Source organism: Physella acuta, unplaced genomic scaffold (assembly GCF_028476545.2).
Source record: "Physella acuta isolate Inbredline_101_S28 unplaced genomic scaffold, ASM2847654v3 ptg000374l, whole genome shotgun sequence".
Lineage (NCBI taxonomy): Eukaryota > Metazoa > Mollusca > Gastropoda > Physidae > Physella > Physella acuta.
In genome coordinates, this window is record NW_026731893.1 from 687009 (window position 1) to 759097 (window position 72089).

General features: G+C 33.9%; 3 protein-coding genes across 4 annotated transcripts; 2 read left to right on the forward strand and 1 right to left on the reverse strand.

Annotated features, from left to right (window-relative positions):
• Positions 1-5614: 5614 nt before the first annotated feature.
• LOC131941850 (uncharacterized) lies at positions 5615-6766 on the reverse strand. Its single transcript, XM_059301413.1, has one exon. The coding sequence runs from the start codon at positions 6764-6766 to the stop codon at positions 5615-5617; it is 1152 nt and encodes a 383-aa protein (XP_059157396.1).
• A 7397-nt stretch (positions 6767-14163) lies between these two features.
• LOC131941838 (uncharacterized) lies at positions 14164-19660 on the forward strand. Of its 2 annotated transcripts, none has more exons than XM_059301400.1 (5): positions 14164-14213; positions 16147-16282; positions 16782-17738; positions 18072-18767; positions 19216-19660. In XM_059301400.1, the coding sequence occupies exons 3-4, from the start codon at positions 16797-16799 to the stop codon at positions 18417-18419; spliced, it is 1290 nt and encodes a 429-aa protein (XP_059157383.1). In that variant the 5' UTR covers positions 14164-14213; positions 16147-16282; positions 16782-16796; the 3' UTR covers positions 18420-18767; positions 19216-19660. The 2 variants fall into 2 exon arrangements, with proteins under 2 accessions (XP_059157383.1, XP_059157384.1); XM_059301401.1 differs by having other exon boundaries at positions 18075-18767.
• A 10439-nt stretch (positions 19661-30099) lies between these two features.
• On the forward strand, positions 30100-33783 carry LOC131941837 (uncharacterized). Its single transcript, XM_059301399.1, has 3 exons — positions 30100-31036; positions 31556-32254; positions 33319-33783. The coding sequence occupies exons 1-3, from the start codon at positions 30155-30157 to the stop codon at positions 33646-33648; spliced, it is 1911 nt and encodes a 636-aa protein (XP_059157382.1). The 5' UTR covers positions 30100-30154; the 3' UTR covers positions 33649-33783.
• Positions 33784-72089: the final 38306 nt, after the last annotated feature.

Sequence of the window (72089 nt, forward strand, 5' to 3'; positions counted from 1 at the left end):
AACCATGTTACAATTAGATATTTAAATATCAGCGTGTGTATAATGTGCTCGCTTGGTCAGGCGTGTAGGGCTTACGGTCAGCGCGACCACAAAATGGGGTAAAGGCGGTTTGTTATGGAAACACGTGCAACGTAAAGTTGAGTAAAAGTAATATAATGATGTCACGTTGATTAGCCGAATTTACCCGAACCCATATAGTGGTTAATAGCTAGACAGCCACAAATGACAGTAAAAGTTCGAACTACAGAATCGTGAATTTAAAAAAAAAAATTATAACTGCCTGCAATCTCTGACTCTATATGAAAAATAGTGGGTAAAATAGCCTTTAAAATCGAGGGGCAATGTACACGGCGTCCCAGCGCGATAACTCTTTCAATGAAAAACTATTTTAGATAGTCCTAGTGTAAGCCTTGCTAGGGGGGATGCCTACACTATCTACCCTTCCCTAGGCTTAACTAATATCTGTCTGATCAGTGCAACCGTAGTAGAACCCACGGTGGTTAAACCCTAACCTTAATCTTAAGCTAAAAATAAAACAATAAACGCTTAACAATTTACAGAATTTATTGCATGAAATAAAATGGAAGAAAAAAAAAGTAAACATTAAGTCATATTCAAAACATCCTAATTCAACACTAAACCACCACTGAACAAACACAACTCTACGCTCGATGAGATATTGTGTACCTTTGGTGCCTCGGTTAGTCTAGGCTCTGAACACACAGACAACCTTCAAATACCTTCACGCATGAGGCGCGCCAAGCGCCCACACAGAAACTGACCCGATCTACATTCTCGACTCGGGTCAATAGAAAGAAAACTCCGAGCGGTCAGTTTATATACCCGCCTCGGGCGGAATGGGAAACCCCGTAGCCGCTGACCATTTGACTATTCACGCACAGATTCGCACACAATAAAATAATACAAAAATAAATCATCCATTCACCCACTCACATTAGCACATTAACACGTAGACTTACCGACATATTGGGAAAATTTAACTCCCAATTATTACTTAGGCCTAGTGAAGGATGTTACCGAAAATATCAAATCCCTATATTACATTATCCGTTAACGTATACATTGCATGTAAATGAATTAGTAATTTTGCAGCATGTGTTGAGAGGTCTTCTAAATTTTTGTGGACGTCCACAATAAGCACAATAAGGGAGGGGGGGGGGTGTGGGTCAAATGTTTTAAGACGTTTTATTTTCGAAAAACATCCAGATGATGTTATGACATTAAACTGAATTAGATCTTAAGTCGGCATTCAATATGGTATTTTCCTCAGCCATTGATATAAAATTAAGTTTTTCTGATTTTAATGTCAGAGAATCACAAATTTAATTGTGTCAATTTTGAATTACTAAAAAATCGTCATTTGGAAGGAGGGGGGGGGGGGGGGACTTGGGGTTGGGGGAGGGGGGGGGTGTTGGGGGGTGGAGGAGTGCGGGTCGATGTGGATGCCCACATGCGGAACTAAAACACAAAGCACTTACTTTAAAAATTAAATTTAAAAAGTGCATATAAAATGTAGATTATACATTAAATCGGCAGTTCTTGTGGCAAATGTATCAGAAATGTTTTCAGTCTTTTCATTTTCCACAAGAGGTTATAGCTTTAAACGATTTAGATCTAAAGTCGGCATGCTTGATATTATTTTCCTCAGCCTTTGTCAAGAAACTAAGTTTTTTTCTGATTTTAATTTTATAGAATCACAAATTAAATGTATCAATTTTGAATTACAAAAAAAAAAAAAAAAAAACACGTCTTTTTGGATGCGTGTTGGGGGGGGGGGGGGGGGAGGTGTGGTCTAAAAATTACAAATATTTTTGGACATCATAAATGGATGACTCCTAACTTAAGAATTTTTCTTAAGAAGTTTTCTCGATAACTGTTACTTTTACTTTACAAAACGTATTGTTAAATGTTGCACATATAAAAGTAATATACTTTTTTTTGCCTTAAAGCTAAGATTTCAAATGTGTATTTTTTATGCAGCACAACATATTTTTTTTTCGAAAACAGTCATTTATACTTTACAAAAGGTATTGTTTTATTTGAATATAAAGTAGTAGTAATATATACATTGTTATGTCTTAATGCAAATCTATTAATTTGTATGTAGCATAACTTGCATATTTTTTCTCGAAAACCATTACTTGTAATTTTCACTAGTGTTTGATATTTTAATGTAATACAAATTACAATGTTTTGCCTTAATGCATAGCTTTTGATCTTTCATGTAGCACAGCTGCTATTTTTCTTCTCAATAACTTTTATTGGTACTTTGCAATACGATTTGTTTAAAGTTAGATATAAAAAAGTCATATTATAAACATCAAAAGTTGTAGTCGTTAAGGAAAAATGCGCAAGAAATAAATCACCGAAATTCTGATTTTTCATCATAATGTGTTTCTTGCACTTTTGGATTCTTTGTCCATTTCTGAACTGAGAAAGTAATAACTTAAATGAGGGAAAAAAAAAGAAAGTTTAATATATTTTTAATGAACCTTCATATGAAAAAAAATGATCGCATTTTTCTAATATTACACGTTCACTAAGAAATGTTTGACATCAACCATCACGTTGTATTTGGCGTTATTGGAAAGATAGATCTCTCAAGTAATCGTTAATTATAATATCCGACCAAATCGAACACACAAAGCATTCAACTTGCTTTATAATCCACACAGGAATGGTATTCTCCTGGCCTAGATTTTGCTAGTTTTCCGGTTTTTCTCAGTTTTTTACAATAAAAAGGGTACTGCTTTTTAAAAATCTGTGATACTATTCCCACCATACTGTCAGTACTTCTTCTAAAGGTAATCATACAACTTTGGTCACGAGGGAATTGAGTTGGCTTTGATAGAAACAAATTTTATGATAAAAAATATGCAACTTTTTCAAATTTTTGAATACTAAGAATTGTGAAATTTTTCGGACCTTGTTGAATTCAGACCAGTAGCTCTTTCAAAATGATGTCGAGACATAAGTTTTAATATGTACTGAAATATAAGCAGTGTAAATTTGATTGTTTACAATTAAAAAGAATAAAAAACCGTAGCGTTTTTAAAAGTGCCGAAACATTCAAAATGGTTGATATTTTTTTTTCTGGTTTCCATGACAACCTACATTGTTTTAAACTTTGTTTTGCTGTTTAGTACTTTTTTATGTTCAGAACATGACAGAAGTATTTAAAATTCTTCAGATGTTAAATTGTAAAAAATAGGAAAAAAAAACTAAGCCTGTCCCTCTAAATCTATAAACGTTACTTAACTACATGTGTTTCTATGTTTTATTACAGATAATTTTTTATGTTTAAATACACATGAATATAATTATGAAATGTAAAATTCATTAGGTATTACCTTTTTACTTGAGTATATGTCGTTCGTGTTCTATTTACGCTAACACAGATTTATATCCGGCATATTTATTTGACATAATAATTTCTCTTGGACACCTTGTCATCGGTTAAAAAAAAATTTGGTGTGAAACACAAACTATTTTTTAAAGGTTTTCTTTCTATATATATGAAAATGTGATCAATATTTTTACAAAAAGAATGTATGTTTGTCAATGTCCATTTATAGTTATTAAATCTATTTGAACACCGGAAAAAATACTATACCTAATCAATTTCATAGAACGAGCCGGCCCGCGGCATAACATACGTCGCTATTTAGTTGTTTTTTCTACTTTTCAGTAATTCATAATTTGTGAATTCAACAGTACCAACGCTGCCACTGAAAATATTTCTTTAAAACACTATAAGTAGCTCGTTAAGGACCATAACCCCCCTTCCTCTTCACCCCCCACGTTTAAAATCGTTGGCTCTGCTTGTAAACATTTAGAGTGAACACAGCTCACTAAAACCATGTAGGGGTGGGGAGGTAGGGAGCGCGTTTACAGCTTGTTTTCTAGGCGCGTTTGCAGCTTGCTTTCTAGCGGCTCCCAGAAGAGAATTATATATATAGATGTTAAATTGGTGTTTAATTCAATCCTGTGGTCAATGTGATTTTATCAATAAGTGTATGTAATAAAATGGCTCTATTTATCTCTACATTTTCACGAGTTTTATTTATGTAGAATGATTTTAAAAACTTCTATCTTCTTCTTCTTCTTCGTTCTTAATTTTTAGTGTTGGAAGGAATCGAGCCCAATCTGCCAGAGGGTTTGAACTCGAGACTTTTTTCAAATTTATCAACCATGAACTTTGCCGACTCGACCATGCTTCCATCACAATTAAGGATTACGTGTCAACTGGTTATGCGCCATTGAGGCCATTGACTCCGATTTCAGCCTGCTTTTCTTTTTGGATTTGCTTCCATAGCCTTTGTACAACCAAGAACAAACTACAAGGCAGCAGTTGTTTAGTTTTGGAGTTGTCTCTCCTAGAAGAGTGGCTGTCCCCAGCTAACGAGCCTCATCTGCCCGAGGGTTCGAACTCGAGACTTTTCGGTTTAGCAACCATGAGCTTTACCGACTCGACCACGCCGACCCCCCCCCCCCCCCCCCCCGAGGGTTCGAACTCGAGACTTTTCGGTTTCTATTTATCTTCATATTTTTACGAGTTTTATTTACGTAGAATGATTTTAAAAAACTTTATTTATTGCCGTCTTTGGTGTGAGTTCGCTGATGTAGAACATTGAGTAGTTTATGTACACACCATCAGAGGCGTAGCGAACGGGGGCATGGGGTGACACCACAAATTGCGCACAAATTGACACCATAAAGCGGAACGGTAAGGGAGGGTAAGATTACGTAGTTAGTCAAATTTGAACGAAAACAGACTGACAGCTCGTTAGCTGGGAAGATCAAACCACCAAGGGGAGAAAACTCGGAAATCAAACTTGATTGGACCCCGTTAAGCTATACGATTACAAACATTGAATTCCTTCTTTCTTCTTCTTCTTTGTTTTTAATTTGTAGTGTTAGGCGGTATTTTCCTTTAACACAATTCGAACAGATATGCGACGTATTGACTCCGATTTCAGCCTGCTTTTTACAAGCTTTTATTTAGTTCGCAATTTTAGTGACAAAAGCTTTTATGAAAGAAATCAGATTCATTCTATTTTTCCATTGCATTAAAAAAACTTTTCGCAATAAAGATTTTGTATGTTTGTTTTATATAAAATAGTAGAAATGAAGCGAAAATGATAGGAGAATTGTTCCTGTGGGCGGTGTGAGACGTTAATGGAGCAAAACAGAAACAGACAGATGTTTTTAAAAAAATGTTTATAATTTACATTAATAAATGTAATGCAAAGTATTACAAAAAATTCATCATTGGCTGCTATGTAAATCAACCACAAACTATTCAAATGGCCTCAGGATCAAAAACTAAACTGCTGATTGTAAAAGTGTTCGACCTGTTTCTTTAATTTCTAATCAAAAACTAAACTGCTGATTGTAAAAGTGTTCGACCTGTTTCTTTAAACTCTAATCAAAAACTCAACTGCTGATTGTAAAAGTTTTCAACCTGTTTCTTTAATCTCTAATCAAAAACTAAACTGCTGATTGTAAAAGTTTTCAACCTGTTTCTTTAATCTCTAATCAAAAACTAAACTGCTGATTGTAAAATGTTTCGACCTGTTTCTTTAATCTCTAATCAAAACCTAAACTGCTGATTGTAAAATGTTTCGACCTGTTTCTTTAGATCACGTGTCTGATCTTCTAGAAACTTCAGCTTGTCCGTACCCCTGGCCTCATCAACGATCGCGGTCAACAGACATTCGGCCTTGACCTTCAGCTCCAACAGGGACTCCTCGCGTGACCGCAGCTTCATGACGTCATTGCCCAACCGCCGGATCTGTTCGATAACTGGATTCTCCAGTGTTTCTTTCAAGTGCTGGAATGTCTGGCTGTCTATGGTGACATTGGTCGTTGTATACCGGAATCCTTGTGCTGCATCTCGCACGATGTCAAGCATATTTGAACTACACGTCACATTTTGTAATGCATTCATTAAAACGTCAATGGTCGTGTTAAGTTCCACAACTGGGGACTGCAGCAGATTCAAACCTCGTTTCAAATCATCCAGACGGTGTTTTAGTTTTGTATTCAACTCAGTAAAACAATGGTTTAGTAGCAACAGCTTCCTTTTTGGTTCGCTATTCGCAAAATCTCTGCGAGTGTAAGATAATGTAATCCTTGCTTGAATTTGTATTAGTGTTTTCACCATTCTGTTTTTATCGGCTAAGGTGCCTTTATTGTTGAATAGCACTGCTCGATGCTGACATTCATTAAACAAGTCTCCTAAAGGCCCTTCTTGATTTACACACCAAGAATCAAAACTCACATCACCATTACGAGATTGGAACTCATCCCCGTGCGTCATAATAACGATACAGAAGTCTTTAATGATATTCTCTCCAAAAATATCTTTAAGAATGCTAACAATTTTCGCGTCTTCACTCGTGAAGATTTCCCCATACTTCACAACAAGCAGCAAAGCATGGAACTCAGAACAGAAGCTATTTATAGCTTCCGTCATGTTCTTGCACGTGCATCTCACGCTGTCAATCAAATCTAGATCGGTATCCATCAACCCCGGCGTGTCGACGATGTTAAGGAGAATGTTGTCGATTCTTTTGGCGTGCAGCTCCACGTGTTTAGTGCAAGCCGTGGTGTTGTTGGTGTGTTTAAACACATTCGAGCCCACGATTGTGTTACCCGATGAGCTTTTGCCGACTCCGGTTTTTCCGATTAAAAGACAGTTGAGCGTGTCCCGGTTAGTGGGAGTTGATGTAGATGCTCCCATGGCTACCTGCAACGGTATAGAACAATTAATCTACATGTAGCTACCTGCAACATTAGAGAACAATTAATATACGAATGGCTACCTGCAAGATTAAATTAATTGATATACATATGGCTACCTAAAAGAGTGGAGAATAATTGATATACGTATGCCTTCCTGAATCGTTAGATTAATTGATATTCAAATGGCCACAAGCAACATTAGAGAACAATTATTATACGAATGGCTACCTGCAAGATTAAATTAATTGATATACATATGGCTACCTAAAAGAGTGGAGAATAATTGATATACGTATGCCTTCCTGAATCTTTAGATTAATTGATATTCAAATGGCCACAAGCAACATTAGAGAACAATTAATATACGAATGGCTACCTGCAAGATTAAATTAATTGATATACATATGGCTACCTAAAAGAGTGGAGAATAATTGATATACGTATGCCTTCCTGAATCGTTAGATTAATTGATATTCAAATGGCCACAAGCAACATGAGAGAACAATTAATATGCGTATGGCTATCTGCAAGATTAGATTCACTGATATACTTATGGCAACCTGCAGCTTTAAAATAATTGATATACGTGTGGCTATCTTAAAAAAGGGAAAATTAATGGATATACGTATGAGTACTTGCAATATTAGATTAATTGATATACGTATGGCTATCTTAAAAAAGGGAAAATTAATGGATATACGTATGAGTACTTGAAATATTAGATTAATTGATATACGTATGGCTATATTAAAAAAGGGAAAATTAATGGATATACGTATGAGTACTTGAAATATTAGATTAATTGATATACGTATGGCTATCTTAAAAAAGGGAAGAATAATGGATATACGTATGAGTACTTGCAATATTAGATTAATTGATATACGTATGGCTATCTTAAAAAAGGGAAGAATAATGGATATACGTATGAGTACTTGAAATATTAGATTAATTGATATACGTATGGCTATCTTAAAAAAAGGGAAGAATAATGGATATACGTATGAGTACTTGAAATATTAGATTAATTGATATACGTATGGCTATCTTAAAAAAGGGAAGAATAATGGATATACGTATGAGTACTTGAAATATTAGATTAATTGATATACGTATGGCTATCTTAAAAAAGGGAAGAATAATGGATATACGTATGAGTACTTGAAATATTAGATTAATTGATATACTTATGGCTATAAATAGACACATTTCTTTGAGTTAACTCTAGTACTTTATTCTTATTTACACTTCTTATCTATGACTCTACCTTTCGTTAACTGCTTAACATGTACACATCAGCTACACATCATGACACAGTGAAAACTGAAGGGACGTCACCATGAGATGCCTAGAAGAAACTCTGCTTTCGTAGAAATGACCACACTATCAATTTATAAACCTAGGTCCCGAAAGCAGCTAAACTCTACTTCATAGGCAGTAATGAAAGCCATGTTGTAATAGTTGAAGTTCACTATAATTTGTTTACACTGTCTAATAGATCAATAATTAAAGCTATGTACTAATAGAAATTTACTATACTTTGTATACAGATAAGTAATGAAAGCTATGTCCTAATATAAGTTCATTATACTCTGTATACGGTGATAAGTATTGAAAGCAATGTCCTAATAGAAATTAACTATACTTTGTATACTGTGATAAGTAATGAAACGTATGTCCTAATGAAATTCACTACACTTTGTGTACAGACAAGCAATGAAAGCTATGTCCTAATAGAAGTTCACTATACTTTGTAGCCTATCCACTATCTAATAGATAACTATTAAAAGCTATTTCGTATTAGCGGAAGTTTACTAAACTTCACTATATTTAGCATACATTATCTAACAGATATAAACTCCAGCTAATATCTACTTACTAGACGTTGAAACAAAACTAACCAACCAACACACGAAGGTCCGTTTAGATATCTTTCAGTTTCATGTTCGACGTATATTTCCAACTAAAACAAATCGGACAAAGTACTGTTATCAGAAGTGTGCTGTGTCGAATTCAATTCTCAGGTGTTTGGATCGATGTGGTAATAAAAGCAATCGATTTCATGGTTTACGTGGTCAAACCTTCGAATAAAAAAAACACACATTAGTATTGCAAATTGGAAATCTATGAGTTAAGGAAAGTTCTTGTATTTCGTACAAATTACACGTGTAAGCTTGGTAAGAAGATATCTAACAGTTAGGGAAAGTTCTTGTATTTCGTACAAATTACACGTATAAGCATGGTAAGAAGATATCTAACAGTTAGGGAAAGTTCTTGTATTTCGTACACATTACATGTGTAAACATATGTAAGAAGATATGTATTTGTGATAAAATAAACATGCCTTGGTGCAATGCTTGACCGGGGTTCATTTCAGACAGTTTCCTCCACGAGGAAATGTGGGTACTTAAAACTTGAGGGGAGAGGGGGAGGGGATAGTTGAGACAAAAATGTCTTTTAAATAACATTAAGGTTTAATTTGAGACTAATACACAGTGAGGCGATTATAAAACTCACTTTAATTAGTTCAACTACCTGCGGTTGTGACAAGGAATTAAGATCCAAAATAACAAAACAATGACAAGTTTAGCTTAGCTTCGTCAAACAATACTACGTTTACAATAGCTTCAAAAAGAAATGACAAGTTTAGCTTTACTTAACCAGAAATAACAAGTATAGCACGTCCAAAATTTGGCAAGATTTAACTAAGCTACTCGGGTAACCATGAAATAACAAAAGCACTGTTGACAAAAAATTAAAAAATTACCTCAAGCCCAGCAACCCTTTCTAGTACTAAAACTGCACGAAGTTACTCTGAGATAACACAAGTGTCGCAACACACACGTTGTCAACACAGCCTATTTTTAACCCAACTGATAAGCTGGGAAACGTCTTGGCGATGACTTGCTTAAATACCATGGGTTACAATTTCAACACACATTGCACGGCGTGGCCAAAGCGGTAGAACGCTAACCTGCTATCCCGAAAGTCCAGATTTCGAATCCGGGTTCACGTCAGTAGAGCGTCCCTGAGTCCACTCGGCTCTATTGGGAACCGAACTCATATTAAGAGAAAGTAAAGGCGGCTTGGCAAAGTGATAACCACACCTTTACTTAAAATGCCGAAACATATGAACTCTACTTCATCTGCCCAATGTACCAAGAGGATTCTTTACTTTTACTTTACATTGCAACCAACGTGGGACGATGTGTTTGAGTGGTAGAGTGTTTGAATGCTAACCCGAAAGTCTCGAGCTCGGGTCCAGAGTCGTAGCACATCTCTGAGTCGACCCAGCTCTAATGGGTACCTGACGTACTTTAGAGAAAGTAAAGGCGGCTGGGCATAGTGCTGACCACACTATCTCTTCATATGCGAGGTCACAGAAAACAAGTGAATTTAAGATAATTAGCTGTTAAATGCACTGAAAATAAGAAAATAGAATAAACCTGCTTTCTTTAATAAAAGCTTTGGTCGTTAATACATGTAAGAGATCTCATGAGTGACCAATTATTAATTTTTTTTTTGCCGTTAAACGACAGAAAGTTACTTAAATTTGAGTAAAAGTTTGTGGGGTTTGAATGTCCCACCCTACCCTGAAATTCCATATCACCCCATGGACCAACAGCTTGCAAAGGAAATTTAACTTACATTGTGCCACGCGTTTTTAAATCTTAAAACTAATCAAAGAATGAGAATATAATATTTGTACTTTAAAATGGTAGTACTGAAAATGTTTTAATAATCATTGAATATGCCATTGTAGATCTTAAATATGAACATGTCTTAAAAATCACGTCACTCAAAATTTTCTATGTATATATCAAGTTCGTACATGACAAGCTAGATGGTGAAAGTGACCTTATGTCAGGTGATTATATATCTGGGACATTATTTACGGGTAACGGGAGCTAGGCGTGGTCAGGTTGGTTAAGTTCATAGTTTCTGAACCGATTCGTCGGGAGTTCGTACCCTCGGGCAGATGAGGCTTAATAGCTGGGGACAGCAACTCTTCTAGGAGAGACAACTCCAAAATCAAACAACTGCTGCCTTGTAGTTTGTTTTTGGTTGGACAAAGGCTATGGAAGCAAATCCAACAAGAAAAACAGGCTGTGATCGGAGTCAACGGCCTAAATTTCGCATAACCTTTGACACGTATACTTAATTGTGCTGGAGGGAATTAATTTTAAGCACTAAATTTAAGATCGAAGAAGAAGAATACCAGGTAATTATTTAAAGAGACATCATATAGGATAAACATTTAATGGATCTTTACGTAAGGTAAACTATTTCTGGGATCTTATGCGAGGTAAACAATCAATTATACTTCGTGTAAATTAAACAGTTAATAATAGTTTTGTAAGGTGAACATTCATTTTGATCTTATTTAAGATAATCATATAATGATAAATTATATAAGGCAAACTTTTTAATGTGATATTATGTATGGATACCTTATGTAGTATAATATTTAGTAAATTGACATTTTGTATAGTAAAAAAGTTATTTACATAAAATTGTCACTATTAGAAACTTAAGAAACGTGTATATTTATATAACACACTCTTTGAAATGTAGAAAAGGTAGGGAAGCTGTTGATATTATCGCGCGACATTATACGGCCTAGTTATCTACCTTATGTTCGATTGTGCATTTATTTTTATAAGCATTTATATAGTTCACAAAGTCTGTGATTTATGGAAAATTTGAGGCTCAAGTTTTAACCTATCTCAAATGCCGCGATTTCATTTAAATCTTCCAGATACTTTTTTTATTCAATGACAAAGCAACGACATCCATTTTAATCTAATTAGATTTAAATATTTAAAATTAATTTTAAAATTTCTAAATTTAGTAGCAAAAGGGGAGATAAATACAGGGTTATCGTCCTTTTCAGTGACAGCAGTGGTACTGTCGAATTCACAAATTATGAATTACTGAAAAGTAGAAAATAAAACAACTAAATAGCGGCGTATGATACGCCGCGGGTCGGCTCGTTTAAGATAATAAGCTGTTAAATGCACTGAAAATAATAAATTAGAATAAACTTGCTTTCTTTAATAAAAGCTTTGGTCGGTAATACATGTAAGAGATCTCATGAGCGACCAATTATTATTTTTTTTGGTGTTAAACGACAGAAGGTTAATTAATTTTGAGTAAAAGTTTGTGGGGTTTGAATGCCCCACCCTACCCTGAAAGTTGTGTGTTATAATTACATGAAATACTGTTAAAATATGATCAATATTCTATAGACGAAAAACTATAATAATATGCTCAATATTCTATACATGAAAAACTGTAAAAAATATGCTTAATATTCTATACATGGACAACTGTAAAAATATGCTCAATATTCTATACAAGAAATACTGTTAAAAGTATGCTTAATACACAGTTTTAATATGCATTAAGATCGTGCCATACACTTTTAATTAAGCTTATGAAACAATTGACATACAACCAGGAATTAAATCCACTCGTCAAAATGTATCCATTACTTCAATGATCATGCTCAAAACGCCATCAGTTAAAATCACATATAACAAACAAACAAGAAAAACAAAGAATGAGATAAATAACTACTTTATTAAATTTATCTTGAAGGGAAATTGTAGTTCCCAAAGAATGGAATGTTTCTGTTAACAAAATCTCGAAAGGGATTTTAAAAACATAAATGTTTTCTCCATTTCCCTACCCGCACCATAATTCCACCATAATCCATCGTCAGTTAAAGCCTATAAATGTATTATTCTTGTAAGCGCAAATTATCAGTTTCAGTTTTGAAATTGAAAGAGTGTGTCCTTAAACCGTGTCATAATGTATACTTACAATAAACACAAATATTCAGTTTCAGTATTAATACAAGTTTTTACCTTATTCTTAGAATTCTCCCAAAACAAAATGTATTATTGTTGTAAACACAAATATTCAGTTTCAGTTTGAAATTGAAAGAGTGAGTCCTTAAACCTTGTCATAATTTATACTTCCAATAAACACAACTATTCAGTTTCAGTTTTGAAATTGAAGATTCGTCCTTAAACCGTGTCATAATATATACTTCCAATACACACAAATATTCAGTTTCAGTTTTGAAATTGAAAGAGTTCGTCCTTAAACCGTGTCATAATTTATACTTCCAATACACACAAATATTCAGTTTCAGTTTGAAATTGAAAGAGTTCGTCCTTAAACCGTGTCATAATTTATACTTCCAATAAACACAAGTATTCAGTTTCAGTTTTGAAATTAAAGATTCCGTCCTTAAACCGTGTCATAATTTATACTTCCAATACACACAAATATTCAGTTTCAGTTTGAAATTGAAAGAGTGAGTCCTTAAACCTTGTCATAATTTATACTTCCAATACACACAAATATTCAGTTTCAGTTTGAAATTGAAAGAGTGAGTCCTTAAACCTTGTCATAATTTATACTTCCAATAAACACAAGTATTCAGTTTCAGTTTTGAAGTTGAAGATTCCGTCCTTAAACCGTGTCATAATTTATACTTCCAATACACACAAATATTCAGTTTCAGTTTGAAATTGAAAGGGTGCGTCCTTAAACCGTGTCATAATTTATACTTCCAATACACACAAATATTCAGTTTCAGTTTTGAAATTGAAAGAGTTCGTCCTTAAACCGTGTCATAATTTATACTTCCAATACACACAAATATTCAGTTTCAGTTTGAAATTGAAAGAGTTCGTCCTTAAACCGTGTCATAATTTATACTTCCAATAAACACAAATATTCAGTTTCAGTTTGAAATTGAAAGGGTGCGTCCTTAAACCGTGTCACAATTTATACTTCCAATAAACACAAATATTCTGTTTCAGTTTTGAAATTGAAAGAGTGCGTCATTAAACCGTGTCATAATTTATACTTCCAATAAACACAAATATTCAGTTTCAGTATTAATACAAGTTTGTACCTTATTCTTAGCATTCTTCCAAAACAAAACAGTATTTATTTCAGACTTTTTTCTCCGGGGGGGGGGGGGGAACTTGAAATTTTCCCTGGGGCGATTACTGTTAAAAGTATATATTTTCTATATAAATTCTATTTTATTCTGGGGGCGGTAGATTTTTTTTCGAGGGGGGGGGGGGCGAGCCCTTCCGAATTCCGAAGAGATGCCTGGAATAAACTCTGTCCATCAGCAGTGTCATAACTTACACTTAGAAAAAAAAATTGTTTCAGTTTTAAAATTGAATCGATGCGATTATATAAAAAAATCGTTATAAATGCTTTCCAAGAACGCCAACTTTCAGTTTCAGTTTGATACCAGCCATATTCGATCATCACAGGACAGATATCGTTTGTTATCTGAGCGTGTAGTGGGCTGTGTTTGTGCTCTCTTTCCTCTAATCAATTTTGATTAAAGTAATTTTGATAGACATTGCTAGTGTAGAGTGGTACAGAGATAATATTTGATCACGTAAACGTCTGTAAGTTTTGACCGTTTTTGAGATTTAATTTTGTTGAGTTCATTTTTATATTACTGTGTATTAGATAGCAAAACAAATAACATTTATAGAGCAAGAGAAAAAAATACCTTTATAGAGCACTTTGGTGACAGAGTATGTTTTTTTTCGTATTCATTTTTTAAAAAAACACAAAGCATTTTGAAATAAAATATAAGGTGCGTAGGGGAATAGACTTGAAAAGTTGGTTCCAAATGTTTCCACATTTTCGTTGCCAGAAAGCATATTATTAAACCAAAATTGAACATTTTATAACATTTGTGTAATAAATAGAAAATAGCTTCCTGTTTTATCAAGGCCATAAATAGTCAAACAAATAATTACTAGTAGTATAATCGAAATGTAGCAAACACTTTTATTTTTAATTTGGATTTGTAGAGTCAGGGTGTTGTGGTGATAAAGGATGTTATATTATTTAATATAAATACAATACTACGCTGCACACCATAGTATTTTTACCATGGAAAACAATGGTTGTGACTTTTATTGTTTTACTCTCTCCGGCCATTCCGGTTGACTTCAAGGAGAGGTTAATTAAGGGCAGTTTTTTAATATATTCGAATTGATAAAATAATTGTAAATGACTTTTCAACGGCTTATATTTGATACAAAAATATAAAAATGAGTGCAATTGATATTTCCGATAAGGCTTTCAATTGTACAAATATAACTATAATTTTATCGCTTTGCCATATTTTTAAAAAGTTTAAAAAAAAAGTATAATGATTACATAGACTTTTGATGCTTATTAGTGGTGGGGGATGTAGGAAGCCAAGGGTGTAGCTGAGGCTCGGGACAGTGTTTGGTTATTTATGGAGCATGATGGTACCGGGAGTGCTTGTGTATTTTTGTGTTTGCTCGTCTATGAACAGTGCCCACACAGAGGCGTAGCAAGGGGGGAGCAGGTGGTGCGGACACCCCCGTATGGCGTACAATGGGTTGCCAAACAGGCTCGAATTAAAATATAAAAAAATCAATATGAGTTGCATTACTGAATTATATACATTTCAAATAGACGCCAGAACAAGACCTGGTTTTTATTTTAAACTGATTATCGCATCAAACTATCTTTGACAATTGTGTGACACCAAGAGACGTTACCCGGAAATCGACGCCAAGAAGATTGGATACACCTGGGGACAGTTGTAGAGGGTTGCCCAGGACAGAGAAGCCTGGAAAGCTCTTGTCAGCGGCCTATGTCCCAGGAGGGACGACAGGCAAACCTAACCTAAGATTTACAAAAAAAAACCCCAAAACAAACCCTGACTGGAATAAATCAAAATTACAAAATGGAGGTACGCTTTTCCGCCCAAGTGAATAACTAACTAAAGTAGGGCTGGGGGTGGCTGCTGAAAATTGATTTGTCGTCCCGAGAACGGAACAGCTTGGCAAGCTTCTAACGAAAAGCGAATCGCCGGTTGTTTTGTTTACTCAACCATCTGTCACCACGTCGTGTATTTTAGTTTTAATGCAAATCCGAATGGATTAACTGAGATTAGCCCAACACGACGCAACACTATTGATTATTATTGAACTATTTTCATTGTATGGGATTATCGTTCAATAAGGGTAGAAAACAAATCCTCTACACATAAATAAATATTTTATCCTTAGAATACGTGGAAAGATATTGACGTATGCTTAAACTAAAAAAATAAATATTAAAATACCCAGAACGTACAACGTGGATGGCCAGAGAAACATTTTTCTTCTTCTTAATTCTATTGTTGGTGTGGAAGGTATTCCATCCAACACAATAAGGTATACGTATCAAATGTTAACTTCCACTTCAGCCTGCTTTTCTTTTTGGATTTGCATCCATAACCTTTGTCCAACCATGAACATACTACAAGGCTGCAGTTGTTTGATTTAGTCATTGAAGATTTACTGTCCCCAGCTATCAACCTCATCAGCCAGAGGGTTTGAACTCGAGACTCATCGGCTTGGCAATCATTAGCTTGTAACGACTCGACCACGCCGACCCTGAAAAACCGTTGATGATTTAATAGCTCGGGAGCTACGACCTAACGTTTGTAAGTGTTTACAGGTACATGTGTCAAACTTAACAAATGCTAGCTAAAAAAAAACAACTTGTGCTAGGTATATATATATATATATATATATATATATATATATATATATATATATATATATATATATATATATATATATATATATATAAACCTCTACATAAGCATATATATGGCGAAAAGTTATGTGCAAAAAGCATCGTTTTCAACGTAAATTAATAAATGTTGGTATCAACCCTCTCCGGTCGTTGATTCAAAATACTCAAAAAAGCTGTATTTTCTGTGTAATTTTGCATTTGGTGCATCCCCCCCCCCCCCCCCCGTATTGGTGATAGTTTTAAAATGTGCACAGATGATTATATGTAGTCATTTTTTATAGTGGATTAACTGTAATTAATCAATTGAACTGCCAATAAGCAACTATTGAAAGTTTTTAAATACCTAGCGCAGCTATCTTTTAAATTATAATAAAATAGTTTTTTAAAATTTATATTCAATGCAGTAAACTTCCAGAAAAATGTCGGCGTCACAAGGCCAATCAGATATTGACCCACTTAACATTGTACTCATTGGAATGACCGGAGAAGGGAAAAGTTCAACGGGCGACACCATTCTGGGGTATCGAAAGTTGAGGCCAGTTTCTGCCGAGAAGTCTGGCTCTAAAGAGATACATGTTGAGAGTAAACAGTGGGACCATGGGTCAATAAATATCGTGGACACGCCAGGTATTAAAGACACGGATGCTGAAAACGTTACAATGTCTAATTTGTATGGAGCCATGGAAATTTGTAAAGAGGGGATCAATGCGGTTGTCATTGTTCTCAAATTCAAAGAAAAATGGACAGCTAAAAAACTGAAAACGATTTCCATTATCAGAGAATGTTTTGGAAAACATCTGATCCAGAATTGTGTCATTGTTATGACACACGGGGTCCATTTTGAGTTGAATGAAGAAAGTTTATCTTTTGATGAGTGGTGTCGCGTTCAAACTGAGCCGGAAGAATTAGTTCAGTTATTCCAGGCTTGTCATTATAGGACGGTTCTGTTCTATAATAAAATTCTTAAAACAGATGAGAACATTAGGAAACAGAAAGAAAGTATCCATCAGCTTTTACAAATGGTTTTACACCTCCCAGGGAGATATGTTAAGAGAAGTAACGCCAAAGCTATTACAGAACAAAGAAGATATCAACAGGTAGAAAGATCAACTGACCGAGATGGCGAAAGAAAAAAATCTGGCAACAACTTCGAGGGAAACTCGACAGACAGAAGAGGTTCTAGCCAAAACGTTCTTAGAAAGCAGGACAACAAGTATCAAACTGCTTACAGTTTCAGCACACACGGTCGGCAATCATTACATCAGACGGCAAGAAACATGTACACACATCAAACTTCACCTGGGAAAGAGGCTACGGAAAATTTTGTCAAAGAGAAAGTACTAAGAAGGAATTCTGTAATGGTTGGTACATATAGTTGAAATTAATATATTATATAGGCCTATATAATAATTATATATATATATATATATATATATATATATATATATACACATTTATATATATTTATATGGATATTATTGTGTGCTTTCATGTTTTTTTTCTGTCTAGTTCAATTTATTAAAAAAATAATCTAATTTTTTCAGCTATTAGTTTTGTGTTGTGTGTTGTTCTGTTCTTACACTTAAGAACTGTAAAATACCGATTGCTATCGCAGCATTATATACTTCTAGTATTTTTTTGATGTATTAATATATAAATATATGTATATTAATATATTTCTATTTTGCCTTTAGCAGGTACAATCTGGAAGCCCTCCAAGTGAGAAAAAATTGAACTTCCTTTTAGTTGGTAAAAAAGCGGTGGGAAAAAGTAGCTCAGGGAATTCTATTTTGGGACGTAAAATTTTTACCCCGTTAGATACATCTATGACATCAAACTGCCAACGCGATGACGTCAGAATAAACGTTGTCGACACCCCTGGGCTTATGGACGATGATGAGTCACAGAATGTAAAAACCATAACCCAAGTCTTGCCGAACATTATGTCTGACTGCCCCGAAGGGTTCGATGCTCTGCTTCTTGTATTCAAATACGGCGAAAGTTTTACTGAAGACGATGCAAAAACGTTGTATATTTTGTGATGCATCTTTGGTGATAATGTCGTGAAGGATCACTGCATCATTATTTTGACACACGGGGAACGTTTTGACTTAGACCAAGATGAAGCGGATCAGCCGCAAGCATTCCGAGACTGGCGCAGACTACAAAAAGGTGCTTTCGGGAGGCTGTTCAAGGAATGTCAAGAACGCGTGGTGCTGTTTTACAACCTGGGAAGAAATGAGGAGATGGTGAAGAAAAGAGACGCCTCTGTCGGGACACTGATGCACAAGGCGTTTGAGTTGGTGAAAAACGGACGATACACTAACGAGCAATTTAAACGATGTGTGGAGGAGAGAGGTCAACTGATAGAGGAGTATAGAGAACAACAGGTAATTATTGGACATTATAGGCACTTGCATTAAAGGTGCCGTTCAGTATGTATATTATGTATGTATATGTATGTATATATATATATATATATATATATATATATATATATATATATATATATATATATATATATATATATATAGATTATATGTATACATATATATACATATATATATACACATATATATACATATTTTATATATATATATATATATATATATTGATTATATATATACATATATATCGATTATATACATATTTTGTATATATATATATATATATATATATATATATATATATATATATATATATATATATATATATATATATATATATATATATATATATGGTGACAGGACTAATGATCTCAGGACAAAAGATACCAGGACAAAATATATCAGGACAAATGATGCCATGCGATTTAATAATTATAAAATTAACTTTCAGCGCAATCCTGATCAGACTCCGATGTCTATAAACAGAACAGTTAGTACTGAAGATACAAATACACAACCACAAGCGAGAAAAAGGCAGTCTACGACATTCTCAGGACGAATGACAAAAGCAGTGAGGTATGGTAACAACAGCAACACATGGCAAGTAACCACCACTACATTACCAGAAACACAGTTGAAATGTAGACAGTGCAGCAGGACGTTTCACGATCGTCGAACCCTGGATTTCCACATCAGAAACATCCACAAGAGGAAGTCAGTGTGTGGATTTTGTAAAACGTTTTTTGAAAACAGGGTGGATTACTCTAACCATATGAAGTCGTATCATCCACTGTAATTTACTTGTTTCAATTTTTATATTACTTTAAAGTAGAAATAAGTAGTGCAGAATATTATTCCCATTTTAAATCATTCCACTATCTCTTGTGATTTTTTTCAAACATAATATCATATTTATCAGAGGTGGGGGGGGGGGGGGGCAGGGGGGACGACATATGTTTATGTCAAGATAAATCCTCATCCAAATAAAATTTCAGCACTTTTCAAACTTTTCAGCGGTTTGGAAGCATTTAATATTTGTCTTCTATAAAAATGTAATGGGTACTAAGACCATTAGGGATTTGCAATAAAACTTTATTCAAAACCTTTTCGGTTACACCAGCAATTCTTTCATATTTTTTCTTTATACATAAAACATAAAAGCCTCATACATGACAAATGCATTGGAAATTTAAAAAAAAAAGGAAAAATAAACACTGCCATTTTTACCTTGCTGGAGTCCGTAAGGCGTCATCGAGTCGACTTAGCTGTATAGGGTACCTGACTCACGTTTAGGAAAATAAAGAACGCTAGGCATATAACTGACCACATGTGCCCTTGAGTATATTTAAAACTGATCTTTACTTCATCTGCCCCATGGCCCATCAGATTAAAAATGATAACTTAATATTTTTTTTAATGAATGTAATATAATACATCATACGCAATATTTAAGTCTAAAACTTTCGTATAGATTTAGCATTTTACCTTAATGTTTTTTTTCTTTTATGAATTTTTCTAGATGAGTTCTGTGTGTTTCACAGAACTTTCTTAAGCTTTGTATATTGCTTTCTTAATTGTACACTAATCATTGACTAATGTACACAATGAATTTAAATATTTGCTATATTTTATGTTGTATGTAAGTTTTTTGCGCACAGTTTTTTTTTCAATTTTATTGTATTAAACTCACTATCACAAAAATACATTTTTTTTCAGAATAATAAATGTATAGTCAAGTTTTGTTAGATTCAATAAATAAACAAATTAATAAGTAAAATTTACTGTAAAATGGAAATAAAAGATTAATTTGAAAGACGATTTATTTGCACCTTATATGACATCTAACAATAAGTATTTAAATAAAAGTTTCACATCTACACGAAATGCAGGCTAAATGTTTACTTACCATATATATATATATATATATATATATATATATATATATATATATATATATATATATATATATATTTCACATTGCTCAAATGACTTGGGATATATGTTAAGTTGAGAATCATAACCAATGGAATAAAAAAAATATTACATCATGACTTTTGGCGTCAAAAATGATTTGATCTGAATTAGTTTGAAACAAACTTGATTATATAGCAAGCACCGACAAAACGGTACCTAAACTAAGATAGACGCTACGACACGTGTTAGGTTATAATAGGGAAAATCGGGACGGGCTTTACACTTTAAATTTGATAGGAAAAGGGACCCCACAATTAGCCCATGTTATATTTATATTACTAATGTTGTTCAGCAGCCTACATAATTTTCATTGAGATAAATAATGGTGCAGTATGTTTTAGTATACATGACTTCTGCTAATTTAGCAAAATAAAAAATGGGCAGCCCCAATAAAGTAAGAGTCCTACAACTTGTTTAGCTTATAAGTAAATAATCCGTCTGTGGGTTACAGTCTACAGTTAAATTTATAAAAAAACAACACCAGAAATGACAAGTTTAGCTTTACTTCACTAGGAATGACAAGTGTAGCACTTCCAAAATTTGGCAAGATTTAACTAAGCTACTCGGGTAACCAAGAAATAACAAAAGCACTGTTGACAAAAAATTACCTCAAGCACAGCAAACCTTTCTAGTACTAAAACTGCACGAAGTTACTCTGAGATAACACATGTGTCGCAACACACACGTTGTTAACACAGCCTATTTTTAACCCAACTGAAACGTCTTACATTACCACACCCAATTGCATGGCGTTGTCTAAGCGGTAGAGCGCTGACCTGCTATCCTAAAGTACCGGGTTCGAATCCGGGTTGAAGTCAGTAGAGCGTCCCTGAGTAAAGGCCGAGGTCAAGAAACATACGAACTCTACTTCATCTATCAAATGGACCGCTAGGTCTAAAGAGGATTCTTTAATTTTACTTTACATGGCAACAAACGTGGCACGGTATGGTTGAGTGGCAATGTTCCCTCTAAGGACCAAGAGTGTGTGTGCAAAAAATATGTTTTGTGCGCGGTGCTAAAAATGGCTTGGGCAAGTTAATATGTATTTTAGTCTTGCAATTAAGCATAATAATGAAGGCATGCATTTTGATAAATTAATACTATAATGTGTGTGACTTATGAAACGTATGCAATTAAATGGAGATACGAATACCATCAAAATAAATAAAAAACTAATAAAAACTTTCAGTTATACTTAGACAACAAGTTATATGGTCGACTTACTATGTTAAAGTAAGACAGTCATATGGTAATAATGCTAATACCATAACGATAATACAAACGCAATAGTTTAACATATGCAACATTTAATAAAGCTGACTTAAAAACAAATATTAGCTAACCTTTCAGGGGCATTTATTGCAATTTCTCGCGTCTAGCCTTGCATTGCTTCCACACCTTATACGCTTTGTTTAAATCCACATCCTCTCCAGCATTTAGATATAATTTAGTTTGCATCAGATTCTCCAAATGTGTGGCTTCAAGTCTATTTCGTGCTTGCACTTTTATTATGTTAATAAGACTAAAACCTTGTTCGTAATCAGCACTGCATGCTTGGAAGGTACAATAATGTCACTTAACTTTGCCAGTGAGCTAAATTTTGTTCTTTGTTTTGACAAATCTTGCATATTCAGACATATAATTTACAGAAACAGATTTGAGTTTTTCACTTTATCGAAATTTGAAGTCATTGTATTGGATGGTAATTAACTGATCATTTGTTGTACGTAACCCGTCTTTGTACTTTACGCACAGTTCTTTGATATCTTTGACGCCGAACTCAAATGCACATTTTTTTTAAACCTGTAGCATAAAAAAAGATGACAAAAACTGCAGTTCATCTCCTGGAAACCTAACATTTAAATGTTCGCAGACTGATTGTATGTACTGTGTGGTTTGCCTTGTGTCGATTCTTTCGTTTAACTCACACTTTTCTTTGCTTTAATGTTCAGTGTAGTGCTGTTACGCCTGTCTCCAGAGCTAAGGCATCACTCAGTAAGCTGAGTTATTCCACTAAAAACGGTTTTGTAGAATACAGAATTGACTGGACGAAATTTAAAATAAAGGATTAGCATTTTATGTACTGTTATGCCATCAACTATAAGCGTGTGGAATTATGCTGCTCGAAGTTCTGTCAGTATGTTCTTTACAACAACTTCGTTGATTACTTGAACAAACTCAAAGGCGTATTTCTTACTTCGCCAACTGTCTGGTATTGAAACATACTTCCCCATGTGGTTATGAATCAGTTGTACCGACAGCATCGAGGCGTTCATCTTAATGATAAGAAGAACATTATCCGTTAGGATTCGAACTTTATCATCGTTTGATCGCTGGCGCTCGTTTTGCTCAATTAGTTTTCCTCGCTCATTGTAAGTTTCAACCAGCAGACGTTTAAGGTCAGTTCCATGTGAGCTGTTGTACGAAATCGCAACATTTCCTACGTAAACAAGAGACAATAGTTGACGTTTACAGTAGTCAAGCGCCCATGATTCCCAGAGCTTTCCTGTGACCAATTCGTTGTTTATGTTGGTTTTATTACAAGTAGTAGCAGCACAGAACTTACACTTCAGTCCAACCTCATCTGAATATTCGTAGATGCTTTCTAATTCAACCGAAACATTATTTGATATGGCGTATCGGTTGTTACTATAACTTTGAGCCATTCCAGTTTAAACGAATCTATCGCTTTTTTTGTGCCACATTGTTGTACTGCTTGTTACACACATTTTTCTTTTCAACATTTTCAAATAGCACACGGTAGTGGACATTTATTCCTGATTTACCTAACCAGTCTGTGAATACTGAAACAGTTCGATCCAGGTGCACGTAATAATCCCAAGAATTGGATATATATTATATAAATCCTTAAACCAAACAGAAAAAAGACATCCACCTTTAGTAAAGTAGATTTTACATCTGACTTGGGTAAACCGTCTTAGTATCAGGAGGTGGGTGGGGGTTGGGAGATGGGGGAGGGCAGTGACAATAGAAAATAAAACCTTGCATGGTCAGCTAGTAGCCACAATCCCTTTCCGGTATTAGGTGTCAGTAAACCATTAAATCAAGCAGAGGGAGGGTCACCCAGACATCACATCGGTACCCGCCCCGCTCAGTTTAGAGTGAAGTCATTAACTGGACCTGTGGTATGACAACCAAGGTCACCCCCCCCCCCCTAAGTCAATGATACCCCTTGGTTTATGTTTATGCATCAAAACACAAAGACTGTTCGTTTAACAAAACAGGCAATAAAAATGTCGCTTAATTCAAACCACTGGCCACATTTTTTCTTGTGAATCAGGCTAGCCCGACGTTCTGATAATCTGTGCGCGGGGTCAGAAAATGTCTGCGCGGCACATTTGAAAGTACTGCGCGGCCGCGCAGCCGCGCAGCTTAGAGGGAACACTGTTGAGTGGTAGAGCGTTTGAATGCTAACCCGAAAGTGTCGAGTTCGGGTCCAGAGTCACACATCTCGGAGCCCAACCAGCTCTGATGGGTACCTGACGTACGTTGGAGAAAGTAAAGACGGCTGACCCCCCTATCCCTTCATATACCAAGGTCACAGAAAACAGGTGAATTCCATATCACCTGCCCTATGGACCGCCAGTTTCCAAAGGTAACTTAACTTACAATGTAGCACAAGTTCTTAAATCTTATAACTAATCAAAGAATAACTATGTAATATTTGTACCTTGAAATGGTAAAATACAGAAAATGTAAAAAAATCATTGAATATGTCATTGTAGAACTTAGATCTGAAGATGTCTTACGCATTACTGCACTCCAAAGTTTCCTTGTATACATTACGCTTGTACATGACAAGCTAGATTGTGAAAGTGTACTTTTGTAAAGTGATATTTCTGTGATATTCTACCAGGTAAAGGAAGCTAGGTGTGGTCAGGTCTGTTAAGCTCATGGTTTCTGAAACGATAAGTCGCGAGTTCAAACCCCTAGAAAACTTGTGTTATTGAATTGATAAACATACATGCTTTAAGGAGGTATTTTTAGCATATTTACTTTGTACTTCCTCCGCAGTAAAGGTTAAGTTTAGGATAAGAGATTCGATCGCCATGAAGTTAAACGCAAGTTTTGGCTAGTCAAAGCCTGATGCCCTTGGTATGCTTGCTGCTCTTGCTACCCAATCTTGTCCCTATTGCCACGTGAACGAATGTGTGGCATGTGGAGGAGGGTAAATGTACTTCTGGCTAGAAGTCTCACACTTTGCCGCCTCTCCAAGCAGGAGATCTTCCTGACGCTTTAATGTTGAATAACACAATAACCTAAACCAAACTTTTCTTATATTTTTGATATTTTTAGTGTTAAGAATCAACTATATTTCTGGTAAATATGTTACTATATTATGATAATTATCAACAATTCATTTATTATATTATAGTGTCTTCAGCGGGGGAAAAAGTTCGTGAAAATAAAATTGTCACCATTAGAAAATTAAGAAACATATATTTATATAACATTCTATTTGAAAAGGAGAAAAAGTAGAGAAGACTTTGATAGTCTTGAATGACATTTAAGGACTACTTATATACCTTTATGTTTCAGTGTATCGTACATTTATTTTAATGAGCATTTATATCATTCGCAAAATCCATTTGTTTTTGGTTTTTCGCAAATCTTATTGCTCAATTTTTAAACCCACCTCAAATGTTTATTCAAACATTCCATATTTGTTCTAATTCATTGATATTGCAATGATATCTTAATTTAATCTAATTAGATTTAAATTGAATTTTAAAATTTCTAAATTTAGTAACAAAAGGGAGACAAAGACATAAATAATCTCAACAGAATACTCGACTTCACTGTTTACAAATAAGAACAGTTTACAACTGATAATTACTTGCCACCAGTGTTTCTTTCAGACTATTTTTTGGTGGGTGGGGTGGTCTTAATTTTCCAGGGGAACACTGGTAAAAGTATATATTTTTCTGTATAAATTCTATTTTCTTCGGGGGAGGGGAGACTTTCTTCGGGGGAGCATGACCCCATCCCCATTTGACAAGATGCATGGAAGAAACTCTGGTTGCCACTGAAGGTTACAAAGTGGCAGATGACTAATTTTTAGAGATTGCATGAAGCTGATCTGGTGTTAAAGAAAACATGCATTAGTCGTAGCCTAAGTGATGTCAGCCTGTTTCGAAACAAATTACTTTAAAGAAAAAAAAAGTAAAACGTTTCTTTTAAAAATTAGGCTTTTAAATGCACTGAAAATAAGAAAACAGAATAAACTTGCTTTCTGTATTAAAAACTTTGGTTCCTATAAATATACGAGTTCTCATGAGCTTACGAAGCTTTCATTGTAGAACGCAAGTATGTTTTATTTTCTTATTTTCAGGGCATTAAATAGCTTATTATAATGGATTTTTATATGCTTTATTACTCACAGTAGTTGACTGGGGATTAATTCATTTGGGAAAGGGGGGGGGGGGGGGGTAAAGTTTGTGGGTGAAGAATGTTCTGAGGAAGGAGCAAGGCATTACCCCCTTCCCTTGGACATCCCACACCCCTTCTGAGGTTTTTTAGGCGGGGGGTGGGGGGGGGGGGTGGGTGGTAATGTCCCGAGGGTGGGGGAGTAATTGACAGGAGGTGAATGCTCCTTGGGTTTAACTGACGGCAAGTATGACTGTTCAATACATTAAATACCCGATACGCTGCAAAATAAAGACTGTTTAAGATTCTTTAACATCATGCCATGCACTTTTAATTCATCGCATAAAACCATTGAGTTTAAACTTGGAAGTAAAACTATGCATCAAAAGCTATTCACATATTTAGTATCATGCACAAAACGCCATCGGTTAAAAAAGATGCGCCTTAAAATAAAATTAAACAAACATGAAAAAACTATTCACGTAAAGCTTGGATTAAGGAACTGTTGGTATATAATTTTGTTTACAGGAAAATTGTCGTTCTCGAATTTTAATTTTTTTTCCTCGCGAAGCCTCGCAAGGTATTTTTTTATTACTGTTCCCCCCCCCCCCATTCCATTTCCACCTTTAATACCCATCGTCCTTGAAAGCCTACACGCCTCGCTATTCATTAAACGCTTGACGTATGACGTAAATGGCCCAGATTTTGCCGGGTATTCATGGCCTCGATGAATAGTCAACGGATGTGGTGTACAACACCTGGTCACGCAAGACTGATTACAGATCATGTACCGAGCACACCAAATCTAGCACACACACACACGTTTATTCATACATAGTGTTTTAGTGAACGGGTCTATTCTACCCAAGTTTTTGGATCGACATCCTGCCCTCGGTCAAGAAGCCGTTTTACGCCCAATTTAAAATTCATCATAACCAGTTTTAGCTATTCGCTAAATTTTATCACCAACTAAAGGGTCTAAGTGCTGTAAAATGAACAATCTATTTTCCATACTTTTGCAAAAAGCTTAAACGAAATTGAATTTTAATTGAAAAAGGTGTTTAGTGTGTATTGACCAATGATATCTAATCTAAGTATCAGAAGCATCCAATCATTAATTTCCAGATAGCACGACCGTGATACTAAATCTACACGTTTTTTAAAAACACAAATACACACCCGGAATGATACGTTTAAAGAAATAGGAATTTGAGCCAAAATGCCCCACTGTTAAGAAAACTAAAGAAAAAAAAATAAACGAAGCAGTTACAATTTAGTAATGATAAAATAACATTTTCATTAAACGAAATCTTCCAGATCTAAAAATGAATGTTAAAAAAAAGTTTATATTTTATTGATTTAAAATATCCTTGGTCAAAGGTGGTTAAATGCATATCCCACTTTTAAACGTATTTAATTGCGAGTGATAATTATTAATAATAATTAGTAAATTTAAAACAAACATGAATTTAAAAACAATATTACACAGTGAAGAAGTTTTTTTTGTAACGTTTGGGAAATACATTTTTAATATCAGTACATGCACATTTGTATTTGAATTAAATTGTGCTTTTTAGAAAACGATCTAGAATGTGTTTAAGTCATTTTGCCATTGGGCTCTTCATATGTCGAGGTAAAATAATCATTTTACCAGCATCTTGATCACTACCAAGCTAAATTATAATAAGTTTAAAATTTAGTAATAATTGCAATCAGCTGTATGATTGGAACATGCCAATTGACAAAGCTGAATTGACATTATGATATTTACAAAATAAACCATGCGCAGTGTTTATCTTAATAATGAAAGTTTTAATTTCTAATGTATCAAATTAAACGTTTTCTAATAAAACTGTGTTTACTTAATAACTTAATAAATATTCTTATAAAAACAAATTATCAGTTTCAGTGTTGGCAATATGGCATTGAAACTGTGAGTCTTTAAAACTTCATAAATTACTCTTATAAACACAAATTATCAGTTTCAGTGTTGGCGTTTAAACAGTGCGTCTTTAAAACTTTATAAATTATTCTTATAAACACAAATTATCAGTTTCAGTGTTGGCGTTTAAACTGCGAGTCTTTAAAACTTTTCATAAATTATTCTTATAAACACAAATTATCAGTTTCAGTGTTGGCATTTAAACTATGCGTCTTTAAAATGTGCCGAGAAGCGTTCAAGGAAAAAAAGCCTTTCAGTTTCATTTTTGATACCAGCCATACAAGGTCATCACGGGACAGACGGCGTTGGTTATTTCTAGGATCGGGTTGGTCGGCGTTGTTGCTGTATTTCCTCTATTATTATTTTGAATTGAAAAGACATTGGTGGCGTAACGTGGTACAAAGAGAGGATTTGATAAACAGAAACATCTTTGTAAGTGTTGTCAAATTTTAAATTATTCTTTTAGTTAGTTTTATATGACTGTGTACGAAAAAATAAAACGTGTTATCTCAATAGAGCAGCATTAAAAATTCACTACTATAAAGCTGTAAAGAACATCAAGCGGTATGGAGAATTAAAAAAAAACATGAACCTTTATAATGGTTTCTATAAAAATAAAGTAGTTGTATACATTTTTTAATGATGTTCTGCGAAAGGTTTTGAATTGCCCGGGCTAGACAGACTTAGTCTATACTTTCCTTCTAACATTATACAACGAGAAAGTAGAAAGTCAATTCCCCCCCCCCCCTCCACTACCACCCCACCCCAGAGCACGTCTACCGTCCCGCCGAAATGAATGGAATTTTAAAGAAAATAAACTTTTACATTTGCCACGCGTGAAAATTTCGACCCCTCCAAAGTTTCAAATGCCCCGCCCCCCTCCCGGAGAAAAATGTGTGTAAGAAACACTGGTAACAAGGAATGTGTTTGTGCTTTAAGACGTGCCGGGTGTTGGTTGTGTATCTGGGACAGGAAATGGGGCTTCGGGCGAAGGCCCAGTTTCGGGAAAGTGTGAAGAAATTTTAAATAGCGTGTGGAGGCACTTGGGGTGTAGGTGTATTTGTATTTTGCTTGTCTATCGACAGTGCGCTAATAAACACTAAGCCCTAGTCGTATGTTTACAATATATTTGTAGCAAGTTCGCTAATTTAAATCTAAACCCAAATAAGTATGGTATAATTGAGTTTAACCAAAACTCGTTTACTATTTATATTTTATATATGTATATATATATATATATATATATATATATATATATATATATATATATATATATATATATATATATATATATTACAACATTTAGTTTATGGGATGATTTCAATAAAATACCAGACATTTTTGCAATACGTATAAAATGTCTATGTAATCAAACTTAATTGAAAACAAATCTTTTTAAAATTATGGCAAGTGTTAACATTGTTGTTACATTTGTAATTAAAGCTGATAGCGAACTATATATTTTAACTCATTTTCATATTTTTGTATTAAATATAAGCCGTCAAAAATCCACTTTGAATAATTGTATCAATTAAAATATAATCTACTAATAAAAATTAAAATACAAATGTTAGATAAATTACTATTACATTACTTGTCATTATTTGTTTGAATATTACTAGCCTTAGTAAAACCGGAAGTCATTTTGTGTTTATTTCACAAATGTTATAAACAATTTTGGTTGGAAAATATGCTTTAAGGCAACAAACGTTTGGAACCATTTGGAACAAGCTTTTCAATCCTTTTCTTTAAATATTTGCATTGTAAACTAAACGTTTAGCACAATTTGATTGTTGGAGCCAGCGTTTGTGCACTCCTCAAAAAGGGCATAGTAAAAATCGCAGTTGCCAATCTTTTTGAAATATCAAAAGTATGAAATGATAATAAATTGCTTTGAACAATGTGTTTTTGTTGAACTATTTGTTTTTCATATACGCTGTCAATTTTATTATTACAATATTCACATTTATTGATTTTTACTATTTTCATTATTTTTACATTATGTTCAATCCAATCCATCTTTAGGAAAATGACCACATCACAAGGCCAGTCAGATATTGACCCACTTAACATTGTACTCATTGGAATGACCGGAGAAGGGAAGAGCTCAACGGGCGATACTATTCTGGGATATCAAAAGTTGAGGCCTGTTTCTGCCGAGAAGTCTGGCACTAAAGAGATACACGTTGAGAGTAAACAGTGGGACCATGGGTCAATAAATATCGTGGACACGCCCGGTATTAAAGACACTGATGCTCAAAGCATCACAATGTCTAATTTAAACGGAGCTATGAGAATTTGTAAAGAGGGTGTTAATGCATTTGTCATTGTCATCAAATTTAAAGAAAAATGGACAGCTAAGAAACGAAAGACGATTTCAACTATTAGAGAATGTTTTGGGAAACATCTGATTCAAAACTGTATCATCGTAATGACACATGGGGTCCATTTTGAGTTGCAGGAAGAAAGTTTATCTTTTGATAAGTGGTGCAAACAGCAAACGGACCCGGTAGAATTAGTTCAGTTGTTCAAAGCTTGCCATTATAGAACGGTTCTGTTTTATAATAAAATTCTTAGAGCAGATGAGTACATTAGAAAACAGAAAGAAAGTATCCATCAGCTTTTACAAATGGTTTTACATCTCCCGGGGAGATATATACAAAGAAGTCTCGGCATATCTGTTAACGATCTACGTGTAGAAAGAACACCAGAACGAGATGGCGAAAGAAAATTGCCCGCTAGTAAAATCATGGCCAGTTCGTTCCACAGAAGAGATTCTCAAAATAGTCAAAAACTGTTTCAAAAGCAAGATAACAATTTTGAGGTTTCCAATAGTTTCGACGCTCTACGTCGTCGATCACTGCACAGTCCGCCGGTAGAAAATAAGAATGCTCATCTTACGTCACCTGGTAAAGAACCAACGGAAAATCTTGCCAAAGAGAAATTACAGAGAAGGACTTCTGTAACGGTTGGTCTTTATTGTGTTTAAATTGACCCACATACGTATGCACGTTGGTACACACGCACATTTACAAAAACACGCACACACGCATACACACACTATTACAATCGTTCACTAAATCAAATCAGGGACACCCCGGTGGTCGATTGACCCGGTTAAACCTGGTCTCCTCTTTCAACACCATGACGCCTACATTCCTTTTAATAAGTACCATACAATTGGGACACGGTGGTACTCGTCATTACATGAAGCACCCGGCGCCCTTACGTGTTCTTCATTTCTGATCAAATCGTTTTTTTCCTGTTCTGCTGTTTACTCTTTGTTTTTTCCTATTTAAGTCATGACAGTTTTAATTTTTCTGTCAATTTTTCTGTTAGTTGGGTTTTTCCTGTTCTTTTGGTTATGTTTCGATTTGCCTTTTGTTCTGTTTTTCTCTGAAGCTAAAGTACTATTACATTAAAAAAATCTAAGTATAGATATTCTAGTATTTGTACATATGTATATAAATTTTTTTTCTCTTCACAGCAGGTACAATGTAGAAGGCCGTCTTTCGATAAAAAGTTAAACTTCCTTTTAGTTGGCAAAAAAGCTGTTGGAAAAAGCAGCACGGGAAACTCAATCCTGGCTCGGAAAGTTTTTACCCCTTCGAATACATTCACTGTATCAAACGGGCAACAATGTGACGTCAGCATACAAATTATAGACACGCCTGGACTAATGGATACGGACGAGTCACAAAATGTGAAAACTATAACCCAAGTCTTACCTAATGTAATGGGAGAATGTCCTGAAGGGTTTCATGCCTTTATTTTAGTACTGAAATACGGCGAAGGTTTTACTGAAGATCAAGCAAAAACATTGAATATTTTGAGATGTATCTTTGGGAAAAATATCATAAAAGATCATTGCATCGTTATCCTGACGAACGGAGAAAGTTTTGACTTGGAACAAACTGAAGCGGATCAGCCGCACTCGTTTCGATCTTGGCGCAGTCAACAGAAAGATGATTTAGGGAGGCTTTTTAAGGAATGTCAAGATCGTGCTGTGCTGTTTCACAACTTGGGAAAATCTCCAGAAATGGAGAAGAAAAGAGATGAATCCGTTAGAAAACTGATGCACATTGCCTTTGAATTGGAAAAAAGCAACGGACGCTACACTAACGAACAATTTAAACTATCAGCGGAGGAGAGGGACAAGCTAACTAAAACCTATAGAGAGATTCAGGTAAGTAAGGGACAATATAAATAAATACATTATCTGTGGTGATTATAGGAAAGAGAGATACAGGTAATTAAAGGACATTATAAACAAATACCTTATCTGTGGTAATTAATGGAAATAAAATGGCTTTAAAAATAGATTAAATTATCTGAAATATTATTTGGTATTTGTAGAGTGATGATATCTAAGGGATATTATAATTAAATACATTATCTGTGGTAATTATATTTAATAAAATGGCAGTAAAGATAGATTAAATTAAATCATCTGATAAGTAGTTTAAAATTTAGAGCAGACTAAACAGTTTTCGCAAAGAAGTTAAAACTTCTCTGAGCTGAGGTCTTTATATCTTTTGTCCGTGAGATCAATTTGAGATAATTTCTTCTGAGATATTTGGTCTTGAGGTAATTTCTTCTTGAGTAATTCGTCTGAGATCGTTTTCATCTATAATTTTTTTCCTACCACTCTTAAAGTTATTTAATAACATGTCTTTAATTTATTTGACACTGTCAATCCACCATAGACATTCTACAGAATGCCGTGAATCTCATCTTGAGCTCCAGGTAAAATATTATGGGGTGGACGTAATGGCGATGAGATTAATGAACAATGAGATAATTGACCTGGGCTAATGCCATAGACCCACGATAAATACAGTTTGACTTGAAATAATAGGTATCTTTAATCTAAAGCTATTTCGAATGTAAGTAAGTTTTGTTGTTAAAAAAAGTTTTAAAAGTTTGCGGTTGTCACTGAAATTGGTCTAGATCTGTGGTTCGTGTTCTTTTAGGATGTACCGTGCGCCATTAGTTTCATAGGCGCATTTTCCGAATGTTCCTCAAAAGTTCTATCGTCTGCACTGACAATATACGATTGTGAATCATATGAGTCGGGTGTTTGTCTTGATCTAAACCGAACACCGGAGACTGACTCACCGAATCCTTGGGATCCAACCGCGGTTTAAACCACTGGTCCAGAATATATAGACATACAAAGTTTATTCATTTTTAAAGACAATATCCCAATGATGTTATTTAATTTTTAATAACGATACAATTTCCTTCCAGAGAAAACCGGTTCAGACTCCGAACAGAATAGTTAGAGTACAAGATAATAGACCGTCTCCAGTGATGAAAAGGCAGGCTACGACATACCCTGATCGAATGACAAAAGAAACGAGATACAGTGGCGCAACCAACGTAACAACAGATACAAATCCAGGAACTGGAACACAGTTGAAATGTAGACAGTGCAGCAGGCAGTTCCATGATCGTCGTACATTGGATTTACACCTTAGGACGATTCACAAGAGGAAGTCATTGTGCACATTTTGTAAAACGTTTTTTGAAAACAGGGTGGATTACTTCAACCATATGAAGTCGTATCATCCACTGTAATTTCTATATTTCGGTTTTTGTATTATGTAAAAGTAGAGAAATGTAGTGTAGACTGCCATACGAATTTACAATCATACCTGTTACGTTCTGGTTATTTTCAGATAAACAACAACGCTTCGTGACTACGTTCACTACTTTTATTCCGTCTCAAATATATACATTCAAAAATAGCCCTCGTCCTAATCGCTAGCAACTAACCCCTGGCAATCATTCACTCCAGCTTTTATACCTTGGGACAACAATACACAAACACACCGGGGTTAACAATATTCTATGGTAAACTCAACTCACACACGCACTCTCCCCTAATTCTAGATTATTCTAACCTATTTTTATCTAACCTACAAGTGACCCGTAACATTACCATTATTTCATGTTGTGAGATTTTTCAAACAATTTATTATGTTTATGTTAAGATACATCCTCATCTATAGAAAGTTTCAGCACTTTTCAAACTTATTGTCAGAGGTTTAAAAGCATTGTATCTCTGTGTCTACAAAAAATTTAAAGGGTACCTACGACTGTTGGGGCTCTGCAATAAATCTTTATCCAAAGCCTTTTCGGTAAAACCAGCCATTCTATCATATTTTGTTTTCTTTATAAATAAAAAATAAAAACCTTTATCATGACAAATGCATTGAAAATAAGAACTATACAAACTTTGCCGTCTTTACCTTGCTGGAGTCCGTAAGACGTCAACGAGTTGACCTTGCTGTATATGGTACCTGACTCACGTTTAGGAAAATATAAAAAATCTGGGCGTTTAACTGACCAGGTGGGCCCTTGAGTATTCTTACAGGTAATCTTTACTTCATCTGCCCCATAGACCGTCAGGTTCAAATTGGTAAGTTTATATTTTCTTAATTAAATGTAATACAATGTACAATTCATTACTGTTTACGCCTAACCCTTTAGTACAGATTTATAATTTTACCTTAATGTTTTTTTTTTCTTTTATGAATTTTTATAGATGAAGTCTGTGTGTTTCACACAACTCTCTTTCGTTTTGTACATTGCTTTCTTAATTACACACTAATCATTGACTAATGCACAAAATAAATTTTATATTTGCTATATTTTATGTGTATCTATGTTTGCTTGTGCACAGTTTTTTTTTCAATTTTATTGTATTAAACTATGACAAAATATATTTCTTCAGAATAATAAATATGTAGTCAAGTTTTGTTAGATTCAATATATAACAAATATACTGTAAATTTACTGTAGAATTTAAATAAAAGATTCATTTGAAAGACGATTATTTGCATCTTAAATGCACAATTAATAATAAGTATTTTAATAAAGTATCACATCTACATGGAAATGCAGCCTAAATGTTTACTTACCATATATATATATATATAAATATATATATATATATATATATATATATATATATATATATATATATATATATATATATATATATATATATATATATACTACATTTCTCACATGACTTGGGGTATATGTTAAGTTGAGAATCATAACCAATGGAATAAAAAAAAATATTACATCATGACTTTTGGCGTCAAAAACGATTTGATCTGAATTAGTTTGAAACAAACTTGATTATATAGCAAGCACCGACAAAACGGTACCTAAACTAAGAAAGACGCTACAACACGTGTTAGGTTATAATAGGGAAAACCAGGACGGGCTTTACACTTTAAATTTGAAAGGAAAAGGGACCCCACAATTAGCCCATATGTTATATTTATATTACTAACGCTGTTCAGTGTCCTACATATTTTCATTCAGATAAATAATGGTGCATTATATTTTAGTATACATGACTATTGCTAATTTAGCAAAATAAAAAAAATGGGTAGCCCCCATTAAAGTAAGAGTCCTACGCTACAACTTATTTAGCTTATAAGTTAATAATCCGTCTTTGGATTACAGTCTACAGTTAAATTAATGAAAAACAACGCTCGACTTAACCGCAAACCTGCTTATGTGAAAAGTAGGCATATCTGGAGATTTCGAAATTGATAAAACCAGGTCATTGTAAATTAAAAAAAAAACAACTCACACATACACAGTCAGAAACACACACATACATAATCACACTACAATGTTGACAGCAGAGTTAGAATTTTTGTTTTCTAAATTTTAATGAGCTGATCGTTAATTTAATTTCAGTATGTGTGCCGCCGCATTGTAATTATTTTTGTTTTTAAAGGGCAATGACTGAGATGAAAGCGCAATAGGTAAGTAAATTCATACACCAATTACTCGAAATTCGTAAAGTAATACGTCGCTTTGTCTAAACCTAAATTACTACATTGATTTACTTGTAATGTGTCGTTGGATCTAATTAAAATATGTATGGCGTTTTAATTAAAGGTGTGCCTCTTTGAACAAAATAATATAGTTTAATTTATAGTTAAACATGACAGAAGTTTTGGATTAATTTGATAATAATTTGCTATGCTGTTTGAACATACCAATAAATATCTTATTTCTGTCTATAAGTTTAGAATAAAAGTATTTTTATTTAGTTTTTTTTTGTCATTGAAACGTCAACAGAAGTACATCACCTTACCAGGGGCGGAACTACAGTGCCGCCAGACCCTGCAATGCGGGGGGGGGGGGGCCCACGCCGTTTAGGGGGCCCACAGCCCCCCATAATAATTTTTTTATAGTTAAAATTAATTTTCTTGCATTTTTGACCGGATGGTTGTTTTGAAAAAAAGAATACTGTAGCTGCGGTTGGAGTATCTTTATTCTATAGACATCATCCCACGCTCATGTATATTCTTTTTCCTACAATCAAACACACGCTGTTGTCGGCAAAATTCTTTTGAAAAACGTCAATTGCGCGAGAGGCCGCTAGACATTAAGACGGTTTTTGAGACCATCCCAAATTTGGTACTGATGGATAAAAAAGCACATCGGTGCTTTGTTGTCGCTTTTAAGTTCCTTTCTCAGACCTCCCCTCCTGCTCTTAGCCTTACAAGAAGCGAATAGATAGCGCCTCTACAACTAAGCTGGCTCGTATCGGTGGTAGTGTAGACAAAGTAGCGCTCCAACAACTAATATCCAAAAAAAAAAATAAAGTGCCGACATTGTTTACGTTTAATAACCACTGATCTAGAAAACAAGGCAAACGTCTCAAATAAATACACGAATGAGAGCGTGTTATATATATATATATATATATATATATATATATATATATATATATATATATATATATATATATATATATATATATATATATATATATATATATATATATATATATATATATATATATATATATATATATATATATATATATATATATATATATATATATATATATATATATATTAGTTTCGTCACTGGCACCTTGATAGTGGTTTTGTAAATAACAAACAGATAACAGCTCTAATACTGTAGTGATGTTATATAGTAGCTGAGACATGCTGTTGCATAAAAATTTAAAAAAAAAAAATACACATGAGCTGTAGTGTGAAAGATAGGCAAACGTTCAAACCACTTCCATAAATTATTTCCCTTTTTCAAATAGTCAAATAGGGGTGCTCATAAGCTCCTTTTAATAGATTTGTAATAATCAAATTAAACAGCAATTACTTATCTTTATTATTATTTAAAAAAAAAAGTACTAAAGAATGATATAGTATAAAAATGAAATGTAGTTAAAATTAATAAAATAAATACAAAAAAAAACATAAAAATAAACATAACACGAGACACCATTACTTATACGAAGCTTCATGATTTATATACTTTTGACCAACTTAATGATTAGAAGTATTAAGGCAAACATAAATGAAAACAGAGATTTTCAAAACAGACCAATGCACTCACACACATGACATGTTGTTGTGATTGGGTTTAATTGAATTTTTTTTTTCAAAACCCGATCAGGCCAGAAATGAGTATCCTATGTTCGTATTGTGTGTTTGTATATATATATATATATATATATATATATATATATATATATATATATATATATATATATATATATATATATATATATATATATATATATATATATATATATATGGGGGGCCCAAAATGTTTTTTTGCGGGGTTGCCCATTTTTTCTAGTTCCGCAACTGCACCTTACATCATTGTAACTGAATTTAAAAATAGAGTTTAAATTGAATTAGCACTGAAACATTATTACTTTGGTTAACTTTCTAGATTATTTTTTTTGTTTATTATTTTGTAAAATTCGTTTATATTTTTGAAAAACGAACGATTTGTTTTAAGAAAGCTCGTTTTTAATACACTTTTTAAAAATATTTCAACAATTTTGTGTTAAATAGTAAAACAAAAAAAAACTAATTTTTGAATTCCTCGACAAATTGAAGGACATGAATAAATTTTCATGTATATTTATTTAATTTTTTTAATAGTGTAATAATAGTTAATATTTATTTGAAGATATATATATATATATATATATATATATATATATATATATATATATATATATATATATATATATATATATATATATATATATAAAGAAATCGCTTGATTGAAGTAAATATACATTGGTACATTTAATACGAAAGAAATCCTTTATTCAAACCACGCGAAAGAAAGGAAAATATTAAAAACTTAAATTCAATTTTGCATTCATTTTTTACTGTTAATTTAGAATAAAACATGGGTTGCATATTAATTTTTGTCTGAACTTTTCGATTGGCAACGCTTGGGGGATGAAAGAGCACTATCTTATTTTTACTGACTAAAACAAATTATAATTTAAATAATTAAATAATTAATCATTAATTTTGCATTGTTATCAAAGCTACAATTTTGAGTAATTTGATAGTTTGTTGTTTTGTGTTTTACAGGATACAAAATATTAATCCGCGTCCAAGTCGAACAATTCTTTAGCTTATACAGACAGTTAAAATGCCAGTAACGGATTCAGCACAATATGAAGAGGATCTAAACCAATGGATAGCTGAGACCCGTGAGGTACTGATATCGGATTCACTGCGAAAAATTCTGATGCTGTCGTTGAGTGCGGTAGTGCACGGGATAATCTCACTTGCAGGCGTCTTGACCAACTGTCTCAACATGATTATTTTTACAAGACAGGGTCTCAAAGACAGCATGGGTGTTGGGCTTTGGACTTTATCCTTCACAGATTTCGCTGTCTCGGCTTTACAGTTAGCGTCATGTTTTTCATATCTTGTGGGGTACTTGTTTCCCTATACACAACTGAACCCCTGGACGCTTGGAGCGCTATTCTTTGGTTGGTCAAGGACAATAGCCTACTATATCTCATGCTGGATAACTACAATAATAACTGTAGAAAGATGGTATTGTGTTGTCTCCCCTTTCCGTGTTAAAAAGGTATTTACTAAATTGAGATGTGTAATATCCATAGTTTTAATAAATGTTATTCATATTGGTTTTCTTATTCCGCTTTTTGTATACGCTCCATTGGAATGGATTGTAACTGCTATAGGTGAAGTGGGAGAGAACGGTACAGTCTTGTATGAAATGACACTAGATGTAACTTTAACAAATGAATTCGCGTACTGGGAAACTATAAATAACATATTTGAGGGCGTGGTTCTCTCTTTGCTTTCGCAAGCTTTAATTATCGTCTGCACAGTATGGATGATCTACTCCTTGAAGGAAAGTTCAAGAGTCAGAAAACAAAGGCCCGAAAAACAGAAGGGGGATAACTCTGAAATCAAAGACAACTTGTCCTCGCGAGAAAGACTCCTGGTTAAAGTCGTGATTCTACTGGCGATAATTCAGACACTCTGTAACATTCCCAGATTTATCGTGACGGCTGTCCATCACACATTACCCGGTCTACAGCTCGGAGCTTACATAAACATCACGATCATTATGTGGGAGCTGTCGTACATCTTTGGAACTGTTTGTTGTGCTTGTAACATATTTGTTTATCTAAAGATGAACTCCAGTTACAAGCAACATTTTTACTCGCTATTTTGCTTCAGTAAATCGATCAAGATTTAATTAATTTTTTTTTATATTCGTACAATAAATATCTACGTTTTGTTCAGAATTTTGTCAACCATTATTTTGTATTTTTAAAAAAAAAATGTCAATATTTTATTTTCTGATTTATTATAGAGATTATATAAAGAACACACAGCTATTTTTAATATTATACATTTCAATATATTCAAATTACCTTTGATTATTTTTTTAATTCTCAGATCAACACACTTTTCTTAAAAATACATTAGTATTATGTTATAAAAAAACCAATATATTTTAAATACAATAACTAATCTTAAATAGAAATCAATTTTTTGAAAAATCAAAACATTTTATGAAAGGAAAAACATTTTATAGGTTTTACAGTTAGTCGTGAATTTGATGTTTTACAAAAAATATGAATACACATATTTAAAAAATAATTACCTATCGTTTACATTACTGAAAGTAATTAAAGCTGGCTAAACATAAGAGCAGATGACGTGACCTAGCGGTAGAGCGCTAGACTGCTAACGTGAAAGTCTCAAGTTCGAATCTAAATTCAAGTCAGAGGAGCGTCCTTAAGTCCACCTCACTCTGATCGGTACCTAACTCACGTTCGGGAAAGTAAGGCGGATTGGCATAGCGCCTACCACAATATCCCTTCATAAGCCCAGGTCTAGAGACATGTTAACTCTTTCTCAACTGATCTTTTCGAACACAATTTTGAAACCCTAACCCACCCAAAACATACACACTTAACGTAAACACCAATGTGCTCCTTAAGTGTGTACTATAACCAGCGAGCATCTACTGCTAGAAAAACTCAAGCAACAAAATATTCTGAAGCGACCGTGTTTCAGAAACTGTGTATTTTCTAATGCCAACCTTCTTATTTATTAACATGCTAATACCAGTGAGACACATACAATAAAATGTGCTGCGTGTTTATAGATGCAACAAGTTGCATTTTTATAGGCTCTACTTCTTATACGAATATTTGAATCTAAATATTATTTCAATAACTTTTAAAAGGAAATACATTGAAAATAACATTACGTTTTGTTACAAAAAACGATTAACACAGATTTTGATTTTATTGAGACAGCTAAAAGAAGGTTGGTCAAATCGCGGTCAATTTAGTAAAACATATAATTTTTTTAGGGTTCGAATTATAAAAACTAAAACAAAATCTTACAGTTTAACACATATTAAACCTAATCGGAAAGATGACGAAATAATGGCTGTTACATTATGTTGTAAACTGTGGAAGGAAATTCGTCGCGTTTGAAACACAAAGAGTAGAAGTTCTAGCTATTGAGTTTATTTTGGGTTCTCATGTTACGCAGTATGGTGGCCAAGTGATCAAACAGCTAGTTGCTTAACTCCGCCGAATCGAGTTCCTGTTCACTGAAAGCTATTCTGGTGCGAACACATACAACAAAATTTGCTGCACAACTATACTGTGCTAATTTAATCCAATATTATTGAAATATATTCGAAGTTTCTATTTTATCATATTTAGTGTGTTATTTTACTTTTTTATAGTATTTAAACGTTTCTTTTCCTAAATTTGTTTGTATCATTTATCAACCCGTAATTTATATATATATATATATATATATATATATATATATATATATATATATATATATATATATATATATATATATATATCGATCTATAGGGGTGGTACTGTTGTTGTTGGTTTCATAAGCAAAATGAAATTAGTGGATGTTTAAGTATTTCTTCAAAGTCTGTTTTGATTTGGGTAATACAACCCTTAATAAACATACTCATTGTAACAACTATCCCACGCCTTTTCTAGAAACAGCAGTTATCACTCACCAAATGACAGATATTTTGCAAATAGGAAGTCGCTGAAAGACATGGAATTTAATTTTAAATAGCATTTTAACATTTTTACTTGCTATGTGTACTATCATGGTACATACCGCTTCACGTGTCGTGTGTATGGAAATGACTACAAGTGCTCAGCGAACACACATTTTAATCAATTTACAAGTCCAAGTTAAAAAGAAAGAAACGTAAAATAATTATTTATATACATGTTCAACTTAAAAAAAAAAGTTGTACGTGAAACAGTGGCGTCGCCAGGTAGTGTTACCGGGTGCGGTACGTTATGGTGTCATCCCCCCACCAATGGAAAAATGTATAGACTATATATAGTCTCTCTCCCTCTCTCTCTCTTTTTCTCTCTCTCCCTCTCTCTCCATCTCTCTATACATACGAGCCGGCCCGCGGTATAACATACGCCGCTATTTAGTTGTTGTTTTTTCTACTTTTCAGTAATTCATAATTTGTGAATTCGACTGTACCAACGCTGACACTGAAAATATTTCTTTAAAACACTATAAGTAGCTCGTTAAGAACCATAACCCCCCCCCTTCCTCCCCCACAACGTTTAAAATCGTTTCAAACTAAATTATCTGCCCCTAATAAACGTCACTAAACCCGACTCCACGAAGGTAAACATAGCGTGAACCACAGCTCACTAAGACCATGTAGGGGTGGTGATGGTAGGGAGCGCGTTTACAGCTTGTTTTCTAGCGTCTCCCAGAAGTGAATTATATATATATATATATATATATATATATATATATATATATATATATATAATATATTTATATATGCATACGTAGGCTTATATATATATATATACAGTTTCAATTGGTGACACCTCCCTCCGATTTTGCCAAATGGTGTCAATTTGTGCACACATTATTTTAATCCACCTATAAATTTTGGTGTCATCCCCCTCCCCCGCCCTTGTAACAGCTTTAAAATCTTCACAGTTATTTCTAACGATATTTATCTATAGTCATGTATTAATAGAGCTGGATGTAACATTGTTTTCTCTACAGTTTGCATGTTTAGGTCACGCCTCCTCCCCTCGTCATTTTGTACTAAAAATACTTTTTCCGCTAATTAACCCTTTATTGTACTGGCAACACGCTTATTTATTCTATATATTTAGCTATTTATTGTCTTGGTGTTACCCCCCCCCCCCCCTTAAATGGTGTCACCCGGTGCAGTCCGCATCCCCCGCCCACGCCTCGCGACGCTTCTTTCGCCTAGATGAGCGTGTACGTCCACCTGCGGTCATATGCTCTATCACGTCCCCCACGCTATCTCCGATTTCAGCTTGCTTTTCTTTCTAGATTTGCTTCCGTAGCCTTTGTCCACAGAAAACCAATCTACACGGCAGCAGTTGCTTGATTTTTTATTTGTCTATCTTAGATGGGCTACTGACCCCAGCTATGGAGCGACATTTGCCCGCGGTTTGAACTCGGGATATTTCGGATTAGTGACAATAAGTATCACCAGAACGACAATGCCGACCCCTATCCACCCCTTTCAATATTTTAATCAGTCTGTTCGAATACAGAAGCCTTCAATATGACGATAAGTATACTATAAACTATATACCACCAAATTTATACCAGCAACTGTATACCACCAACTCTATACCACCAAATGTATACCACCAACTGTATATCACCAACTGTATACCACCAACTGTATACCACCAACTGTATACCACCAACTGTATACCACCAACTGTATACCACCAACTATATACCACGAACTGTATACCACCAACTGTATACCACCAACTATATACCACGAACTGTATACCACCAACTGTATACCACCAACTATATACCACGAACTGTATACCACCAACTGTATACCACCAACTATATACCACCAACTGTGTACCACCAACTGTATACCACCAACTGTATACAACCAACTTTACTTCTACATGCTTGGAATCAATGACAATTACTTTGAAGAAAGAGTAAAATAATGTTTTTAACCAACAAACACTCAGAAAAGCTCAACACTATATCTAACTTTACGTAATCTCAACACAAAACATATCATATCAATACACATTTTTAAAATTTAAAATTTAAAATAATAAGAGTTGACTTATGTACGTGTTTCTTCGATTGTGAAACAGTATATCACTTAATTCTAACTAACATGTTTACATTCGAAAGAACAATATTTTATTCTTGTATCTACACACACTCTACTTCATCTGCACAGTGATCGTTATGTTAAAAAATAAAACTTTACTATTTATTAATATCTATACGACCATATTAACAGTGCAAATAATGCACGTTACCGAATAAAATCTGACTAGCTCTAGTTATGTTTTTCGGTTAAATGTTTACGTATCATTGGTAAATCATAACTTCAGCAACATCGTTTTAATGTTTCTTTTTTATATTTTAGTACAATAACTATAACATTATCTTCTTCTAGTATTATTTAATTTCATTGATATTTTCTAAAGTATAATGGATGCGTGTACCATGTTTGAATGCCTGGTGACGGATAATGTTTTTAAAAAAAATTTAAAGTTGTAATGAAGTAATTAGATAATGCTATATATTTTTAAAAAATAATTAGAAACATTGTCTCCCGTGTCTTTTCTGTCGTCGTGTATAGATTTAGTAAAATAAATGTATGCGTTGATCCAATTAGAGTATTTTACAACGCCAGATCTAGCAGTTACGCTAAAAAGTGGTAAAATTATTGATCGAGACGTATCCATGGTATAATTGATAAACAAAAATAGCTGAACCATAATTATAAGAAACGCCTGAATGATTCGATGTTTGTTCTTTAATTTTCACCGAGGAGGTGGTAATTTGTTAATTAAAATAAATAGTTACCGATTTTCATTTCTTCTTCTTTTCTTTAGAATAAAGAAAACTAAACAATCAATATAAATTAAAAACCTAGTTAAGCAACGCTGTTCTGTATATTTTAATATTTTTGTGCGTTATGTTAATGTTTACTTACAATTAATTTATTAAATAAAGTAGAAGGGGATTTGTTAAGTTGTAAGAGAAGTGTTATATGATTTAAAAATTCATTTTTTATAGTTTATAACATATAAGTTAATAAAAATGTCAAACGAAATGAATTAATTAAACCTAAAAGAATCATACAGGAATCCAACTTGTAAGTAGAATAGAGTGTATTCATTAATGATATATTAATGAATACACTCTATATTATTGCACGTTTTACACCTTTTTATTTAACTTTATTTATCTTTATACTTTTCTTTTTACCCCTCATAGTTCTTTTATAAAAGCTAGTAACAATAAACATATTTATATATTTATTTTTAAATGTCTTAAAGGTATGTACAAACAGAAATTTTTACAAGCTTTTATTTAACTCACTTCCTCGTCACTCTGTCGTCAGTCGTAAGTCTTTCTAGATCGAAACGCCCGAGCGAAATAGCAGCCACTTCTAACTGAAAGATATGGTTTGTAGTTAGTACATGTGTTAAGACATGATGACAATGGAACATGACATTAAATTTAAATTTAATTGTGTGCCTGAATAATTTTTTTATGAATTAATTAACATGTCTAATTAGTAGGCTGTCTCACCAAACTACTCTGCGCTATTATACACGCGTAAACACGTTCAATGGGGCGTCTCAACGTTCAATAGGTTTTTAGTCATGTTACTCTATTGTAAATAACACATGTAAAGTACTAAAAACAAATTTCATAAAAAAAGTTTTAATAACAAGCTTTTTGTATTGGATACTTTTACTAATATTTAGGATGCGACCCATGCTTTTCTGTATAGTTATATAAATATAAGTGTATTATATTACTATATATTTAAAGAAACTCATTGATTTTCTACTTTTTAGTGCATTAGTACACAAAAGCTTGTTATTAAAACGATTTTTATGAATCTTTTTTTTTTATCCTCGTTGAAATTCGATTGAAGTAAATTCAGAAATTTTTAACTGATCTAAACTTTATGAAATATGTTTTTGACATATTGAGAACAACTATGCGGTGTCCATCAAATCTACAAATGGTTATCACTTACATAGTTAAAAAGTAACTAAAATAAGATACAGAGACCAATGCTGACGTTATAAAAAGGTGCACTAATAAATAAACGATATTTTTTAACAAACGTATACAACATATATAATCATTCAGTATGTTTATTAATATCTTGAAATTGAATAACTTTAAGCCTAGTTAAAGCTAAGACAATATCGATATTGTATAAGAGATTTATATCTTTAACAATATAATATAATATTTTTCAGAACATAGGAAAACTATTGAGTTAGTTTTAACAAGACTTCAGCTATCAGCAACAGCTTTATCAATATCTGAAATAGACGTCTACAATGTCTGTAACTTTTCAAACTACGAGCGAAGAGGACATTGAAACTTGGATCGAGGAGACGAGTGAATTTTTAATCAGCAACTCACAGCGGAAGATCTTGATGATTTCACTAAGCGTGATCCTCCATGGGGTGATATCTCTAGCAGGCGTCTTGTCCAACAGCGTCAACGTGCTCGTCTTCATTAGACTTGGTCTCAAGGACAGCATGAGTGTTGGACTTTGGGCGCTATCTTTCACGGATTTCGCAGTCTCGGCTCTACAGTTTGCTGCGTGTGTGTCGTATCTTGTTAGTTATGTTTGCCCACATGCCCAGATTAACCCTTTAGCCCTTGCTGCCTTTTTCTTCGGTTGGTCAAGATCGGTGGCTTACTATCTATCATGCTGGATAACCACATTGATTGCTATAGAAAGATGGTATTGCGTTGTCTCCCCTTTTAGGGTAAAGGAAGTATTTACCATACCTAGATGTGTATTTTCCATAATAGCAGTTTATATTATTCATATCAGCGTTCTAATTCCGATTTTTGTGTATGCACCGTTTGTGTGGGGTCTATTTCCTACAGGAGAAACTGATGTAAACGGTACAATTTTTTATGAGATGAAGATGAATGTAATTTTAACATACGATTTTGCAAAATGGGAAACTATCAATAATATTTTCGAAGGCGTGGTTCTCTCCCTTATATCACAGGCCTTAATCATCGTATGCTCATTTTGGATGATCTACTCACTTAAGGAGTCTTCAAGATTTAGAAAACAGAAAAACTACAATGAAAAGGATAACTCTGAAATCAAAGACAACTTGTCTACACGCGAAAGACTCCTGGTTAAAGTCGTAATTCTACTGGCGATAATTCAGACACTGTGTAACATTCCCAGATTTATCGTGACGGCTGTACACCACACCCTACCAGGAATACAACAAGGCGCCTACTTTAACCTGACGATTGTCATGTGGGAGCTGTCCTATATCTTTGGCACGGTCTGTTGTGCCAGCAACATATTTGTTTACCTCAAGTTAAACTCGAGTTTTAGACAACATTTTTACAAAATGTTTCTGGCCAAAAAGTGAATTTGGTCATTTATTAGCAACATTTTATCTCGTTATCAAGTAATGAAAGCTGAATAGATTTATATGTTAGGCATCGTTATATATTTATTTCGTATAACAGAGTTGTAGCATTGTAAAGCACAAGACCGCCTAACTCGAGCTCGAGTCTGTAGAATACTCTTTAATTCTACCCAGCTTTGATGGGTACATGACTCACGTTAGGAAACAAAGACGTTTTTCCATAGTTTTGTCAAAACGATCCCTCATTTGCTAAAGTTTCAGAAACTCGTGAACTCAACTTCATTTAACCCCATATGTCTTGGCCTCGAGCGGGGAAATATGATTATGATATTCATTCCTATTATAAGGGTTAGTCTTATTACAATAGCTATAGTTTAGAATTTTTAAAGAGAATGTTTAGAAAGAAATAAGCCCAATTTAAAACCATAACGCCTATTTTGTTAAAAACACTCTTTTAATTGTCTCTTCTAACAAAATCATTCTGCAGCATACATGAACTAAAAATCTAGTAATAACTACATACGTATATGTATCAAACACTAAATATCCTGAATTTAGACATAAAGTTTGTCTTTTAAAATTTATAGCAGACAGTATAAGAGAAAAACTGTCATATGCATAGTTGTTCTAAATTTAATAATAATAAAAAAATCGCCATAAAATTGATTTATAAATATATCAATTCTATTTTAATTATTTTTTTTGGATCACGATAAAAATGGGAGTTTTGTGTTGTCCGTAAATAATTAACTTTACTTGGCTACACAATTATAGTAATAATGTTGATAATGCTAATTCAATGTAATTGTTTATATTGAATAATGTATCATTTTATGGACTGCATGATGTTTCAAACAACGTCTATTGCAATGTTTAAAGTGATGATGTCAGAAATGATATATAAAATATGTCTAATGTAAAATATATTATTTATATCTAAAGTGATTTCTGAAGTGATGTGATGAATGATGTCGGGATAGATTTCAGGTGTGATGTCTGAAAAGATGTCAGGATTAATTTAAAGAATATGTCTAAAATGATGTGAGGAAAGATGTGAGAAATTAATGTAGGAGGCTACCTACATCTTTGTGCGCTAGTAACGTTTGTGTTTATCTTACACACAACTCAAACCTTATATAAAAATGGTATTTGATCTTTCAAAAAGCGTTATTAATTATGAACTAGGCGTTGCCTAATAGGGCAATACTAAAGTATCTGTCGCGCGTTGCTGCGATCTAAGAAGCAATGCAAACATGAAAAAAAACAAGCAACAAACACTTTTAAGAATGCTCAAGCTGATTCAGTGCATAAATATTAAATTTGTAATAAGTTTTAACTGATTTATTTTTATTACTTTGTTGCTGACAAAAATAATTAATTAGTCGTTAGCTAATTAACTTTTTAATATTCTCGATTGGTAGATATCTCAATATTGAAAATTTATGATATGGTTGTACTAGAATAAAAATAAGAATTGATGTATAATTAACTCTATCGCCGAAACACAATGATGAATTATAAAGCAATGCACTTTCAATGGGCAACTCTTGTAGTGCATAACTTCTGATTGAAAGAAGCTACGCTTGCTTTGAAGACAACTATTTCCTGTAATGTTGATTAAATTAAATGATTAAATGTGTGTTTCTACAATCGAACTTTATTACAATATTAAAATAAAATTAAGATTATACATCCAATGCAACCAATATATATATATATATATATATATATATTTGTGAACATTTGTTAACCTAAGAACGTTTCTGTAATTGTTATACATATTGTATAAGATACTGATCTACTGAGCGTAGAGTGAACCTTAATCGTCCTTTGTTATATTGAGGTAGAGAATACCCCGGCGACCGCCCAGGTATTTGGGCGTCGTGAGGGGGGGGGGGCTCTCTAGAGCTACCGTTTGCGCTGGTACGTTCGTGGTGTGGTTTAATTATTGGATGTCGTGTGCGACAGTGTCCCGAATGTAGGGGCCATAGTTCTAATTTTGGACCCGATGGTGCCAAAACGCATCCTGATGACATGAGGATGCTCTTGTTCGATCAACTGAAAGATAACTTACCCTGACTTTGCAGATTTGTTGTAAATAAACGTATATTTTTCGTTTCTGCACCAGTCAGTATCAGTAAAGGTGCAAACCTTTATGTGTTTTAGTTATTAAAAAAAACTATCTCTCTTGGAGAAAAGAAATGAATTTTAAACATTTATGTTTAACATAGCTATGCAAAAAAAAACGTATTTCACATAGACGACAAGAGCATACCCTAGACGGAAATTACAAACACATTATATATAAATTACATGGTGTAAGTAAACGAAGTTACAAATAACATACCCAATTTCTGGTATTCGTGTAAACTTCCGTCAGGTATGTGTCGCATACGGGCAGATGTCCGCTCGGACAGACGTTCATTTGGGCAAATGTCTTTCGGGCATTCGTTGGACACAGGGGCCTACATATAACAAATCAGACCTGCTACGTCTACACGACCATCTCCTCTACATAAGAGATTTTCATCCTTTTCTCGTCGGTTCCCTTGACATATGGAGCAGAGAAGGTAGAGTTCATCTGTTTCTAAGACTTCAACATAAAGAGATTGTGCGGTCAGTTCGATGCCAATGCGCCTTTGCTTTCTCTTAAAGCAAGTGATGCCATGTATCAAATAAAACCTAGCGCTAGTATAAGATTATTAGATTATTTTTTATCTACTTATAAAGCTTTCGTATCTTGAAGCAAATAATTATGTACCGCCCCAGTCAAACTCCCTGCCTAACACTGTCTTCAGAGCGGATCGCGGACCCGACAAGCCTAGCGAAGGGACACCCCGGTCAGGGGCCGCTTAATTCCAAAAGCGAGGGGCTAAAAGAATTATTCAGTTGTTTTCATTTTACAAGATTTTATTTAACTCACTTCCTCGTCAGTCAGTCTGTCTGTCTAGATCGAAACGCCGGAGCGAAATTACTTGCACTACTAACTGACAGATACGGTTCATAGTTGGAACATGGGTCAAGCAGGAAGACAATGCATCGTGACATTAAATTTGACTAAATTGGATGCCTAATTAATTTTTTATGAATTGATCAAAAATTTTGACCGAATTAGTTGGCAGTTCTATCCACACGCGTCATCACGGCAAAAGCGCGTCATTACGTTCAATAGTTTTGAGTCGTGTAACTCTAAAGTAAATGAAAACATGTAAAGTACTAAAATTTTTTTTCATAAGAATCGTTTTAATAGCAAACTTTTATGTAATAATGCACTAAAATGTAGAAAATATATTATACACTACTGTTAAAATTACTATAAAGAAAAGCGTGGGTCTCTTCCTAAATATTAGTAAAGGTATCTAATAGATACTACAATGGCCCACGTTTTTCTTTACAGTAATTTAAATAATAGTGTCTAATTTATTTTGTACTTTTTAGTGCATTATTACATAAAAACTCGTTATTAAAACGTTTTTTATGAAAAAAAAATTCATGTTTAAGTGAGGCAAATATAATTGAAATAACTCATGGCATTATCGATTCTGTTTCAACATTTGCAAAGACAAGTTTAAATACGTATTAGATGACTGTATAATATTCTTTTAATTACAGCAATTGTCTTCCTCATCATGATGGTCAATTGTTTAGGTTTAGTCTAAGAACTTCGTGGGATTTTCAAATTAGTATGTATTTAACAGTAATACTAAATTGTTTATACATCGACAGAAATTAAACGTATTGTGGGAATAATTATTATCCGTGATGTTTGTATTAGAATTGTAATTAGGGAAGATAACTATTGGTTAACTAAAATAAATGGATACAGGATTTAATTTTGTCCTCTTAACTTTACAACTTATAAAACCTGAAAATCATTAAATAATTCAATGATTTGGTTTGTAAGAGCTAACTTGTATAATTGAGTTGTGCGTTATAATTAAATGCTTAAAGTGTTTATCTATTCGAAAATAATAATGTGGGGGTTTGTAAAACATAAAGAGTAATGTTTTAGTATTTAAGAATAATTCGTTGCCATTCAATTGTAACGAGTAAAATAATAAAAACATATATAATTAATTTAATTTAAACTCGTATTCTTTTATTAAGTTAAATGGCTAGCGCAGTTATTAGCATAACAGAGATAACATTGTGATTGAAAATATTTCCCTTCTGGACCCAGCAGCCAGCAGCAGAAACGAATAAAGAATTCTGCTATTTTTTTGTGACGTCGTAAAATATAGCTTTAGAGCGTTCAGTCCTATACACAGTCCACTTTAACTTTCCTGCTTAAGTCAGTTGCTGTTCAGAATTGAGTAGATTTGTAGCAGTCATTGCACATCAACATCCGGGATGTGAACTCAAGAAATTCTGTTTGCACTCGTGCGCTCTACTATTCGACCACACCGTCTAGTAGCCTGAACCATACATGCAACATCGAGAATCCAAGCCGACAGACCAATATTTCAACTGTAAAAAGTTTTACATTACTTTATTATCAACCATGCAGTGTAACTTTTAAAGTAATTTTAATTAACCCAATGTTTCAGTTTATCGAACACATTTTATGATTTAAATCGTAATATTAATCTTTGACTCATATTAACTAAATGATTATTTTAATATATATTTTAGATTTGTAAAGACCTAAACAGCGTAATGTAATATTTGTCAGCAAACAAGGGAATTATTTTGTCAGTATTTACCAATACTTCGGCACTCAATGTCAGTTTTCTATATTTTCTGAGATTTGCATTTATTTTACGGAGATTTTCATTTGTCTTCAACATGTCATTAACATTTCAAATAGCATATAACGAGGATCTTAAAAGCTTCACCGACGAGACCCGTGAATTTTTAATCGATTACTCACAGAGGGAGATTTTGATGATTTCTCTGAGTGTGGTCCTCCATGGGATGATATCTCTAGCAGGCGTCTTGTCCAACAGCGTCAACGTGCTCGTCTTCCTTAGATTCGGTCTCAAGGACAGCATGAGTGTTGCACTTTCGTTTACAGATCTTGTGGTCTCGGCTTTACATTTTTCAGCATGTATTTTGTATCTAGTAGGGTTTGTATGTCCACATATCCAGATAAACCTTCTAGGGATTGCATCCTTTTACTTCGGTTGGTCAAGGGTTGTCGCATACTACCTATCATGTTGGATTACAGCACTGCTTGCCATAGAAAGATGGCATTGCGTTGTCTCCAGAGTAAAGAAAGCATTCACTGTATCTAGATGTATATTTTCCATAATACCTGATTATATTATTCATATCAGCATTCTAATTCCAATTTTCGTCTATGCACCGTTTGTTGGGGGTCTATTAACTGCAGGAGAAACGTATGTGAACGGCACGAATTTGTATGAGATGAAGATGAATGTAATTTTAACCACTGAGAAACTATCAATAACATTTTCGAATGAGTGGTTCTTTCCCTTATTGCACAATCTTTGATCATCGTCTGCTAAAGTGGATGATCTACACGTTGAAAGAGTCTTCAACATTCAGGAATCAAAACAACCACAATAAGATAATCCTGAAATTAAAAAAAAAATTTATCTCCACGAGAGAAACTCCTGGTTAAAGTCGTGATTCTACTGGCGATAATTCAGACACTTTGTAACATTCCCAAATTTATCGTTACGGCTGTCCATCACACCCTACCAGGGATACAACAGGGCGCCTACGTTAACCTGACGATTGTCATGTGGGAGCTGTTCTATATATTTGGAACTCTTTCGTTTTTAATAAATACAATTTTTTTTTCAACAACGCTTTGTTAAATTGTTACCCTAAAGACTAATTGTTAAATACCTTGATAAAATGAATGGCATGAATATGTTTTCATGCATATTCATTTGAAAGAATGTTACATTGTAATAATAGTCAATATTTATTTAAAAATATAAATACGAAACTTAATAGCTAACACAGTATTTAAAAAAAGTACGCCTTAATTGGAGTAAATATACATTGGTACATGTAATGTAATTAAATAATTAATCATTAATTTTGCATTGTTATTAAAGTTACAATTTTGAGTAATTTGACATTTTGTTGTTTTGTGTTTTACAGGACACACAATATTAATCCGCGTTAAAGTCGAACTATTATTTAGATTATACAGTCAGTTAAAATGTCTGTAACGGATTCAGCACCATATGAAGAGGATCTAAACCAGTGGATAGCCGAGACCTGGGAGGTTCTGATATCGAATTCGCTGCGAAAAGTTCTGATGCTGTCGTTGAGTGCAGTGGTACACGGGATGATCTCACTTGCAGGCGTCTTGACCAACTGTCTCAACATGATTATTTTTACAAGACAGGGTCTCAAAGACAGCATGAGTGTTGGGCTTTGGACTTTATCCTTCACAGATTTCGCTGTCTCGGCTTTACAGCTAGCTTCGTGCTTTTCATATCTTGTGGGGAACCTGTTTCCTTATACACAACTGAACACCTGGACGCTTGGAGCTCTGTTCTTTGGTTGGTCAAGGACAATAGCCTACTATATCTCATGCTGGATAACTACAATAATAACTGTAGAAAGATGGTATTGTGTTGTCTCCCCTTTCCGTGTTAAAAAGGTATTTACTAAAATGAGATGCATGATATCCATAGTTGTAATTAATGTTGTTCATATTGGTTTTCTTATTCCACTTTTTATATACGCTCCTTTGGAATGGATTGTAACTGCAATAGGTGAAGTTGGAAACAATGGGACAGTTTTGTATGAAATGAAATTGGATGTTAGCTTAACAAATGAGTTCGCGTACTGGGAAACTATAAACAACATATTTGAGGGTGTGGTTCTCTCTCTGCTTTCGCAAGCTTTAATTATCGTCTGCACTGTTTGGATGATCTACTCTTTGAAGGAGAGTTCAAGAGTAAGAAAACAAAGACCAGAAAAACAGAAGGGGGGTAACTCTGAAATTAAAGACAACCTGTCCACACGCGAAAGAATCCTGGTTAAAGTCGTGATTCTACTGGCGATAATTCAGACACTGTGTAACATTCCCAGATTTATCGTGACGGCTGTACATCACACATTACCAGGTCTTCAGCTCGGAGCTTACAGAAACATCACGGTCATTATGTGGGAGCTGTCATACATCTTCGGCACTATTTGTTGTGCATGTAACATATTTGTTTATCTAAAGATGAACTCCAGTTATAGACAACATTTTTACACGCTACTTTATTTCAGAAAATCGATCAAGATTTGACAAAAAAAAATGTTTTTTCTTTATATTGGTACCATACGTATCTACGTTTTGTTCAGAATTTTGTCAACCATTAATTCTATTTTTAAAAATTGTCAATATTGTATTTTCTGATTTATTATAGAGATTATATATTATATAGAACAAAAATTATCTTTAAAATGATACAATTCAATATATTCAACTTACCTTTGATTATTTTTTAAATTATGAGATCAACACACTTTTCTTAAAAATACATTAGTATTATGTTATCATAAAACCACCATATTTTAACAATAACTAATCTGATATAGAAACCAGTGTTTTGAAAAATCAAAACGGCCAATAAAGTGCACTTTTTATGAAAGCGAAAACATTTTATAGGTTTTACAGTTAGTCGTGAATTTGTGGTTTTACAAAACAAAAAAAATATAAATACACATATTCAAAAAAACAATTACCTATCGTTTAAAGTAAAAGTGTCCCTTTCAAACCTGACGGTCTATAGGGTAAGTGAAGTAAAGTTTAATTGTTTTTTGTGACTTCGGCTTATGAAGAGATAGTGTGGTCATCACTATGCCCAGCCGCCTTTACTCTCCCTAACTTGAGTTAGGTACACATCAGAGTTGGGTTGACTCAGGGACGGTCTCCTGACTTGAACCCAGATTGGAACTCGAGACCTACGGGTTAGCAGTCCAGCTCTCTACCGCTAGACCACTCCGCCCCATTAACTTTATCGTTTACATTACTGAAAATAATTAAAGGTGGCTAATTATAGGAGCCGATTTCGTGCAATAATTCATCCAGCTCTGATAGGTTTTTTACTCACGTTAGGGAGTTTACCATACCGGAGTCACTGAAACAGCTGAACTCTACTCAGTCTGCCTCGTATGTCTTTTACACGAACTGGAAAAGATGATGATTAAGTATTACATGCTAAATTGATTACTATGTTAATCATCGTCATATCAATCCCTTTGAACAGATTTGTAAAGCACACGACCGCCAAACCTGTTTTGAGTTTGGATCTTGAGCTCGCGTCTGTATGACGTCCTTTAATTCCACTTAATTTTGATCGGTACATACGGGGAAATATGATGATGATAATAATTTATAAATAATTTAGATTATTTTTAAAGAGAGTATTTAGCAAGAACTAAGCGTTATTTAAAACCATTATAAATATTTTAGTAGTTTATAAAAAAACAATTGTATGTAGCACTTTGTACATTTCTCTCCAAACAAATTTTTTCAGCTGCATACATAAAATAAAAATCTAGTAATAACTGTAGTCTTATATATATCAAACACTAAATGTCCTGCATTTAAACAAATAAAGTTAAAGTTTGCTATTTTAAAAATGTATTGCAGAGTGTATAATAGACAAAACTGTCAAATGTGTAATTTTTGTAAATTAAATAAAAACAAAACGCAAAAAAAATTGATTCATGAATATGTTGACCATCTTTTAATTTTTTATATCACGATTTTAATTTGTCCGTATATAAATATTATGAGTTATGTCAAATATAATGTCTGAAATGATGTTACTAATTATTTCGAGATTGATGTAAGGAATTATTTCAAGAATGATATCTAATATGACGTGAGGAAGGATGTGAGAAATTAATGTTGGAGGTTAGTTAAATCTTCTTTTGCTGCGCCAGTAATGTTTGTGTTTATCTTAGTCACAGCTCAAACCTCATATGAAAATTGTATTTGATCCTTCAAAAAGCGTTAGTAATTGTGCAATAATAAAGTAGGCTACCTGTCGCGCGTTGCAATGCAAACATGAAAACAAACAACAAAACAGCTAAATCAGTGCAGTTAAATAATTCAGTTGAAATCCGGTTTTAACTGATTTATTTTTATTACTTTTTGCTGACAAAATAATTAGTTAATCGTCAAGTATTTAATTTTTTTGTATTGGTAGATCTGTCAATATTGAAAATGTATATTGTGGTACTAATATCAAGTATAATTAATTTTCTTCTATAGCCACAAGATAATAAAGCAATATAAAGCAATGAACTTTTTGATCGGCGACTCTAGTAGTGTCCAATTTCTGATTGAAAGCCATGTTTGCTTCGAAGACAACTATTTCCTGTAATGTTGAAGAGTAGACACAATTTTTCGAAAGCATAATTTTCTACATTCGAATATTATTATTAAAGTGTTTAAATAGAATTTACTTTATTCATTCAGTACAACCAACCAGTGGCGTCGCTAGGTCGGGTGTCACCCGGTGCGGCACTTCGTGGTGGCACCCCCCACAAGATTCAAATTATCTAAATATATTTATATATAAATAAATTAATTTTAAAAATATATATATATATATATATATATGTTTATGTGTATGTGACGGCCTACATAAGCCTATAATTTTAATATATGCCACATACGCGTACATGTATGTGTATAAGCTTTATTCACTGCAAATTTTATAGTATCGACGTTTATATATAGTTCGTTAATAATACAGTTGGATGTAGCATTGCTTTCTCTATTGTTAGAACGTTTACGTCATGGTGTCATCCCACTCTCTTGCAATAATTGTCAATTGGTACTTAAAATACTATTTAATTTTAATTAATCATTAGCGGAATTGGCAAAAGAAATGTTTTTCCTCTGTTTATTTTGCAATTTTTCTGCGTTGGTGTCACCTCCATAAATAGTGTCACCCCCGCCCCCACCCTTGCTACGCCTATGCAACTAACATACTTTTTTTTGTTAACTTAAGGCAGTTTCTGTAACATTTATAAATATTTCTGAAGATACTTATCCCATAATCTCGGAAGTAAAAGTGACAGATATACAGAGGGAGAGTAAGAAATGCGCACATGGGCTTATTAGACTTTTCAGACGATTTCATCTATGCTTTATTAAAAGTGAATTTTTAGACGTGTGACATTGTTTTCTAAAACTGAGTTATTTCAATGTAAACAAAGCACGCGCCATATTTATTAGATTATAAACAATGGGGTTCTGATTAGTCCAAATACCCCCCCCCCTTTCCCAATACCCCATATTAGATATAAAAGCGTTGAGTGAACGTTGATCGCCCTTAGTTATATTGAGGTAGATCATACCCCGGTGAACGCCCAGGTGCCCAGGTGTTCGGCGTCTTGGGGAGGGGGGGGGGCTGTGGAGCCACCGGTTGCGCCGGTAAGCCCGTGGTATGGTTTAATTATCGAATGTCGTGAGCAACCGTGTCCCTATTGTAGGGTGCTCTTTAAAACGAATGTAGACGCCATAATGCTCACGAGGGAACGCGAGGTGCTGCAGGAAACCCAAACGCCGGGGTACCTGATTCGAGTTAATCAACAATTATTGTAGCCAACAAAATCCCATAGTGTATGGCACTTTTTAAAATGAACGTTGGGGCCATAGTGCTCACACTTGAAACCAGGGCGCCAAATTACACCCTGGTTGGGCGCAGGATGACACTCCTAATTTGACCTAGTAAACGATTATATTAGCCACTCACCATCCCGTCATATGGCGAGTTGAAAAATCATATGAATTATACATCATCTGCCCAATGGATCGATAGGTTTAAAGAGGAATCTCTACTTTTTTTTTCATTTATAGTCGCCCATGTTATACATTCTGTATTGTATTCTTTAGAGCAAAAGTAGGAGCCAAAGTGCTCACATGGAAGGCCGGGGTGCCGGATGGCACCCCTGATTCGATTTAGTGAATGATCATAGTAGCAAAGCTTATCCATAGTGTATCACATTCCTTAAATCGAATGTAGGGTCCATAGTGCTCACGGGAAACCGGGTGCACCTAGACCCACTCTGCTAGTTTTCCTGTGCTATCGCCTGATTCGATTTATTAAAAGCTTAGAGTAACTAATTTACCCTTATTACGAAACACCACTCTATCAGCCACAGAGTTGGCGAACGTACCCGGGTTCGTTTAGATATTTATACACAGATGGCTTAAAGCCCTATAAATGGTAGCTAGCACAACAGTTAACGAGGACACGTACTTAACGTCTAGGGGATACACTCGATGAACTCCTGATACCAACAACACATTTAATCCATATATAACTTTTAATATGTGTACAAATTCAAGATAAGACTCTAGCTTTATACAGAATAAAATGAATGAGTAAAATAACAAAAACCCAACTTACAATTTGAGGAAAAAACACTATGTTACACTATCACAGGATATGGCACTCAAGAAAATCACCACAGCTTATACGACACTACTTAAAGCACAAAATATTACTTAAAACCACAAGTAATAAAGAAAAAGCTGCTTAAAACTATAGGCTACAAAATAGCGACACTCAAGGCTTTCTCTCTCAAAGATGTCTGGTCTGACTGCTGCTATGGACTGCTGCGATCGGCTCTGCCTGCAGAAAAGTGTGCGCAGACTATTTGACACCTGAGGCAACATGGGAGGTCACCTTCAAAACATAAGACTATTGGTTGGGACACCTCCGATGTCCGAATCAACCAATCGAAAGTATAAAAGTATTGCACCACCACTGGTGATGGAAAAGTACTGGGTATATGTCTTTCTTGGAACTATGGAAAAGTACCGGTGGTTGCACCACAGGTCACTCATGGTTGAGCAATAAAAGTCAAACAAAAAAATACAAGACCTAAGTAGGTCACACCCTGACTCTGCAGATATAAACATATATTTCGTTTCTGCACCAGTCAGTATCAATTGGGGTGTAAGTCAACATGTGTTTTACATTTTTTTTTCAAGAACCTTTCTCGGAGTAAAAAAAAGAAAGATAGACTCTAATAAATTAGATATATATTTTATATGCTTTTACATTTTTAAACAATTACGTTTAACATAGCTATGCTACAAATAATTATTTCACATAGACCACAAGAGCATTCGCTAGAATTTAATTACAAAAATATAATACATAAATTATGTGGTGTAAATAAATGTAGATGCTAATAACATACCCAATTTCGGTCATTCGTGTAAACTTCCGTCAGGTATCTGTCGCATACGAGCAACCGTCCTTTCGGGAAAACGTCCATTTGGACAAGTGTCTTTCGGGCATTCGTTGTACATAGGAGCCTACTTAAACAAATCAGACTTGCAATATCTACACAACCATCACCCTTACGCACGATATTTTCATCGTTTTCCCGTTTGTGCCCTAGACATATGGATCAGATAAAGTAGAGTTTACCGAGACGTCGACATGTAAAGGGATAATGTGGTCCACACGATGCCAAGCCGCCTTTCCTTTTCCTTAACGCAAGTGATGCCGTGTATCAAATTAAACATAGGGCTATTATACGATTTTTATTTTTTGGCTTGAAAAGCTTTTGTATCATTACGTAAATAATATAAACAAATAAAATTCGTTTTCATTTGGTTATTTGATTTTTAAGTGATGCAAATATACTCGAAATAACACCTAGGAGTCTTGATTCTGTCAACATTTTCAAAGACAATTTTAAAGACATAGTAGATGACTGTATACTTTCTTTTAATTATAGCCAATGTCTGCTTCATCTCGCTTCTCAATTGTATAGGTTTAGTAAATAAGAACCTCCTAGGATTTTTAAATTAGTATGTATCTAACAGTAAAACTAAAAGGAGAAAAAAAATTAATAGATCGAAAAGAAATTACACGTAACATCGAAATAATTATTATCCGTGATGTTTGTATTAGAATTTAAATCGGGAAGATAACTATTCTTTAGCTAAAATAAATGGATACATGATTTATTTTTTTCCTCTTACCTTTACAAGCTAGAGAACTTAAAAACAAAAGATTTGGTTTGAAAGAGCTAAACTTTATAATTAATTGAGTTGTGCGTTATAATTAAATGTAGTTAGTATTCATCTATTCGAAAAGAAATGTGGGGGGCTTGTAAAACTTCAGGAGTCATGTTTTATTATTTAACAATAATTCGTTACAGTTAAATTATAACAAGTAAAATAATAAAAACATATAATCAATTTAATTTCAACACGTATTCTTTTATTATAGCTAAATGGATATAAATGTAATTAGCATAACAGAGATAAAATTGTGAATAAAAATATTTCTCTGATGGACCAGGCAGCCAGCATTAGAAACGAATTAAGAATTATTTTATTTCGTGACGTCTGCACATATATGTTTACTGTGGTCAGTTCTACGTCCAGCCATCTTTAAACTTGCCTATGTGAGGCACTTGCTGTTTAGAATTGAGTAGATTTATAGATGTTCTGCGGATCCACACCTGGGATGTGAACTAACCAAGCCGTCTTGTTAACTTAACCTTAAATTACAACATCGGGACTATATGCCGACAGACCAATATTTCAACTGTGAAAAGTACATTTCTTTATTACCAAACATGCAGTGTTAACTTTTAATGCGTTTTAAAAACAGCAATTGGGGTGTTGTTTTAGAAAACTTAAAACGATGTTTCAATTTAATAAACACATTCTATGATTGAAAAAATAGTATTACAGCAGAAATTGAGCGATTACTATTAATGTTATTGCACGTTCATATTTAAGTTGTTATCAACCTATGGACTTTTTTATACTGATATATTTTAATGTATTATTATGTTCAATGAAACAGTTTTAGTCTTTTAAAACCTTAAGTGACTGGATTATTGGTTATGTAAATTTTTATGTGCTTATTGCTATATGACATTATAATATTTTTACTATTACAAGTTTTAAAGGTATGATATGCAAAGTATTTTTTGGTTATCATAGATATCATAGGTAACGCAAAGTTTAGAAATTTTATCTTGATTTTATTTTCTTAAACATTTTAAATTTTGATGAATTGGAAAAAATTAAGATGTATATGGAGATATACAAAAGTATATAATATTATAATATAGTATAATATAAAATGGATATAATAAAACTAATTTGCAGTTAGAACCTTGTAAAAATGTGCCGTCGTTGTAATTAAATACCATTATGTTGTAAAATATTTTTTGTTTTGTAGCTTAAAGTTAAAACGGCAAAAATCCATGAACAATATTGACTAACCGATTATTTTAATATATGTATTAGATGCGTAAAGACCCAAGCAATGTAATACTTTTTTTAGCAGACAGCGGAATTATTTTATGAACGAGAAAAATGGCCCGTTGAGGAAGGATACACCGGGCGCTAGCTTGATAGTGCTGTCTCTTTTCTCTAAACTAAAACCAACCCACCCCCCCCCCCCACACACACCAGCCCCACCCCACCCCCACACACCACCCCCCACCCCCACCCCCACCCCCCACCCCCCACACACACCGCCCCCTCCACACACCGCCCCCCCCACACACACCACCCCCCCCACCCCTCCACCCCCCCCCCCCCCAAAAAAAAACATGCCTACCGTCCCATTCAACGAAATATAATTATATACTTTTTCCAGTGTCCGCCCCTTCCCCGAAAATTCTACCCCCGCCCCCGAAAATTTCAAGTACCCCCCACCCCTCTCTGGGGAGGAAAAAGTCTAAACTAAAACCACCCCACCCCCCACACACACCACCCCCCACCCCCCACACACACCACACCCCCCACCCCCCCACCCCCCCACCCCCCCCCCCCCCCCAAAAAAAAAACATGTCTACCGTCCCATTCAACGAAATATAATTATATACTTTTTCCAGTGTCCGCCCCCTCCCCGAGGGGGGGGGTCTCAGACATTCTTACGCGGGGGGTGGGGCTTCGCCCCTACCCGAAGAATTGTATGCAAGAAACTCTTCACGCAAACCATTAAGATTAGACAACATTTCCTTTTTATTCAATGTTAACGCGAAAATCAATGACGTCATATAACTTTGAGCACTCTCTGGGTTTGAGATTATTTTCTTCTCTGTGCGCTAAATGTGTCGACGTCATACTTCGTTTTTCGAATTACTGTGCATGTTTTTATTTTCCTTGTGTTTTCTCTAGAGCGTTCTTGTCAGATAGATAGATAGACAGACAGCGAAACTATTAGTATTAATATTTACGGATACTTCGGCAATCAATGTCAGTTGTGTTTATTTTCTAATTTATTATTTTATTTTACGGACATTTTCATTCGTCTTCATTATGTCTTTAACATTTCAAACAGCTTATAACAAGGATCTTGAAAACTTCATAGAAGAGACCCGCGAATTTTTAATCGATAACTCACTGAGGGAGGTTCTGATGATTTCATTGAGCGTGGTCCTCCATGGTGTGATATCTCTAGCAGGCGTATTGTCAAACAGCGTCAACGTGCTCGTCTTCATTAGACTTGGTCTCAAGGACAGCATGAGTGTTGGACTTTGGGCGTTATCTTTCACAGATTTCGCAGTTTCGGCTTTACATTTTTCTGCATGTATTTTGTATCTAATAGGTTTTGTATATCCACATATCCAGATAAACCTATTAGCGCTTGCATCCTTTTACTTCGGTTGGTCAAGGGTTGTCGCGTACTACCTATCATGTTGGATAACAGCACTAATTGCCATAGAAAGATGGTATTGCGTTGTTTCCCCATTCAAAGTAAAGAAAGTATTCACCATATCTAGATGTGTATTTTCCATAATAGCAGTTTATATTATTCATATCAGTGTTCTAATTCCAATTTTTGTGTATGCACCGTTTGTTTGGGGTCTATTTCCTACAGGAGAAACGGATGTGAACGGTACGGCTTTGTATGAGATGAAGATGAATGTAATTTTAACCAGCGATTTCCCAAAATGGGAAACTATCAATAACATTTTAGAAGGTGTGGTTCTCTCCCTTGTTGCTCAAGCTTTGATCATCGTCTGCTCACTTTGGATGATCTACACGTTGAAAGAGTCTTCAACATTCAGGAATCAAAACAATCATATAAAAAGGAAAGATAACTCTAAAATTAAAGAGAACTTATCCCCGCGAGAAAGACTCCTGGTTAAAGTCGTGATCCTGCTTGCGATAATTCAGACACTTTGTAACATTCCCCGATTTATCGTGACGGCTGTCCATCACACCCTACCAGGGATACAACAGGGCGCCTACTTTAACCTGACGATTGTCATGTGGGAGCTGTCCTATATTTTTGGCACAGTGTGTTGTGCCAGCAACATATTTGTTTACCTCAAGTTAAACTCGAATTTTAGACAACATTTTTACAAGATGTTTATGGCCAAAAAGTGAATCTTTGTCATATAATTACAACATGTTTTGTATTCACAACGTGCTTTGAAGAATATGATTTGACTTTTAAGCATCATCATGTTCTTTTTTGTTAGCAATAATGTATAACATTATTTTTTGTGTGGAGGTTGTTAAAATTAAAAATTAAAATTTGGAAACAAGTGTGTCTAATTTAATTTGTAGGTATTATGCATATTTAATAGTTTAAAAACAATGTAAATGGCAATAGTCTTTAAAAAAGTTCGTCAGACGAAATATAAAAATAATAGCGTAAATAAAACATAGTAAAATTATTTTAACACCTAATATGTCTTGTACTTACTTTTTAAACTGTTTATTTAACAGTTACTTGAAAAAAGCCATTTTATTCAAATTGTTCTATATCAGACACAAAACTCGAACCGGCAAATCTAATCTTACACTCTATCCGGGTGTAACCTACACTCTACACGGGTCTAACTTTACACTCTAAACGGGTCTTTACAGTACACTATACAGGGCTCTAACCTTACATCTACACGGGTCTAACCTTACACTCTACACGGGTCTAACTTTACACTCTATCCGGCTCTAACCTTACACTCTACACGGGTCTAACCTTACACTCTACACGGGTCTAACCTTACACTCTACACGGGTCTAGCCTTACACTCTACACGGGTCTAACCTTACACTATACACGAGTCTAACCTTACATTCTACACGGGTCTAACCTTACACTCTACACGGGTCTAACCTTACACTCTACACGGGTCTAACCTTACACTCTACACGGGTCTAACCTTACACTCTACACGGGTCTAACCTTACACTCTACACGAGTCTAACCTTCACTATACACGGGTCTAACCATACAGTCTACACGGGTCTAACCTTACACTCTACAAGGGTCTGACCTTACACTCTACAGGGGTCTAACCTTACACTCTTCCGGGGTCTAATCTTACACTCTACATGGGTCTAACCTTACACTCTACACGGGTCCAACCTTACACTCTACACGGGTCTAACCTTACACTCTACACGGGTCTGACCTTACACTCTACATGGGTCTAACCTTACACTCTACACGGGTCTAACCTTACACTCTACACGGGTCTAATCTTACACTCTACACGGGTCTAACCTTACACTCTACACGGGTCTAACCTTACACTCTACACGGGTCTAACCTTTCTAACTACACGGGTCTAACCTTACACTCTACATGGGTCTAACCTTACACTCTACACGGGTCTAACCTTACACTCTACACGGGTCTAACTTTACACTCTACACGGGTCTAACCTTACACTCTACACGGGTCTAACCATACAGTCTACACGGGTCTAACCTTACACTCTACACGGGTCTAATCGTACACTCTACACGGGTCTAATCGTACACTCTACACGTGTCTAAGCTATACACTAGCTGGGTCTAACCCTTCACTCTACACGGGTCTAATCGTTAACTACATATCGTTCCTAACATTATACTAGCATCTGACCTTAAAATTTAAATCAGGTCTAACCTAAACAATACGCTAGTTTAAACTCGTCCTCTTGAAATGTCTAATTTTACAAAATGTTAGGGCCGTACATCACAAAAATGGCCCTTATTATGATATTAGAAAAATTTGAACATGAGAAAGTGGCTCAAACACCATGGTTGACACACTATCAACATACGCAAGAGAAAATCAATAAAAAATTGCAGTTAATATAAACACTATTTATTAAATCAGCCATAGGTAGGAGTTGACTGGGTCGCCGTTCTATCAGGAAAATTTCTTGGTGGGCCCATACGAAAAATTTCTCTGTGGCCCCCCACGAAAAATGTCGCTGTTGGCCCCCACGAAAAATTTCCCGGTGAGCCCCTAAGGAAAGGTACTGTAGGCATATTAGTGCTTTTATTAAAAAAAACAAAATTGTCGCGTGAACCTCCATCAAGTTTTGGATAATAATCAGGCTTTGATGGAAAAAAATACACAGTGTAAATTTTAATATGGGATTGTGTGTCCCCTTTAAAATGTTCCGGCCTCTTTGGCACAGCCAGTTCAACCCTAGTCATAAGATAAATGTTATCAAGGCAAATTGAGCAAAAACATAAATATTAATTAAATGGAAACAGCTTTATTTAAAAAAATAAATATTTTGTAACAATTATCTACCTAGGAAGTATTGATATACACGAATATTTAGAGACAAAAAAGTTAAAATTACAAAAACCATTTTGATTTAACATTCAGCAGACGTTAAAGTAGCGTGTTTGTATTTTTTGTTTTTAAACTCTTTACATCACACAATGAAACACATTTTCAGTTTAGGTTCAGAATTGATGAGCTTCATCTGATCAGTTATTGTTGCTAGTTTTAGTAAGTCTCAGACTAAACTAACAAAACTTGGTCTAATATGTTTTATTTTATATTTTTAACACAATACTAGACTTTACTATTAAATTAATGTAAACATTATTTTTGAATGATGCCAGGAAAAAATGTATTACGTTGATGTAAGAATTATTTCTGAAATTGTGTAAGGAATGATGCATTAAATTATTGTAAAACTGATTTCTAAAATAATGTTACGAAGATTGATTTACGAAGTGATATATGAAGCACTTTCTGTTAAGTTTGTCTATGATATTGCTTGTAGCGATATGAGACAAAATGATGTGATGTCACGAAATTCTATCTGAAATTACATCTGAGGTAATTCTTATAAGTTATGTCTAAAATGAAGCCTGAAGTGATTCAAAGTGGGAATAATGATGTGTAAAATAATGTCAAGAACGATAGCAAATTGGATATCATTAATGATGATGGAAGTAAAATATTTCTTTCAGACCACGTCTAAGATATTGGAAGTTATAAGTCACCTAAAATACTGCGTTAAGCGTGTGATATATTTCACATACAAATGTCTTAAGATATCAGTTATGCACAGTTGTAATAATACAAAATATTTGGACAATGAACGATGAATAAAACGTAAGGACGAGACTGAAAGATTGCACGTAACATCCACATCAACTTTTGCCATGCGATATCAAACTCAGATTTATACAGAACACTAATGCTGAAGCTCTGATAAGCATACCACGATGTGGTTGTTCGCTTTACATCATACTTTTTTTCTACTACGCCGATTTTGTTCTTGAATAAAAACTGCATTAGAATGAAATAACGTAATGTTTCCATTCATCTTTTTGTCCAGTAGTATATTCACTCAATGGATACGAATTATTCATTAAATAAGACATTAAATAGCTTAAAACTATTGATAAGACCCAAGCTATTAAAAAATATCTCATCCTTTTGTCTTTAGCTCCAGCGCTGAGGGAAAATGTGCAATACCATTGCACCATCTATCTACAGCAAAATAAGTAGTTATACAACATAATGTCAGGTATTCAACATATTTCACTAAGTCAGGTACAGAACTAAAACAAGTCCAATAATCTATTTGTCCGTATTGAGAAATATAAGCGACAAGATAAGAAATATATAAAACTACATGTAGATAAGAATCAGCTCGATCAGTAAAGGATAAATCACCAAGTCCAACACCAATGCTGTCCTTGAGACCAAGTCTAATGAAGACGAGCACTTTGACGCTGTTGGACAAGATGCCTGCTAGAGATATCAACTCATGGAGGATCACGCTTAGAGAAAGCATTAAAATCTCCAAAATTCGATTGGAGAGCATGCATTCCCATTTTAGCTCAGTTCTTTTCACAATATTAACGTGCATGTTCGTTGATTGTTTCATTCTCTGTCAATGAATAAAAAACAAAAATAATGAACATTGTCGTTAAGAGTGATTTCAAGAATATTTTTTACAACGATAAAACTGAAAATAACATCATTTAAAAACATATTTGTTGATAATTCATAAAATGTTGGTATAATTTACTTAAACATGTTTTATTTATTGTATTTGTTTAAAACAGTCATACCATTTTAAATAATATACATATAGTTTAAATTTTACTTTGCAAATATTAATATAGTTGACTACTTTTAGTAACTACTTAGTATTTAGTAACTATTTAATGTTAGTTTTTTTCTTTATTTTTTTGTTTATTTAAACAGTTGAATAAAACATTGTAAAAATACAAATATAGTTCAAACAAAAATAAAGATCATTTGTAATAAGATGAAGTGATCAGAAGAATGTTAGGCATAAACTAAATTGTAATAAGCAAAACCAAGACGGATTTTATACAAAACTACTATCGAATAGATTTAAGTTTTTAAAACAAAAATTAAGCTCGTTTTTTATAAATGAAAATTCTAATATAAAATACTTTATAAAATTAAAATAGTAGACGTATGAAATGTACGTTAAACCAAAAAAAAAATATTCCCATACTTTGTTGTATTACATTTTAAGTAATCTTTTGCATTATGTTCTATTTAAAATAAAATAAAGTTAAAAACAATTGCGAATATGAAATAGTTTGAGCGTTGTGTTGTTGGCTTTCTTAACCATATAAAAACAAACATCCTAAAACTAATATAGCAACTGAGTAGCGGTGGACGAAATGCGGGAGTAACTAACCTCTGACCTTTGATTAAATTGTTAGTTTTGCTAGCCGCTTATGGTATAATTCAAGAAAACACAAAGGAAATAATTTAACAAATTTCGAACTATTATTCCAGACCCTTTCGTCTAGATATAACATACCTAATCAAAGTATATCAAAATAAACTTATTTGATCGCGGAGAAAATACATCAAAACACAAGTTTGTGATTATTTCGACTCGCCGAATCATCTTTTCAAATAGCTAACTACCAGAATCGAATACTCTATGCCCGAGGCTATTTCGACTATGAAATGCAATGTAGGAGATATCCTAATGAGGAAATCTATTTCTTTCTTACGCAATATCGTACATTTTTGTTGTTATTTCCTTACAGTTTGAAAGAAATAAAGATACCCCCCCCACCCCAGTTAACAATGATTGATCTACCAGACTCCAGGAATTCTTTTGCCGAAGGCGAAGTACTGTTAAAAAACTTTCTTTTTACTTAATTTAATTCATAGGTATTTATTTGATGTAACTAAAGAAAGAAATCGTTTGACAAATGAAGGTTGATTTCTTTTTCATTCCTACATATTGATTTTTAGAATTTTACGCTCATTTAGTGTTTTAGAAAAATTTGTAATTAGCGTCTCAAAATATTACATAGATTTATTAAATAAGTTCTTAAATAAAGACGTAGTTTTCTGTGGAAAGAGAAAAAAATCCACGGTGAGATTTTATTTAAAATTTTGGAGAAAGAAAGTTTTTAAAATTTTTATTATGTACTACCGTTTGTAGTCTTTGGGCACTTGTCATACAATGAGTATTTAACCGTGAATGTTTAAGCCCATACTCGTAATTTTTCTGTGTCAGATATGTGTACGTTGGGGCTATGAGAATTTTCATCTCATACGTGATTAACAGGATTTAGCTTTTAACTTAAAGTTCTAGTCACAAAATTTGTTAAGAAATATTAACGCAACGTAAAGAAACCGGTTCAATTTTTTCAAAAGAAAAGAATATCAAAATAAATGGAAGTCAGACATACAGTTCAAATACTTATCTTTTAATCAACGATTTAATTTTATTCCACTGTAGATATTGTATTTTACTGTAGATAAAGTTTTAACTAAAGCTTGCAATAATGATGGATGGTAACGTTTCTTTAGACTTCAATGAACATTTGAAGAAATGGGCAGACGAAACACGAGAGTTCATAATATCAAATTCCATGCTTCATATTTTAATGATATCGCTAAGCGTGATCATCCATGGGGTGATATCTCTAGCAGGCGTCTTGTCCAACAGCGTCAACGTTCTCGTTTTCTATAGGCTTGGTCTCAAGGACAGCATGAGTGTTGGACTTTGGGCGTTATCTTTCATAGATCTTGTGGTGTCTGTGTTACAGTTAGCTGCATGTATTACATATCTGGTTGCTGTTATCTACCCATATTGTCCAATCGATCCTTGGTTTATAGGTAACTATTATATTGGCTTGGCTAGATATAATTGTTATTTTATATCATGCTGGATAACTACTATAATAGCTTTAGAAAGATGCTACTGTGTCGTTTCGCCGTTTCGTGTAAGGCAGGTGTTCACAAAAACAAAATGTGTAGCATTCATCCTTGTCATAAGTGTTATCCACATCGCGATGCTGGTTCCAATATATGTGTATCCGTTTTACGAATGGGGTCGCTACAGCACAGGTCAGCTAGATGCGAACGGTACAGCTACCTACTTCATGCAAATGAAACTGCAATTTACAATGGAAACGGCACAATGGGAATTCATAAACAACATCTTGGAGGGCGTGGTCTTGTCAGTGACTTCTCAAATTTTGAACATCCTCTGCACTGTTAGGATGATCTACTCTTTAAAATCCTCATCGAGAATCAGGAAACAGGCCATCTCACAGAATCGTGAAACAACCGACAATCTTTCAGCGCGTGAAAAACGTTTGATCAAGGTTGTGATTCTACTGGCCATTATCCAGACAACCTGCAACATCCCAAGGTTCATGGCCACCATTGCTATGCATCACTTGCTTCCAGGTGTACAACTTGGCACCTACATCAATTTCGTCACTGTAATGTGGGAGGTCTCCTACATCTTCGGCACCGTTTGTTGCGCCAGTAATATTTTCGTTTACCTCACACTCAACTCAAACTTTAGACAGAAAGTGTATTCATTATTTTATAGTGCATTAACAGATGTGAAATAGATGTGGACTTCTAGGCTAGTTTGTAGTTCCGCTCATTAAACATTAACCGTAAGGAAATATCATTTTATAACAAAGAGTGTTAAACTTATAGCCGTTTGGAATAAACTGCAGTGGTATACCTCTTTTACAATTAACTATTTAAAATACGCTATGAAATATATTCTAATATATAATAGCCCACGTGCATACCATACTCTCTCTATTGTCCCGAGTCTAAGAGATCAGTATATTCAACGATGTATGGAGAACTTAATGATGCGGACTTTTGTTGAAAATAAAATGTTAGATGGTAAAATGTATAAACAACATTTTATTTAAAGAAATAAAATAAAAATAAAGCAATATTCAAATGTATGAACACATTTTTAATTATGTAACCGGAGATTTGTTAATGGTTGTGACAATAAACAATAAAGTCACATGTTAAACTACGGAAAGAAATAACCTAATGGCGTTATCTTCCCATTTTAGAATATGTAGAATGAACTATTTCATTCAAATTTGATTATGATCTAGATTCTATAAATCTACTTATCAAGACGTACGCTATGAAATGTATACAATTTTCAGCGTCAGACTAATACAAATTACTTTAAAAAAACCCAACAAAATGACCATTGAACAGCCGGGTTTTAAATGGAATTATATAAGTCTCTTAATCTGTGTGTTCATTTTATATGGTGTTTTGTTAAATATTAAAATATAAAATATTTTTGTTTTCCTTTTTCTAATATGAATTGGTTGTGGTAAATATGCTCTATTGCGTCATACCGCACATAAATGTATTGCTGCAGCTACAGTATTGCTTGTTTGGTCTAAGGTTTGTCTCGTTGGACAAGAGGTCCATTAATACTTAACAGTGTGGTTTGTGAGTGTTACGTTACTATAAATGACTGGCTGTCAATACTTGACTCAGTGAAAATGTTTTACAATGATTCAACTTGTAATACATGTATGTTTCCTAAGTAATTAACATAGAAAGTAAACTTTAACTCAGTCCGATTAGCATGAAATGGGAGACTGGTCTTCAGTGCGGCGTGGTCACCCTTGTTCACACAAGGAACTTAGTATTTTCTAGTCTCTATCCCCAAACTGGCCGGCTGTAAAATTCATTTAACAAACTATAAAGTTATTTCTTTGCTTTGTCACTAATATCGTTCAACGTGTAATAAAGCACATTGCGTTTAGACCAATAACTATTTTATAAACTGTTTATTCCATATAAATACAACAGTAAAAACAATATAAGCCAATACCTTCAGGTGAAACAGGTACCCATGGCTAGTATATATATATATATATATATATATATATATATATATATATATATATATATATATATATATATATATATATATATATATATATATCATAACCCATTTTATGCCTACTTTTGTTATCGTTATTGAATAAATTGAATAAAAAATGTAATTAAATTATAATATATATATATATATATATATATATATATATATATATATATATATATATATATATATATATATATATATATATATATATATATATATATATATATATATATATATATATATATATATATATATATATATATATATATATATATATATATATAGGGGCCCACAAAACTTTTTAGCCGGGGCCCCGCTTAAGCTTCATCCGCCTCTGGTGCGGATAATACGGGAGATGATGTGTTTAGTACTATACTCATCCGCCATAGATTTCCAAACATGAGTTTGGTACTCATCATAGCTGTGTGGACTCAGAGACGTCCAAAAATATCTAGCATTAAATCCAAACTCGGGACATTCGTGTTAGCATTATTGCGCTCTACCACTCCCCTATTACAGTTGTGTCTGTTTGTGAGAGTACTTTAGACGTACGCGCATGCACAAACAACTTTTACTTTAAACTAGAGAGACACGTAATAGATACTGTATTATAGCCTCGCTGTATTATTGGTCTGTTGTAAAGGACTGTAACGTGTGTGTTTATTAAGCAGCTGAGTTTAAAAAATATATAACTTTTCCAATTAACACTAACAAAATCCAACCACAGCAAAAACACAAACGCAAACAGAAACCGAAACACAAACAGAGCCTAAATCCTATTAGAAACCCAAACCCAAACAAAAATACGAACACAAAATAAAACGCAAAATGAAAAGCAAACCCAATTAGAAACACA

Coding starts and splice junctions, on each gene's coding strand:
- LOC131941838 (XM_059301400.1), top strand. CDS start 16,797: ATGTCGGCGTCACAAGGCCAATCAGATATTGACCCACTTAACATTGTA. Junction 17,739..18,071: donor TAAGAAGGAATTCTGTAATG/GTTGGTACATAT, acceptor TTTTGCCTTTAG/CAGGTACAATCTGGAAGCCC.
- LOC131941850 (XM_059301413.1), bottom strand. CDS start 6,766: ATGGGAGCATCTACATCAACTCCCACTAACCGGGACACGCTCAACTGT.
- LOC131941837 (XM_059301399.1), top strand. CDS start 30,155: ATGACCGGAGAAGGGAAGAGCTCAACGGGCGATACTATTCTGGGATAT. Junction 31,037..31,555: donor AGAGAAGGACTTCTGTAACG/GTTGGTCTTTAT, acceptor TTCTCTTCACAG/CAGGTACAATGTAGAAGGCC. Junction 32,255..33,318: donor AAACCTATAGAGAGATTCAG/GTAAGTAAGGGA, acceptor ATTTCCTTCCAG/AGAAAACCGGTTCAGACTCC.